This window comes from Pteropus vampyrus, unplaced genomic scaffold, assembly GCF_000151845.1.
Source record: "Pteropus vampyrus isolate Shadow unplaced genomic scaffold, Pvam_2.0 Scaffold306, whole genome shotgun sequence".
Lineage (NCBI taxonomy): Eukaryota > Metazoa > Chordata > Mammalia > Chiroptera > Pteropodidae > Pteropus > Pteropus vampyrus.
Window position 1 is genome coordinate 2,520,615 of NW_011889087.1, and position 71,479 is coordinate 2,592,093.

General features: G+C 44.0%; 2 protein-coding genes and 2 pseudogenes across 6 annotated transcripts; 2 read left to right on the top strand and 2 right to left on the bottom strand.

Annotated features, from left to right (window-relative positions):
• The first annotated feature begins 2,437 nt into the window (after positions 1 to 2,437).
• Positions 2,438 to 10,971, top strand: ETV4 (ETS variant 4). 5 transcript variants are annotated; one of them, XM_023521516.1, is made up of 10 exons: positions 2,438 to 3,539; positions 4,562 to 4,615; positions 5,779 to 5,902; positions 6,376 to 6,537; positions 6,762 to 7,021; positions 8,756 to 8,830; positions 8,980 to 9,048; positions 9,197 to 9,369; positions 9,611 to 9,712; positions 10,093 to 10,971. In XM_023521516.1, the coding sequence occupies exons 1-10, from the start codon at positions 3,452 to 3,454 to the stop codon at positions 10,315 to 10,317; spliced, it is 1,332 nt and encodes a 443-aa protein (XP_023377284.1). In that variant the 5' UTR covers positions 2,438 to 3,451; the 3' UTR covers positions 10,318 to 10,971. The 5 variants fall into 5 exon arrangements, with proteins under 5 accessions (XP_023377284.1, XP_023377285.1, XP_023377283.1 ...); XM_023521517.1 differs by having other exon boundaries at positions 2,441 to 3,539; positions 5,776 to 5,902; positions 6,394 to 6,537; XM_023521515.1 differs by having other exon boundaries at positions 2,442 to 3,539; positions 5,776 to 5,902.
• Positions 10,972 to 14,163: 3,192 nt separating this feature from the next.
• DHX8 (DEAH-box helicase 8) lies at positions 14,164 to 37,613 on the bottom strand. Its single transcript, XM_011377218.2, has 23 exons — positions 37,299 to 37,613; positions 35,880 to 35,965; positions 35,503 to 35,575; positions 34,901 to 34,986; positions 33,836 to 33,945; positions 33,091 to 33,450; positions 32,533 to 32,677; positions 32,236 to 32,439; positions 31,448 to 31,535; positions 29,942 to 30,039; positions 28,855 to 29,002; positions 27,683 to 27,864; positions 26,324 to 26,518; positions 25,844 to 26,029; positions 25,509 to 25,719; positions 24,970 to 25,151; positions 22,455 to 22,595; positions 19,691 to 19,846; positions 17,195 to 17,332; positions 16,615 to 16,743; positions 16,239 to 16,435; positions 15,604 to 15,783; positions 14,164 to 14,863 (listed from the first exon to the last, which is right to left on the bottom strand). Exons 1-23 carry the CDS (start codon positions 37,444 to 37,446, stop codon positions 14,644 to 14,646), a joined length of 3,663 nt encoding a protein of 1,220 aa, XP_011375520.1. The 5' UTR covers positions 37,447 to 37,613; the 3' UTR covers positions 14,164 to 14,643.
• LOC111730322 lies at positions 24,444 to 24,562 on the top strand (annotated as a pseudogene).
• A 29,474-nt stretch (positions 37,614 to 67,087) lies between the features above and the next one.
• On the bottom strand, positions 67,088 to 67,206 carry LOC111730313 (annotated as a pseudogene).
• Between the last annotated feature and the right edge of the window lie 4,273 nt (positions 67,207 to 71,479).

The window sequence follows — 71,479 nt, forward strand, 5'->3', positions numbered from 1 at the left end:
GATGCAGCTGCCGGGGCCCTGTCCCCCTGCACCATCCCAGCACCACCCCAGCCTCCTCTCCTGCCTCTTCCCACAAGGTCAGTGACCCCTGCAGCCCAGAGGGAGCTTTGGGGTGGCAGGGAGGGGCTAGCTCCTTTGGAAACTTGCCGGTGGTGGGTTGCATGTCAGTCAGAATGGGCGCCAGAGACCAACCGCCCTCCCTCAGCTTGATTTCTTCCTAAAGCCTCAATTTGGAAAGAAGCAGCAGGTCCTTGTAGTGTGGGTGGGACTGTGAAGAATTCAGGGGATGCCCAAGTTGGATCCGGCTGATGTGGTTGTGAGTTCAGAGCCCGGTGTCCGGGCAGCATTGGGGGTGAGTGTGAGGAGGGCTCTGTAGAGGTAGCTCAGACATCTTAGGAGTTGGTGGTTTTCTAGGCAGAGTGGGGTGGGGGGGTGAAGTGAGGCTAAGAGGGCATGTCTGGTTTTGGGGTGCCTGGGATCTGTTGAGCTGCTGGAGAAAGGATCGGGCTGCTGTAGGGAAATCTAGGCTCGGGCAGGCTAAACCCAAGCTGTGCCTGCTTGTGGTGGAAGATGTGCGGCTTCTGGTCCAGGTTTCCTTTCCCAGCTTGCTGGGAACCTTCAGGGACAATGACTAGTCTATTTGGTAATAAGGGACATAGACTCTGGATCATGCCTGTCCTTTGTGTGAGGTTAGAGTCTTGGAGTCTCAGAAGCTCTGCAGATAGGTTGCTGGGGTCCTTGAGCCCCTGACATTGTGTGTAAAATTGTTGGGGTGCACCACATACAAAAGAATATGAATTTTGTAGGAAGAGAATGATCCATAGCTTTTATGAGATTCTCGAAAGGGTGGGTCTAATGCTCCCCTTTCCATAAGAATCATTGCTCCTCTGAGGTTTCCAGTCCCCTTGCCTTTTGGTTTCCCCCACCATCTTTGTAAGTCCAAAAGGAGACCCCATGTGTGAAGCGTGTGCATGGAGGATGTGTTTCACTCGTGTGCTGCCGTGAAGTGAAAGGAATTAGGGTGTGTGTGAATCTGTGTGTATGCATGCTGGTGCCTCAGCATGTCTGTGGGGAGAGATGGGGTTAATCCCCTCCCCCAGTCCTTCTTAGCTACAGTGCCTCCTTCTACATCTTTCTGTCTCCTCCCCTTCCAGGAGGGTCTTGGGGACAAATGTCCCCTCCAGTACAAAGGCTGCCAGAGTGGGGGCAGGGTAGGAGTGAGAGCAGAGGCCAGTGGTGACACAATGGAGCAGAAGCTCGGCCTCCCCATCTCTCCACTGGGACTCCTTAGGAGGCCCTTTCACCCTGCGATTGGACCCTAGGTAGGGGAGCAGGTGTTGGGGCCTTTATGGTATAGGTTGGTGGCTAACCTGGTGTAGGCCTAGCTGCTTGGCTGGTTTAACCTCCCAATTCTCCTGGAGCCCAGTTTGGGAGGCCCCCCCAGCCCCTCCTCCTGTTAGAGGAACAGTTCCCTAAAATTCTCTCTTTGGGCATTATGCTGGCTTGGCAGTTTTCCCATCCCTCCTTAATCACCCGCCATGTCCCCAGGCAGATAAACTCGACCTTAGTGCCCAGATGGAGTTGGGGGAAGACCCTGGTACACTGGCTTTGCAGCCAAAACTCAGCCAAGTCAACAAATAGAGTGGTACACACTCAAAACCAAACATGGTCATTAGAAATTCTCCTGCTCTCCAGGAACACGAGACGCAGCATGCTCTTCCCACTTCTTTGTTAACATTCTCTGAGCAACTGAGGCCCTGTCCTGCCCCTTTGGGAGAAACCAGTGTTCTGGGGGAGGGCCAAGCAGGGGACCGGTGCTCACGCCAATAACTCATTTTTGCCTCAGCCCGGTTTCTTCTGGCTCAAGAAGAAGGTGGCACCACCTCTTCCGGGTGTGGTCTGTGTGCTAGGGGTGGTCTCTTCGGAGACTGCTGGGGGTGGGGGGGTTCTGCTCAAACCTTCAGGCCTGAGGTGGGAGGAAAGGCAAGATGACCCCTAGGGCTCTCTAACTCATGTGAACTGGCCTGTGACGCCAGCAGGAGATGCCCCCAGCCCATTATCTCAGTGGAAAGCGGCAGTTAATGAAGCCTCAGAGGGGGCCCACAGTGCGTCAGCCTCCCACATGGTCTGCACCCCCGCCCTCGGGACCCTCCTTGCCTAGGTAGCAGGGAGAGAAATGTTCGCCCTGCTCCCATCACCCCATCCCACCACCTGGTCCAGAGGACACTGCACGGGTGAGCTCTGACCTTTGACCCTTGGGCAGTGAGCAGGTTTTTCCATCCCTCCCTTTATCTAGTGTTTCCCAAAACTACCTGTTCTTAAGGGCCACCAGGGGCACTTGCTAAAAATACAGATGCCTGGGCCCCACCCAGGCCTATAGAATGAGTTTGGGGGCGGGGGTCTGGGAATCCGTGTTTCTAACAAAGCCCCTTGGCTCAGGTTCTTGGCTCAGGCCAGTCGGGAATGATTGCCTTTGTGCCCTAGTTATGCTTCCCATGTGTTTTCGTTTGTGTTTCCCAAGGAATTTCATGTCCTACTGACTTATTTGATCACTTTCGAATTGTTTTATGCTGATGTTTCATAAGTTCTTTAGCTGCTGGTGGCTTCTGATTCTTAAACCCCCTCTGCCCAATCCCTCTGTTAAGAAGTCAAACTATCTATAAACATGTATTTTAGAACACTTGGTACCTCTAATATTTAAAGCAGGTTGATGACGATTCTTCCTACCACAGCCAAAGTATGCCCTTGTGAGATGGGCTTTCCCCACAGGACCTGCCTCTGTTACCTGGTGGTGGAGTGGGAGAGCCCTCGGGGTGAAGGAAGGGCTGGCTGGTTAGGATCCTTCAGTTTCTGGCTCCCACTAGCCTGAGGACAGGGGTCTTTGTCTGTTTATTCAAAGAGTCAACAAATAATACACTGAGTGTTTATTCTGAGCCAGACCCTGGCGGTGGGGAGAGGGATGCTGTGGAATCAGAAGAACAAGACAGATAAAGCCCCTGCCCTCAGCAAGCTTAACTTTCTGGTAGGGAAGATGAACAATAAACATGTCAACATAAATTAATAAGTTCAGGTAGCCATAAGTGCTGGAGAAAAAAATAAAACAGGGGATGCGAGAGAAGGTTGGGAGGGATCACTTTGGTTAGTTGGTCAGAAACGGCCTCTGAGGAGGTGATGAAGTGAGCTAAGACTTCAACAGCCAGAAAAAAAAACAGGCAGGCAAAGGTCTGGAGAGAGGGATCAAGCTGATGAGCTTGAGGACTCAAAAGGAGACCGGAGCTCTAGAGAGTAAAGGGCAAGGAGAGGCAGGTCAGAGAGGTAAGCCCATCATGAGAGGCCAAGGGGAAGAGTTTGGGGTTTGTGCTTTAAGCCAGGGAGAGAAGTGATTCGACTTCTGTTGTGAAAAGATCACTCTGACAGCTACGTGGAGAACAACTGACTACAGGAGGTGAGAATGGAAGTAGGGAGTTCTGACCCGAGGCTGTGCCTGAAATCCAAGGAGAAAACTGTGGAGCCTTTGCTCAGGAGCGAAGCAGTGGAGGGTGGGATGTGTACTTGTACAGGCTAGGACAAGTGAGTGTGTTCTCCAGCCATCTCCTTGGGTCTCTCACCTCTACCAGCCATTCCCAGCTCTGGTCATTTTATCCATCAGCTTCCCCATTGCCCACTCTGAGAACAGTCAGTCTCCTTGGTGTCTACCCTTCCTCTTCCTGCTGTGACCTTTTCATTCTGAGGAGCAAAAGTAGACAAAGTCTCTGGGCTCAGGGAAGGTACTCAGCTATATATACCCACCTGAAGGAGTTGGTGAGACCAGGACAACTAGAAATCAAAGCCCGGATATCCAGGTTGGAGGCCACAGATGAGCGGCTGTTCTATTTTAGTTTTGCTGCCTAATCCCCACACTCAGCTCCGCCCACGCTGGTACCTTGGGAGTAGAGGTCCTCAGACCTCTATGCTTAAGAAGTCCCCCTCTTTCCTAGCTGCACATCAAAGGGATGAGGCATCTGACCTGCCAGCGTCCCCAGCCTCCTCCTCTCCCGCTGTCATCCTCTTTGCACCTCTATTGAACCACCCTCTTTCCTCCATTCCATCTCCTTTCCCAGGCTCTAGATTCCACCTGGGAGGCTGTATAAAATGCAGATTCCTGGGCTCAGCCCAGATCCAGCATCTCCCCCTGTGATTCTAAATCCACAGGATCTCACTCCTCCTAAGGCCTGCCCATCCCAGAGGTGACTCTGCTGTGAGCTTTGAGAGAGCTTTGTAAACACTAAAGGGCAAGGCTGTGTTCACTTCAGAAAAATGGAGGGAATAAAGACAAAGCTTCTAGGAAAAGACTCTGGAATCTGCTCAGACAGGTTCTGGGAGCTTGCAGCCTTCCCCCCAGGGTCTTAATGGAGCCCAGAGATGGAGGGCACTAGGACCTGGGGTGGAGTTGTCTTCAGTCCTAGGAAGGTTGTTTTCTCTTTCTGGCGGGTGCTAGTCTGCAGGGCTGCAATAATGGTGTCTCCCAGGGGCTGCCATCCCGGGCCCCCACCCCAGACTCACCTCTGACCTCTCTCTACAGCTCAGGTACCAGATAGTGATGAGCAGTTTGTTCCTGATTTCCATTCAGAAAACTGTGAGTAGAGGGTCCTGGGTAGAGGGAATGGGGAGTGAGGGAGGGCAGGAAATGAGTCACAGAGATAGAGAATCACAAAAGATTAACTTGTTCTCTCCTAAAGAAAAGGGTAAAGAACAGGGTTCTCACTCTTGGGTTTGAACTCAAAGACCAAAACAGTAACTGGGAGATGCAGACCTTGGTTCAAATCAGGGCTTGCTCCATCCTAGCTGTGTGACTTTGAAACAGACACTCCATCCCTCTGATCCTCCATTTCCTTATTTCTGAAATGAGGGGCTTGATCAGTTCAGCAGGTTCAGTAGGGTCCAGTTCTACCATTCTAAGTTACTTTTATGCAACTTGGGGGCTATTTTGCCCCCCAGGAGACTTGTGACAATGTCTGTAGACATTTTTGGTTGCCACAATTGAAGGTAGATGCTACTAACATCTAGTTGGTAGTGGCCAGGATGCTGCTAAACACCCTACAGTGCCCACAACAAAAAATCTGGCCCAAATGTCAATAGCCAAGGTTGAGAAACCCTGCTTTAATGTCAAATACTTTGCTCTCAGCTGTCTTCACCAATTAAATGAAAGAGGGCACAAATAATTGAAAACAGCAGATAACAGAACAGCGGATTGCAGGCCTTTGACTCTGCTACAGTAAGACAGAATCTCACACTCACCAACCTGGAACCAACTCTTTGCTGCTCAGACTTGTGGCTGGAGTTTTCAGACCCAGCAGGGGCCACAGGAAAGGCCGAGGTTCTTCACAGATAATTAGGAGCATGTGTATAATGTTAGCTGACATGCAAGCAGGCTAATATCCAACCTTAACCAGAAAAAAGATTTTTTTACAGCCTCAAATAAGAAAACATTTCTCTCCCCTGGAATTTTCCAGCACACTCAGGAAAACCACACTCAAAAGGTGTTTTGAGGGGTTTAGGGTTGCATTAAATGTTGAACTTTAGACCATTTCCTTGGTTAATATTGGACATTAGCCTGATGGATAAAACTAGACACAACGTAAAGAACTAAACTGTTCTGGACAGTGTCTGACTACAGATCTCTGAAAACTGAGACTCAGAGAGGGGAAGAGTCCTCAGAGAGCAGAAGGGGTCAGAAGCTCTTACTGCCTCTTCTGTGATACCCTGGTCCTGCTCTGCCTCCCCTCACCCCCACAGTAGCTTTCCACAGCCCCACCACCAGGATCAAGAAGGAACCCCAGAGTCCCCGCACAGACCCGGCCCTGTCCTGCAGCAGGAAGCCACCACTCCCCTACCACCATGGCGAGCAGTGCCTTTATTCCAGGTGAGCCCCAGCCCAGCCCTGGCGAAGGGTAGGCTGCAGGAGGGAGGGAGGCAGCAGAGGTTGGAGTTGCGATGCAAGTTAGACAACAGAAAGGATTTCTGAGCTCCTATAAGGGATATAGTACGGCTCAGGATTTCCTGCATAATCAGGATGAAAAATGCAGCCAGGGGTTCAACGGATGTGTATTAAGGCTGGGGCAGAGTCCATTTCCACCGAAGAAGCCACTGTCCTACCCGACCCAGTGACTCGAGACTGGGTAGAGGTGTTCTCAAGGTTACACCCAGTTTCAGCATTTATGAAAGGAGAAAGAGTTCATTTGGAGCTGAGTTCGGCTCATGCCATACCTTTCCCAGCATCCTCTCTTCTTCTTTCTCCATAATCCCTGTGCCCTCACTTCCCTGGGGATGGATGAAGGGTTCAAAGATGCTCGCCTGGCTTCTCTGCCCCCTCACCCGTCTCCCCCTCAACTCCAGTGCCTATGACCCCCCTAGACAAATCACCATCAAGTCCCCCACCCCTGGTGCCCCCGGACAGTCGCCCCTGCAGCCCTTTCCCCGGGCAGAACAGCGGAGTTTCCTGAGATCCTCCGGCACCTCTCAGCCCCGCCCTGGCCATGGGTACCTCGGGGAGCACAGGTAAGGAGACCCCAGAACCTGTAGGCCCAGGTCTCAGCAGTTTTTCCTCAATCCTGGAGTATTCTCCACCTGCCTTATGAGGCCTGGGGTGGGGGGAGGGAGGGAGGAAGAAATATTGACATACCCCACACTGAAGCCCACTCTGCAAGCTCTGGGAGTGGCAGGCCCTAGGGGCGCTTAATCTAATATTCTCTCCTCTTCCTTCTCCATCCAACCACATCCAGCTCCATCTTCCAGCAGCCCTTGGATGTTTGCCACTCCTTCACATCCTCTCAGGGAGGGGGCCGGGAACCCCCCCCAACCCCCTACCAACACCAGCTGTCGGAGCCCTGCCCACCCTACCCCCAGCAGAGCTTCAAGCAGGAATATCTTGACCCCCTGTATGAACAGCTGGCCATGGGCCAGGGTGGGGTCAATGGGCACAGGTACCCAGGGGCGGGGGTGGTGATCAAACAGGAACAGACTGACTTCGCCTATGACTCAGGTAAGAGATGCTCCTGGGGTGGGGGTGGGGACTTTGGGTGGGCTTACTGGTGGAGTGGCATGTGATCAATCCCAGAATGTCCTCCCACAAATTTTGACCATCCTATCCGTTTACCAATTCATACGTCCAACCCGTTCACTTTTTTCATAGATACAAAAGAATTGTCCTTTTTCAATCCAAAAACTTACATTCAGATAAAAGGTAAATGGGATGTAGGTCCTTGCCCTTAGGTAGCATGTCACTTAATAGGAAAGTTAAGGCATTTCTATCTATTTAGCAGGTGTTAGGATTTTAATTATCTACTGAGAGCAAAATACTGTGCCAGGAGCACGAGTATGTGGAGTTGGAGGATAGAAAGATGAATAGGATGTGTCCTTGTTCCCTGTCCCCACAGAAGCTTAAAAATGCAAAGGGATTTGAATGAAGAGAAACACGAACTTGAAACTAGCCAGGCTCATAGTTCCCAACTGGAACTTCAGAGTTAATATGTGGTTTCCACAACCTGTTCAAGCCTCCAGGTCGGTGGATGATCCACCATCATGGCCAGAGCTGGGTACTAGAAGTAGAGACTGCTGTAAATTCTCGTTCTACCTGGTGTTAACTGGAATAAGATGCACTCAGACATATTCATAAATAGCTGTAGTTCAAAGCCACAAGCACAGAGGGGGGTGGCCAGAAAACCTTGGCTTGTTCCATTGCTACCATCCCCAAACATGAGAAAAATAAATTCAGCGATTAGAGTAGGCTCAGAGCAGGCCAGAGCTTTTGAATTTCCCTTTCCCTGATGCCCAGTCTTTTAGGGGCAGAGGGATGAACCACAAACCCCGAGGCTGCCCGAGTGAGAACCAGAAGGGTGTGCCTCTCCTCAAACCCAGGGCAGAAGCTTGAGCCATGCCTGGCAGTGAGAAGCAGGAAAGAAGAGGGAGACGCTCTTGCCACTGACCTTCAAAGGCTGTAGACCGGAGGGGATCATGTTACATGCCCTTGAACTCCTGCCCCTCCCCCTTCAGCTTCCTCTGAATGGAGTCAGGAATTCCATTCACAAAATGGAGGCATGAATGAGCCCACCCTCCCGCCTCCTCTGAGGTGTCGGGTTTCACCATCTCATTCATAGGTGGGAGTGGAGGGGGTAGGGAGGGTAGGGACTGGATCTTGAACCGGTGGCTTTACACAACCACCTCCAGGTGGAGTGGGGCGGTTTCATTCCTATGGAATGGAGTGGAATGTGCTCTGCTCTCTGACTTAAAAGAACAGCCCAGTGCCCACTGCCTCTTCTCCAGATATAGATACACGCAGTCTCTCCCCACACCCTCCTACCCTCCCTCCCTCACGTGGAACTGGGCAAGGAACCTGACCTGCCGACCGGAGGTTAGCCCATTCCAAGGGAGTCTTAGACATGGACACTGTACCCTTTCCCCGGAGGTTCATCTCTGCCCGTCCCTCCTCCCCCTAAACTCACAGGAAACAGCTGCTCCCTGGAATCCTGGGCCTGGTGGAACAGTTTTGCCCAGACCCAGCTGCTGCCATCCCTGCCCTCTGGCCCAGCCCTTCAACTGAAGGGTTCCAGCCTCACGCCTCTGGGTGAACTTCCCTTGGGACTGGTGGTAGGCAGGCAGCTGGGAACTGAACCAGAATGCAGGCCGGCAGGAAGGTCTTAAACGTGTATGGGAGACCTGCCGCCCCCACTCCCACCCCAGCCACCTATAACATCACCCTTCTTTTTCCAAACCCCAGATGTCCCTGGCTGTGCGTCAATGTACCTTCACACAGAGGGTTTCCCCGGGCCCTCTCCACGTGATGGGACCATTGGTAAGGCAGCCTCCTCCCTGTCAAACCCTCCAAAGTGGAAGAGGGAGTCCTGCTGTGGGGGAGGGTCTCCTGGCCAGGAGTCCCTCTGGACTCTCTGGGTCTCACCAGTGAACCTCCAGAGATGAGTGACCCCCAACTTCCTCCTCAAGGCTATGGCTATGAGAAACCTGTGCAGCCATTCCCAGATGATGTCTGCGTCGTCCCTGAGAAATTTGAAGGTCAGAGAAGTTACTTTTCATAATAGGGTCAGGGTCTTATCCATGCCCTCTGTGTCCTCTCAGGAATCACATGACATTTCATGAGAAAGGGCCTGGAGAGACCCCTGGGAGAGGCACAAACCCTTCTCCTGTTTCCTGTGTTCCCCAGGAGACATCAAACAGGAAGGGGTTGGAGCATTCCGAGAGGGACCGCCCTACCAGCGCCGGGGTGCCTTGCAGCTGTGGCAGTTTCTGGTGGCCCTGCTGGATGACCCAACAAATGCCCACTTCATTGCCTGGACTGGCCGGGGAATGGAGTTCAAACTAATTGAGCCTGAGGAGGTGGGCCTCTCCTCCCGGTAGCTCTGGGGGCTGGAGATGAGAGAAGGTGGGAACCGGTGGGATGTGCCCTCACCATCGCTGCTGCGTTACCTAACCTGCATTCTTGTCAAATCTGGGTCTTAGTTGCAGGACCAGCTTAGCATTTTACACTAAGACTCTCAAGTGCTATTTCTAACTTGCCCCCCATTTTTCCTCTGCTGAGCTAGCATTGCCAACCCCAAACTGTCACCTTTCCCCCCAGGTCGCCAGGCTCTGGGGCATCCAGAAGAACCGGCCGGCCATGAATTATGACAAACTGAGCCGCTCACTCCGATACTATTATGAGAAAGGCATCATGCAGAAGGTCTGGGTTTAAAGGTCCAGGGACAAGAGGGTCGGGGGCAGTGGCTGTGGGAAGGTAATGGGGGCAGGGGGCAGGAGAGCCTTCGCAGAGAGTCTATAGGAGCAGATGATGAACCAGTCAGAAAGGACAAGAAATTGTGGATAATCCCAACATTCCTCTCTCTCAAAAAAGTGCTAAACAGTAACTGACAAGCCCAAAGCACGGAGAGATTGAGATTAGAGGTGAAAGAGAACTGTGAAGAGTGTCGGCTGCTTAGAGGAACCAAGATGGGAGAGAAATGTACCCACACATCTACCTGGACCCAGAGAAGGGCTGTGTTCCCCACCTCTACTCTGACCTGGAGGGAGAACTAGGCCGACCCAGCCCTTCTCTCCCCACAGGTGGCTGGCGAGCGTTACGTGTACAAGTTTGTGTGCGAACCTGAGGCCCTCTTCTCTCTGGCCTTCCCGGACAATCAGCGTCCAGCTCTCAAGGCCGAGTTTGACCGGCCAGTCAGTGAGGAGGACACAGTCCCTTTGTCCCACTTGGATGAGAGCCCTGCCTACCTCCCAGAGCTGACTGGCCCTGCCCAGCCCTTTGGCCCCAAGGGTGGCTATTCCTACTAGCCCACCCCTAGCAGCTGCTCCTTCGCCGCCAGGGTGATGCCCTGTGTACATATAGATGAATTTGGTGTTGGGGAAACCCTCACTCTGAAACCCACAGATGTCTGGAACATCCCCACTGGCCCATCGGTTGCCCTGGTCCAGACTCTGAGCTGCTCACCAGACATGATGGGAAGGAAAAGTGGAGATACCGCAAGTGAAACTCTTGGGGGCTTCACCTCCGGCCTCTTCCCAGGTCCTGCTCAGAGGCCCGTGCCCTACTCCCTCTCCCCCATCACAGAGAACAAGTTTGTTCTGTTCTGGGGCCAGAGGAGCATCCCCACTTCATCCTGGTGGAGAGGGATGCATTGAGCTTCCCAGATCTCCCACTGTGGGGAGACAGAAGCCTAGTTCCTGTACTCCACCTCCAAGTTGTGACCCTGAGGGTCCTGCTTGTCAGTTCTCGGTGCTCTGTGTTTCCCAGGGCCAGGGGAGGTCGGAGGAAGGAATCTGGGGTGGGGGAGGGGTTACTAGTAGAGGAGGGAGGGCTGGGCTCCGGCTCCCAGGGCCCTCTGCTCTGCCTTTGCCTAGGCCTAGGCCTGGGATACCACCTCCACCTCCACCTCCACCTCCACCTCGTCTGCCGGACCCTAATAAAGGCCCCTGCTTCTCCTGTTAGTTTTCCTGTGTCCTCTTTGCTACCGTGAGAGAAGGACTTGGGATTGGAAAGAGCTCAGCCTTGGAGCAGATGACCAGAGTTTGGGGCCTGACCCTGACACTTAATTTCCCATATGGGTTTGGAAAAGATGGTTCACCTCTGACTTTTTCCTCTGAAAAATGAGCCCAGTGATACTGCTGTTTCCTCCTTCCAGGATTATTGTCTAAGGATCCCGAAAAAATGGACACAGGGTACTTTGTAATCTGCCCCGTGACCCCTTGGCCACCTGCGGCATAGTTCCTGCAGCTATCTCCCTGTGTGGGGTGGGGGAGGGGCAGGTAGGGCTACTGAGCTTTGAGGCCTCCTGGGGGCAGGGTTTGTGTGATCACAGTTGCTGCCATGAGCCATGCACGCTACCTACATGTACCCAATTGTGTGTTCTCCCTTCCTGCCATGGCTCCAGGTTGCCATTTCTGCTGAAGTTGGAAACGAGAGTTTGTGTGGAAAGGTCTGGAAAATGGGAAAAGAAAGGCACCCAGGCAAGAGGGTACAGGGATAGGCTGGAACAAGCCCTGGGTCTTGGCCAGTCTAGGAAAAGGACACTAGATCTTTGGGGGAAAGGGGAGTAGGGAACAGTGTAGATTCTCCTAAATCTGGGGGAGACTAGAACCCTGGAGCCAAGTTTTCTGGGGTGGGTGGGAAAGGCAAGGCTGAAAGAGTGGTGACACCTAGAGTGGGTATGGCTGAGCAGTTCTGACAGGGGTAGCTGCGGAGGGAAGAGGACAGAAAGGCAGCCACTGTGCAAACAGCTTCCCAGGAGCCAGGCACTCTCCAGTTTAGTCAGAACCACGGCCATGCCGAGGCTGGGCTGCCCGACCCTCCTTAACGCCTGCCCCACTCCCACCCACAGCCCCTGCCCAGTGCTAATGCTAAGACCCCGAGGCCCTCTCAGAAGGGATGCCCTGTCGACCACTACCCACAAATAAAAAGCAACATTTTTTCCCTAGAAACAGAGAACATCAATGTACTGACTTAAGATTTAGAGCAAGGAAAAGAACATTTTAAAATACAAGGTTTTAAAAATATATATGATTTAATCCCACATAAAAGACAGGCTAGCACAGTGGGAAGAAGGTATAAAAGTTGAGTGCAAATAGGTCCTGAGTATGCACACGAGACAGGGATTTAGATGAGAAGCAGCATCGTGGAAAAGGTCTCCACAGGCTGAGAGACACGGGACCTCTGCCCTCTAAAATGTTCATTAACAAGCAGCCACTCATGGTTCTTCGTTCAAAGACTTAAACTTGGGAGGGCACTGCTCAGAGGATACAGCAAACACCAAAGGAAACTCTCTGGACTAAAGGACAGCGAGCCAAAACCAAATCATGCTCCAGAATGGATGAAGGTGAACCCAGGACCAAGGAGCCTGACCCAGCAGCAGAGTTTACACATGCCCCATGGAGACAGTCGCCCCACATACACAAACAAGCACAGACTCAGCACATGTGCAGGGGCAGGAAACTCCTGAGCGAGGTTCCCGCAGGGGTGCGGTGAACAGTAGACTTTAATGGCCGAGAAGATTCCAGCTCCCCGCGTGAGACCCACATCCTCTCCTGGGCTGTCACTCAATCTCGGGTAATATTGGTTCAGGGAAGAAAAACAAGGGCCCCATTGTGAAGGAGCAGCAGGCAAGTCCTCCTTCTGAATCTGGCTGGAAGACCCCTTCTGAGCAGGCTGGCAAGGCAGCTGGTATGCATTTCCTGATGGGCAGTCCGAAGGTCAGACCCCCAGCCATGTTGTGATAGCAGAGAAGTGACCCCAGCTCCTGGGGGGATGTTCAAGGAACACCCACCAGGCTAGTGTGCTTTATACACTCCTAACCCAGAAAGATGACCTGCCCTGCTGTCTCTCACCTTGGCCTGTTTAAACATCCCCTTCTCAACCTCAGCTTAAATCTCAGAACTCCATCCTCACAGATTATAACCGGCTGTCAGTGCTGGTCACTCAGCTGGGACAGGGGGGCTGCAAAGCCCAGAGGTGATTGTTGAACAGTGAGACCTCAGCTGAAATTAAGACTGGGGAGCTGGGTGCTTAGTTCCTGCTGCCTTTTCAGTTTCCAATATCCCCTTCTCTGTCTCTCCCCTTTAAGGCCTTAAAGGTTGGCACGCAAATGATTCCTGCCCTTAATTACAGGCCTGGGCTTCCTGAGGAGCATACTCCAACAGAACTGAATACGCACACTCAGCTCAAAAGGGGCAGGGCCCTTGGTCAGCAGACTCCCGGGCCTGTATTTCTCTCCTCTGGGTCCCCTGAACTGTGTCTTGAGGGTAGTGTGTCTGCCACCCAGTTAACATCCTCTATTCCTTCATATGCTAGAATGTTGTGTAGTCTCTTCTAGTATCTGGCACACAATTCTATGGTAGTTCTAATATTTACATCGTTTCAGAACTTACTAGAATGGGGATGTGGGAGGCAGTTCAGGCTAGAACATACAATGTGCCCGATCCCCCAGAGGCTTCTCTACAAGCTCCAGCTCCAGAACAGCTTTCCAGAAGGTCCACAACCTGGCCTGGCAAGATCTGTCTGATATTCTCCCATCGAGAGTATCCTCAGAAACTTAGGAGGTAGCCATTCCCTAACAGAATGCTAAGAGAAAACGACTCAGGCCGAGGGGCGGCCGGAGCACAGATGCTGGGCAGCACGAACTGGCTCTGAGAGGTGTTATGTTGATTTTCTGTTTGGGGAGGGAGAAGTGAGGAGGCTTTGACCACAAAAACCCTTTGTTACAGCCCATCAAGGACCTCAGGGGACAAAAAAGCAAAGCAAAATAAAATAAAATCCATGTCCTTACTTGCATGTTTCAAAAGGAAATCGGACACGTTGCACATGGTGAGTGTGGTGGGCGGGAGAGGGAGCCAGGGAGAACCTTCTGCATTCAATATGTGGCATCTGCAACCACTCAGGCCCCCAGCCCAGAGAGCCTGTGCAATGGATGTGGTTAATCCCAGGGCTATCCACAGCAGACGGGGCTAGGCCGGTGCTGAGAGATAAGCCTGGAGGTCTGGGCTGTGCGTCACTCCTCAGGGAAGCCTCCACCATGTGCACTGAAGCCACAGATACCAAATCTCCCTACCCTGAACCCAAGCCAATATCCCCTGAGCCCAGGCCAATATCCTTACCTTTCAGTTAAAAGAAACTTTCACAAAAAACCATTTTTGTTTCCTTAAGAAAATAAATATTTCCAGGAGATTAAGCAAAAGTACAGGGAATGGACAGGAGCAGGAAGGGGGAGCCAACACTTTCGGGGAGCGTCGTGGCTCCCTCCTCCAGAGTACTAGCCAGGGAGGGCATCAGGCCCCCACCGCATACGTCTGTCTGATACTTCCAACTGCCTCTTCTCATCCCAGGGCTGTACGTGTTGCCCCTTTCTTGAAGATGATGCAGTGTGCCCTCAGCTGGCTGTGAGCCCATGCTGGCCCCTGGTGGGGGCTGGAGGCTCTGGTCAAATCAGGCATAAATCCCTGTTTCTATATTACCAGCAGGGAAGAAATGCGAGTCAAGTTTAGACAATGTCCAGTTAAAACACTCAGTCACTGAACAGCTGTATCCTCAGGACCAGCTTTTCACCAGTAAGAGTGAAGTCAAGCCCGGGGCCACTGGTGCAGGAGAAGCAAACAGGTAAGTCTTGCCTTTTAGCGCCGCCGGAAGGCCCGGGATATTCTCCAGGCGTTGGGCTCCTCGTAGCGGTTGTACAAGGGCTCAAGACGCTGCTGCTTCTTCTGTTTGCTGAGCTTGGTTGGGTCAGAGACCTTGAAGAAGGCCGGAGCAAATTCCACAAGCCACCGGGGGTCGATGGTGGTGACCTCACGCATATACTCCTTCGTGGTCAGCACCAGCTCGTGGTATACCACCCTGAAGAGGGACAGAGATAGGCTCAAGCTTCTGACAGAGGCCCTACTCCACAGTCACTCTGGTCCCTGGCGGGCCATGGCTGAACTTGCATGTTACCCTCTTACCTGCCATCTTTATGACGACCATGCTCAGACGCTGAGGAGCCTGCATCCCTCTAACCACAAGAAAGCTGTAAGGATAACGTGCTCTAGACCTGGCTCTAGCTCTAACTAGTCAAGTGACACAGAAACAATCACGTGACTTCTTTGGCCCTGTTTCCTGCTCTGTGAAATGGGAGGGTGATTTTTTTTAGGCTGTCGCCACAGAACTCTAGGGCTCTGAAGAGGAGCCTCAGGGGTTGCCACAACGGAATAAGGAAGGCCAAGAAGGCAAGGCGCTACATCTCTAACCCTTCTACCATGGTGGCATGGTGGTTTTAAATCAGTTTTATATTAGGGTGGGTAAGATTAGAATTTTTTTAAAATGTTACATGAAAATTTTTTTTAACCACCTCATTAGATAATTCTTAAGATCCTTCCCAGCTTTCATCCCTATGGCTTTATTTCTCTCCAAAGGGGCTGATATTGTGCCTAATTCAGGCTTCTGCTGCCCTAGAAATATAAGCGATGTTAAAATAGGAAGTATGGGGGTGGAAGGGTGTTTGTGTGTGGTGGGGGTAAAGACACAAGTACAAAGAGCCAGTAGATTTATAGGTTCTCTCTACCCAGAACAGCCCCCAGCCCCAGGGCCTGCCCACCTACCATTCCGGCTGTCTGTTGAACAGAGCACTGGAAGGATGGATGTAGACCACCTGCTGGTCAATCAGTGTCCGGTAACCCTCCTGCGGGTCTTTCTTGGCAGCGTTTCGAAAGAATCCACTGCAGATGGCCTTTTGCACTCGGACGGTGGACTTACCACAGGAGACCACATCCAGCTTGTGTCTATCAGGAAAATAAATGAAGAGAGGACAAAGATGTGAGGCAATTCTGCTTTCAGAGGTTCTGTCTTCCAGAATGATGGTGCCCAACACCCCCATCTTGGGTCCCCAGAGTAGGCACTGAGACTCTTCTCCCAGCCCTAAGTGAGTACAGAGGCAGCTCTGCACAGTGGGCGAGATGGACACAGTAAGAGCCAGAGACTTAATTCAACTCGATTAATAATGATCCAGATGCTTGTAAACAAAGAGCATTTTTCAACAATAAATCATCTTCCTCTTAGAAACTTTCTAAAGTGACTCTCAGCTGTACCCTTGCCTGGGGAGGAATATAACAAAGATGGAAAAGCTGGAGGAAAAAGGTTATGTGAGTCTATAGCTTCACAGATACACACAGAGATGAACAGAAATGGCATTCAAGGAGGTTCAACTCAAACATGGGGAAAAGTCACCAGATGTTACCTGTCCATTATGCCTAACATCTGCTTGCGAATGTCCTGGGCCCGGCGCAGAGAACGAGCCTGGATAAAGTTCTCATAGCACCAGGGGTTGGAGAATTTGTTGTTCTTCCAGGAGTTGTACACGGCCAGCAAAGTGAGGTGGTCCCCTTCGGTCTGGTGGAATTTAGCCTTCTTCTGATCAGCGAGGGCTTGTTTATCCTGTCAACCAGTGAGACAAAGGATCATTTCCCACCCCACAGCTACTAACTGAATACCCAGCAGTTCCACGAAGCCCTATGTGGCCCCGTCAAGTGTCAACATTAAGTACTGCAGTGGCAACAGCCGATTTCACCCAACTTTGGCACACTCCTCTCTGAGCATAGGTCTGAACTCCTTACCTTGGGCCTGTAGAAGACATTCTGTACAGAGAGCATGGACACAATGGTCAGCATTTCCTCACTGCAGCCCAGATGCACAGACATGATCAGCATTTTGCATAGCATTGGCTCCAAGGGGAATTCCGCCATCTAGAGGGAGAAGAAGAAACTGCAATTGCTTCCCTGTTGGACTCAGAGTGGTAACAGACCACAGGAGGTTTACCCAAGCATGATGATGTGAGATTCCTATCTCCATCAGAAGAACATTGCTGTTTCTTTTATTTCCCAAATAAACCCCAATAAAATGTATGTGATCAAGAACAACTACTGTTGGGGTAGGTGGGAATTTTGCAGACATCTTTTGAAATTAAGGCTAGTGTAATAATATATCCTAACGTAAAACTGACTGTGGATAAAATTCTTTTTTCTGTAAAGAAAAAACAGTTTAAGGCAGTGGAAAATCCAAGTTAAAAACAGGCATCTAGACGTCTACTCAAAGCTTATCCAGGGCCTCAGAGCTTCATTTTGCACAAAACGAAGAGTATGGAAGACTAGCCAGGGAATTGTCCCAAAAGCACCAGAAGTTTAGTCTGTCCCCTACCCTGCGGCCCAGGCGAGTAAGCAGGCCCTCATCATCCAGGGCCCCCAACGTGTATAGCTGTTCCATGGCTGTGATCAAGGTTTCCATTGGTGGGGCATCCATGAAGTCAAAGGACAGCAGGTCATTGATGCCCATGGCCTAGAACAAAAAGGAAGAAAGTGTGATAGGAGGGTCGGCCTCGCCAGTGTTAAATTAACATGGAGGACGACTACTTGTCACTATCTTTCCTGTTTCTTCAATTGCAATTAGGAAGCCACCATGAAGACTAGCAGGAATCTCCACAGCTGGGCCACACAAAATTCAGACTAGTAGAGAGCATATACTTCCTAAGGAAACTTTAAAAAACACTGCCTCAAAATAATAGCACATACAACTCAACGATAAATAGATGACAATTAAAAAATGGGCAAAAGACTTGAATAGATATTTCTCCAAAGAAGATATAAAAATGACCAAGAAGTATATGGAAAGATGTTCAACACTAACTAGTAATTAGGGAAATACAAATCAAAGCCACAATGAGACACCACTTCATACCCACAAGGATGGTTATAAAACATAATAATAATAAACAAACAGGAAATAACAAATGCTGGCAAGGATCTGGAGAAATAGGAACCCTTATACATTGCTAGTGGGAATGTAAAATGATACAGCTACTGTGGAAAACAATTTGGTGATTCCTGAATAAGTTGAACATAGAATCACCATATTATCCAGCAATTCCATTTCTAGATATATACCCAAAAGAACTGAAACCAGGGTCTCAAACAGACGCTTGTACACTAATGTTCACAGCAGCATTATTCACAGTAGTCAAAAGGTAGAAACCACTCAAACGTCCATCAACATGAATGGATAAACAAAACATGGTACATACAAACAATGGAATATTATTCACCCTTAAAAAGGAATGAAATTCTAACATGTGCTACATGATGAACCTTGAAAACATTATGCTAAGTAAAATAAGCCAAATGCAAAAGGACAAATATTGTTTGACTCTATTTATACAAGGTACCTAGAATATGTATATTCACAGAGACAGAGAGAATAGTGATTACCAGGGGCTGAGGGAGGGGATACAGAGTTTCTGTTAGAGATGATGAAAAAGTTCCAGAAATAGATAGTGGTGATGGCTGTGCAACACTGTGAATGTATCTAATCCCACAGATAAGAAAAATTTTAAAAGGTAACAATGGTAATGTGTTATGTATCTTACATACATAGACAATATACCAGCTTGTCCTGTTTCTTGCATACATAATTTCTACTGTGCATCTGGGAAGTGCCTCGTACTGTGTTTAGTTGTAGGAATATGAAGATGATTAAGATATGGCCCCTGCTCTCAGAGTACACAGTGGTGAGACAGATGGACACAAAACTAAACACAGTGCAATCTGCATGCCTGGCACACAATAGGCAGTCAATACATTTGTTAGCTAATTTGATGATAAAAGAAACAAATGAATGATGCGCTATCCAAGTGTGTACAAAGGGTGGTGTGGTAGAACCTAAGCTTTCTGTGTCTTTCTTATAAAGTGATCATGACTATAAACACAGCAGGTGTTCAATAAATGTTTATTGTATGAATAATAACTACAAGGAATTATGTTAGCAATCAGTAAGCACTGTGCCAAGTGCCTTTACCTGCATTATCTCATTTATCTTCACAACAGATACTATTCAACACCCCCCTTTTGAGGTGAGAATATAGAGCAAAGGGCCAAGCAGGTAATTTACCAAGGATATAACTGGAGTAGAAGTTTGAGCCACAGATGCATCTGTTCTCACTCCAGAGACTGGAGCAAGTTTTTTCTGAAGCTGTTTTAGCCTCCCTTGCGGAGAATGAATAATAAATTACAACAGAGCACTCTGCACCAGTAAAGTGCCAGGGCTCCAGGGTAGCATCAGTGTGGGGGGTGAGAGGGGGCGGGGGGTTGTGCCATCATCTGGAAAATTACTCATGTGGCTCTCCCTGCCAAAGGAGAATGAAGGTCCTCATGGGACTGAAGAGAGGAAGCGCAATGATTCAGAACGAAAAACAAGCCCCCAGAGGGCCAGTCTGAAACCTCTACTGACAGCTCCCTTGCAAAGTTTTTGGACTGGCAGTTTTGCATCTATTCTAAAGGAACAGAACTGGATATAAAAACGAAAGGGATAAAGGAAGTATGTTTGTCCACAGTTTGGCACCGATTAGATTTTTCTAACATCCTTTTTGGATGTTAGAAAATGCTCCTAACTAAAATCTTTTATAATCAAACATTCTGCTGGTTATTATGGTAAGAAAAAAACATGTATTCACAGCAAACATGCCAACTTAGCCCTGGACCCACAGTGGAAAGGCTGTTAACAAAGCCATTTGCATTTCACTCAAAGGGACTGGTTCCATGAGGTTACTAAAGTATTTAACAAGGTTCATAAAACTGAGATTCATTTACTAAGGCCATAGGATTAGACTATTCCACCAACCCATTCTAACAAAACAATTTCTACCTTGAGCGAGAGCACGGTGCTTGCTAAGTTGGTTCTCTGGATTTCCGGCACGTTGGTGGTCAGCATTTCATCTCGGTAGGCACGTTCTGTGTACAGCCTGTAACACTTCCCTGGGCCTGTTCTCCCAGCTCTGCCAGCTCGTTGCTTTGCCTGAGCCTAGAGGGGTGGGCATATAAAAGTAACATATCTGTTAACAGCCCTATTCAGGAAAGCTGTTAAAAGAGGGGCAATTGGCAAAATCTGAAAAGGAGTTTATTTTACTTCCTTTAGGACCACTTCCAAGACTACCAATGTTATTATCATCCCCTCTCCAGTACTCAACATTTCAGGAAAGCTTGTTCAAGTGAGGCAAATACGGGTAGGTGAATGGAAGAAATATTGTAAATATCACAAAAACAGACCTTCAAAATAGTGTGGGACAACACAGAAGACAAAGCATAAAACAAGATGACAAAATACTGTCTCTAGTTATGACCAAAAATGTAAGTGAACAAAATAAATGTAATGTTAATATACCAACAATGACTGCAGCCATTTTAAAAATCAGGTTTGAGATGCTCAATGCCAAAAGGAAATGTTCACTCACACAGGTGAAGAAGCAAGTTAGAATATAATATCGATTTTATTAAAAAAAAAAAATCTTTATGCATGTATAATATAAACTACCAGAAGGAAAAAAAATAGAGAAAAATACCCTAAAATGTTAACTATGGCTAACTCTGACAGTAGGCTTGCTGATGGGTTCTATTTTCTTTAACAAATATCCAATATTGAACACTTATAACCTTAATAACCAGGAAAATTAAATACTTAAACAAAAAGTATATAAAACATACTTACTAGACTACTAGAATTGCAACCAAAAAAGAAACAAATATGAAAAATATGGGCAAGAAAAACATCAAAATGATGACAGTAGTGGTAGTAGGATTATGGGTGATTTAAATTTTTTTCTATTTCCAAAAAATAATGTAATAATACTCCTGTACTTAGGGGAGAGGGGCACTAATTTTTTAAATTAAAAAAAAAAAAAAAAGGACGTGGTTCCATAGTGTAGCAGTTAGCACGTCTGCTTTACACGCAGAAGGTCCTGGGTTCGCGCCCCAGTGGAGCCACAGTCCATGGTCTACGGCCATACCACCCTGAACAAGCCCAATGTCTGATCTCAGAAGCTAAGCAGGGTCAGGCCTGGTTAGTACTTGGATGGGAGACCACCTAGGAAGACCACCTAGATGCTGTAGGCATAAATAAAAATAATAATAATAAAATGCATCTAGTTTAGCCATAGGCTGCTAGGAAAAAGTGAAGAGCAATCTGAAGAGGGCCATTTTTTGATAAAACCATCTGTGTTACAAATAGTATCAGGATTTAAAATTCCTCTGCTAGTTTCAAACCAAAGGAACATAGTATGAAAGGTCATTAACTACACAAAGGCAGGCAACGATCATACATTGTAGGACTCCACAGCATTCTACAGATACCTCTCTCTAAATCAGAAAGGGCAAGTCTAATTTCTCAATCACTGTGAGCTGTATGCACCACCTTGAGAAGTGGTACAGAGTATACACACTGGAGCCAGGCCGCCCAGGTTCAAATGCTGGCTCCACCAGCCGTGTGACCTTAGGCAAGTCATTTAACCCCTCTGTCTCAGTCTCATCTGTGAAATGAGGGTAATGATAATATCTACCACAAAGGATCGATGCAAAAATGTGATGAGTTCAGGTAAGTGAAAGTACCTAGGACAGTGCCTGGCAGCACTTGGTGAGTGCCCTGTAAGCGTTAGCTATTATTAATTAAGTTTCAAAATGAAAATAGCCTGATGGTTTTTATAGATTATGAAACTAATCCATACCTCTTATAAAATATTAAGACAATATATAAAAGTATAAAGAAAAAAATGCACTTCACTCAACAGCACAGTAACCAGCAGCACCACTGAGAAACAACCTCAACTAACATTTCAACTACATGCTTTCGAGTCTCAGGCGGGTTCACATACACTGTGCACAAGTGCACACCATCTATTTTTAAACAAAAATTGGATATTATTCCTGCTATTTTGTAGCTCACTTTTTTCAAGTAATATAGTGCAGTCATATGCTTATTATCATTAAATATAGATACACACGACCATGTTAATGCACATAACATTCTGTGGCATACATATACCATATTTTATTAAACTGCTTCCCTTTTGGAGCTCATTTAAAATTTTTCCAGGTTTCCTCTAATATAGACAGTGCTTTAGTGAACATCCTTTGCCATCACCTTTAGATATGTATTTAATCATTTCTAACTTTCAGATCTACTGGAACTATTAGGTTAAAGAGATGATCCTTTAAATTTTGGATACATTGTGTCCAACTGCTCTCAAAAAGGATGATCACGTTATTCATTTTTAAATAAAATTTAGGCAGAAAATTATTCCATAAATAGCAAAGAAAACACATTATCATCTCATGAATTATTACTATCTCAGATATCTGTGGCTAAGTATAGTACTTAAAAAATATGTTCTTACCATCTATATCAGATAATCTATGGTGCTAGGATTCAAACTTTTTAAGTTCAAATTTTATGGGGTTTGTAATGTTGAAACACTATTCTAAAGATTAAAAACACAAAATCTTCTTATCTCGCCCAGTATCTTAAAAGTTCATCTTTGAAAACAATAAAGTTCAAAATACAAAACCATAAAACACTTTGTTGAAGAAAGGCCCTAACTAGGATTTTCAGAAAAGCTACTGATAGAAGCCACCATTACCTGAGAAATAGGAGTCACCACCAGCTGGTCAATCCCTGTCTTGGAATTGTAAACTTTCTGCTTCACAAATCCAGGGTCCACCACATAATAGATGCCGTCGATGGTCAGTGATGTCTCTGCAATGTTGGTGGCAATCACGACCTGCAGATGAGAGGGACAGAGCTGGATTGAGCGGCTCAGGTTCAGCCCCAAGGTGTGAAAAAGGACTTCTGAACTCAGATATCTTCCCAAAGAAGTGTGCCGTTATCTCCCTCTCTAGACAGAAAGCACTTAATCTCAGTTCAGCCTCAAGTGGGTGGAAGGAGAGGCGCTTTCGTCTTAAGGGTGAGCTTGGGAAAGGGGTGGTACCTGACAGGAGAGGTAGAAGAGGAAAAAGCAAAGGCCAATCAAATCCTATTTCATTTAGTGCAAATGGCTACATATCCATTTTCTAGATCCAATGTTGATTACTACAATTTTAATTTTCTGGCACCCTGGGAAAGCAGAGACTTCCTGGTATCACGTGTGCGAGTGCAAAATGAGATTTTTCTTCCTCCATAGGGACATCTGGACTACAAAATGGGCTGTTTGTGTATATAGAACAAGGGGGAGTTTTTGTTTTTTTTTTCTAATCATAAAATGAACCACGAGGCAGCAGAGGAATTTTACGGTTTGTGTGTATGCAGGAGGATACGTGATCTAGGAGATTATTGGTCTCAGCTTGGCACTGCCACTGTTCTTCCACCCACAGGTTCAGCTAATAAAATACAATTGCTTGGGAAAATAACTGCAAGGAGGCACCAGAACATCTCGCATCATGCCAGCACCTGACCGGCCCTGAGAGGCTTCTACCTGCCCCAGAGCTGCAGAAGCCCTCTCAGGAAGAAGCCCAATCACTAGGAACACAACAGAGAAGGAATCACCTTCCTTCCCCATGACCTGCTCCTCCTCCGTGTTTCCCTCCTCGGCACCGTCTTCCACCCAGCTGCCCAAGCCAGAAACCTGGGAGTCATTCCTGACTTCTCCCCTGCCCTTCTCCCCTACACTACCGGGCACCCACTATGTCTTGTCCATTCTAACTCTTTAATGTTATTCAAATCTACCTGTCTTCCATTCCTAGGGAAATGAAAACATATGTCTACATAACAACTTGAAAGCAAATGTTCAAGGCAGCATTATTCCTAACAGCTAAAATGTGGAAACAACCCAAATGTCCACCAACTGATGAACAGATAAACAAAACACGGTACATCCACATTTTAGACACAGAATAATAATCTACGATAGAATATTATTCAGCAATAAAAAAAATGAAGTACTTATACATGCTACAACATGGATGAACCTTGAAAACATGCTAAGTGAAAAAAGCTAGTTACCAAGAACCACATATTATATGATCCCATTTACATGAAATATCCAGAATAGGCAAATCCATAGAAAGTAGATTAGTGGTTCCCAGGGATGAGCAGAGGGGTGAATGGGGGGTGATTGCTAAAGGGCCCGGGATTTCTTTGGAGATGGTGAAATTGTTCTAAAATTAATTGTAGTAATTAATGGTTAATGATTAATTATTAATAATAGTAATTCATGGTTGCACAATCTGTGAATAGACTAAAATCCACTGAATTGTACACTTTAAAGAAATGAATTGTATGGTATGTAAATTATATGTCAATAAATCTGTTATTAAAAAGAAATCCATCCATCACCTTTCCTACTGTCTCAGACACACAGTCAGTTCCAGCTACTGGAACAACGCAGCTCTCTAAAATGGCCACACTGGCTCGCCCCTAGGCTACCACAGGCTATTGTGTCTACTCGAATGGGTGTCCTCCTGCCCTTCTCACTTAGATGAACACTCCGTGTTCTTCAGCTTAGATCCTTACTTTCTCTAAGAACACTGGTTGGGTGCTCCCCCTTGGGTATCCAGAGCATCAGCAGCACTTTCACACTATATGCTAAAGGCCTATCTACTGGTACATGCCCCACAGTAAAGAAAGGCCTGTCATCTACAGCCATGCCACCCTGAACAAGCCCGATCCCATCTGATCTCGGAAGCTAAGCAGGGTCGGGCCTGGTTAGTACTTGGATGGGAGACCACCTAGAAAGACAAGGTGCTATAGATGTAAAATATTTTAAAAATTAAAATAAAGAAATAAATAAATAAATAAATAAATAAGGGATTGTAAGTTGACAAGGTCCTTGCAATCTGTGAGGTCAACCAAGAGTTGCCTCGCCTAAAAAAAGAAAAGAAAAAAAGAAAGAAAAAAAAGAAAGGCCTGTCCTTAGACTTTAGCCCTGGTCTACTCCAAAGCCTGAAGGATGCTCAAAAAATATTTGTCAAATGAAGGAAAGAAAAGGAAGAAGAGCAGGAATCATATACAAAACCTTTATTCCTTAACAAACTGGCTGGACTAGTCTCTAAAACATAATAAACAAGACTTGCACACATCTAAGCAATTCCCTTTTGGGCCAGCTGCACACACCATACGGTTTCAGAGGACAAGGGAGCTTCGTTTCTGCCTAGGGTTACCTTTCTGCTGCCGGGTGGAGCTGGGTCAAAGATTCGGGTCTGCATCTCACTGGGCAGAGCAGAGTATACAGGGAGGATGATCAGCTCTGGAACATCAGGTCCCAGAGATTTCATTCTTTCATACAGGATCTCACAAGCAGTATCAATCTCTTCCTGACCAGTCAGGAAGACCAGGATGTCACCTAAGAAGAGAACAAGAGCACTAATTTACTTTCTCTGTATGTTCTATCCAAAGGCAATAGTGACATTAACAGAACTCCAAATGACAGGAAATACACTCAAATTCTGACTTCTAATAAATCAAAAGGTTTTCATCTGTCCATGTTTATTGTTTATTTTTATTTATTTACTTAAAATTTGTGTCTGTGTTTAAACAGGTGCATTTAAACACTGCACGCCATTATTTATATCTTCACCACCACCATTTCAAACATGGAAGCCTGACACTTACTTAAAATTCATTTTTTAAAAAGATAAGTGAAAAAGATACCCACATTAGGACTTATGGTCTAAGAGGAAAAAATGCTCTTTCCCCCTACCTGGTGGTTCTGTTAAATGGATTTGCATGACAGTGATCAAGCTGGCATCCAGATAATCTGTCTCAGGTTCCTTTGTATACAGTATTTCCACCGGATATGTTCGACCGGGAATGGTGAAGATGGGAGCTTCATAGAAGTACTGAGAAAACTTCACTGCATCCAATGTGGCTGAGGTGACAATCAGCTTCATGTCCTGCCGTTTCTGAACTGTCTAAAGGGAAATGCGATGTGGCTTACTAAAAAGGACTACCCAAAAGGAAAGAGAGGTACTCAAATCCAATTCCCAGAATTCCATTCCCAACAGCTAGAAAGGACACCAGAGAAAACCCAGTTACCTTTTTCAACAGTCCAAAGAGCACGTCAGTGTGAATTGTCCTCTCGTGTGCTTCATCCAGCATGATGATCGCATACTGAGTGAGGTCGGGGTCGATCAGGCACTCTCGGAGCAACATCCCATCTGTCATGTACTTGATAACTGTTTCGGGGCTGGTGCAGTCTTCAAATCGAATGGTGTAGCCCACCTAAAGCAGAACAGAAGCTGAAAATCTTGGACACAAACCTCTCTGTAGTGCAATCACCAGGCAAGATTTCAGCCCAGTCAGACTGTTACTCTTAATACATAAGAATCTTAGTAGATAAGAATTTGACCAAGATGTACACTGATTTCCTCACTGTAAAATCAACCTTGGACTTGATCCTGAACAGATCAACGATGACAATAAAACCCTCTCTCCCTCAGGAGAAACCTGAAAAAGGTAGCTCTGGGCCTTTACTTTTCTTCAGGCATTTCCAGAACAGCTTCACTACTCACTTACCTCTTGACCTAAGCAACAGCCAAACTCCTCTGACACCCTTTTGGCCACTGACATGGCTGCCACTCTTCTGGGCTGGGTACATCCAATCTTGCCCCTGGAAGTGTAGCCCGCCTCCGCCAGGTACTGGGTGATCTGCGTTGTTTTCCCAGATCCTGTCTCCCCGATAACAATCAGGATCTGATTGTCATGGACAGCCTGAAAGCAACAGAATACAAATACTGTCATTGAAATTTGCCACACATTACTCTGGAGTAAAATAACTGTTTACGTTCTAACACTAAAGGAAAAAAGGAACAAAATAATATAAGATTATAACCAGAGTTTAAATTTTTTAATCATGAAGAAAAAAATACTAATGATTTTTAATATGGGTAATGCTCTTATTTTAATTGCATCTATAACTAAATTTAAAAACTTTAAATTTTATGGGTATTCTTTTTTTTTAACCGAGTCAAATTTATTTTTAATTTACTGGTTTTCTTAAATTCATAAAAACATAAAAAAGATGCCAAAAGAATAAACTATCACCTAGATATCCCTGATGTACATATATAATTTTTTAACGTATTACATGTACATAGTTAAAGAATTCAACTGTCATAAAAAGGTATACAGTGTTCCTACTGTCGCTCCCAAATCTCCAGTGCCTTACCCCAACAGTCATCTTATTACTACACTGTTTATAAGAGCAAAGGATTGCCATCAGCCTATATGTCTACTAACACTGGATTAGTTAAATAAACCAGAGAATATCTACATAATGAAGCACTAAAAAAAAAAAAAAAAAAAAGACACAACCCCTGAGCTATACAATTAAGGGGAAAAAGCAAGATGCAGAACAGTGTATATCACATGGTGCCATCGAGAAACACACCACACAACAAGATATATAATGTGTGTGTACATATACATATTTGTACTTGCTTGTGTACATATAAGTTATTATAGAAAGAATTAACTGGAAACCAGGTAAATCGGTTGCCTCGGGAAATCTGATGGTCTTAAAAATCAGATCTCCAGAAAATGGAAATAAGTACTTGAGGCAAAGCCTTGCCTGTATGAGATCAACGGCCGAGCATCCTCATTTTTCTTATTGACCAGAGCTGTTGATCTGTACAACACAATATTCCGCCCACCTGAAACTGCTCCGGGATCCTCCCATTCAAAAAGATTTATTTCCTTATATGAAATACAAAATTGTGTAGACTAGTAAATATTTAAAAAAAAAAATACTTCAAATGCTGTTTTTTCCTATTCCTTCCGAAAAAGCTACTTCAAATGTGCACATACCTATCCAGCTAATTTCAATTAAAACATGTCATCCTCCGACTCCCAATACTTCATAAAGGGGCTTCTCACCTGGACCAGCTGCTCCTTCAGTTTGTAGATGGGCAGGCTCTCTCTCTGCTCAATGATTGACATCTGGGTCTTCTTTCCATAAGAAGCTTTGTTGCCCCCAAAGGCATGCTTCTTCCACTCAGGAATGTCATTGGGCATCATCCCAATACCCCTCATATTGGCAGCAATCTGCCTGCCTTCCGCTGTAAAGGAAACAAGAGACTTAGTATTGTCCTCAAGCTACCCCTCTGCTCCCTCCCCCATTTTCGACAAATCACATCCTCCAGTACATCCCTTCTGTTTTGTGTTAAAGCCACCATCCTCTCCCCTCTGCACTATTACAAAAGCCTCCTAATTCATCTCATGTGGCTACTCCTGCCCCATCCAAGCCACTGTAGGGAGACCTCAAATTACTTCGGAAATGCAACTCTGATCATGCAAGTCCCCTCCTTAGAACTTTGCAACATTTCTCAGTGAACTTTAGAACTGAGCCTTCATGCCTATACCATCTACAAAGTCCTGACCTGACACTCATCTCTCACCACTCCACCCATCATTGTCTGTATTGGAGCCACACAAGTCTTCTTTCCTACCTTACGACCCCAGCACAGGCTATTCCTCAGCCTAGAATAAACTCCCCAACCCCTGCCCCATCCCCTTTGACAGGCTAAGTCCTATTTATCCTTCGGTTCTCAATCTTCCCAGGGAAATGACCCACCATAGCCAACTACAATACTTCTTCATGATTTAGTTAGTTACTTGGTAATTATTTGATTAACATCAGTAAGCCTCATAAAGGCAGAATCATGTCTAATTCACAACTATATCTTTAGCTGCCTAACATAAATTAATAAATACTTGTTATGACTGCATCCAGCGGTTAGTTAATATTTACTGTACAAAGAATTATATGAAAAGGGAAGTTTCAAAGCTGTATTACTTATAGAATAAAAATTATTAAGTTATTCAGAAGAAAAAATCTAATCATCTGATCTGGGTTACTAAAACATTTTTGGTTTTAAATACTTGTTTTAAAAATAAAATGAAAAGCATGGTTTAACTGAAGGGAAAAAACAAATCACTAAAGCCAAAGGCCAAATTTTCAGTATGTGCTGGCAGTGCCCCCTCCCTGTGTACTTAAAGACTCAAAGATTTTTTTTGAAAAGTCCAAATCCCCCGTCCCAGGGTCCTACCATCAGGCAGAGGATCAACCCAGTGTTTGTTGAGTCCCATGGGTATAGAATCCATCTCGGCTTCCCGCTGGGCCTGCTTGAGTTCCCGTCTCTCTTTGGCCAAGGCACTCTGCATCATCGCTGCTTGGGAGAGGGAGCCGTCTGGGTTCTAGTGTAACATGAAAAAGCAACATCAGAATGGGATCTCAGCATGCATTAAATGTCCAAGAAATAAAATACAGATGTTAAGGCACTTGAATCTAAAGAATGAGACCCACCTAGAAGAAAGTTCTTATCAACATACCAGACTACATGAAAAAAATGGATAAACTATAGCAAATTCAGAGAAAATAAATGAGGACAGTGATAAATCACTGAAAGAATTTGGGATGTTGGCTTAAAGATGAGAACCCCAAGAAAAATAGGACACATAAGAAAAGGACAAAATTTCCTTTGTATTGTTCCAAGAACTAAAATGAAGACCAGAATGGACACCTTGGTAAGACAGATTTCAGCTCCACCTAAAGAAGAACCAGTGATCAGATCTAATTGAAGAAGGAATGCGTCTCCTTAAGGGCTGGCAAATTCCCTGTCGCCAACAATGTCGAGCAGATGTGAGAAGACCACATGGGTGGATTACAAGCTCTGAATGGGTGGCTGGACTGAGAGACCTTTAAGATAACACTTTACCAAACTTGAAATTTTATCATGACTGTTAAATGAATTCTTCTCCTCATAGCTCTGCCCTCCACAACAAGCAACACTGTAGTTTTCTGTTAGGGGCCAGCAGCAATTGAACCCTTCAAAATTGCCTTTGAATCTTCAAAGGACTGATTCAAGCCCTAATGCCTGGGCAAAAGCAGGGATAGTAGATCAAGCACACGTATTTATCTCTGCTTCCTCCCAAAACATAGTAAAATGAGACCAGAAAATTAAAATGCAAAAGGAACAAAGCCAAGTCAATCTCCCTTTAAAACAAAAACAGTCAATACTACCTCCTGCGGCCTGAGTTCTGCTTACACAGATCTAATAACCTGCTCTGAAAAACTGAACTATTACGTTAAGAACTCACTTGACACGTCCAGGTTAGAGTCCCAGCATTTCTCACCTTAACAATTTTAATAGGGCTCATGTCCATGCTTTGCTTGGTGTGCCCTCTCAGGAATGGAGGCTCTTCCTCAACCAGTTCAATCTCAAGGTCCTCATCTAAAAGTCCCCCAAAAAGAAGAATTAGCCAAAAACAAAAGAGAGAAATGACCAATCATTTCAGCAAAATAATTAATTCCCATGGGCACCAGCAGTCTTTATCAAAGTTGACTCCCAAGGTCAAAAGGACAGCGATGCAAGTGAAACCAGAACCCAGGTGACGGTTCCCCCTGCTCTCCAGCCATTTCTAGTGCATTTCTGCTCCAGCCCAAGAACTGATCAGAGCTATTTTCAAAAGAAATTAAGCCTGTGGAAGAATGCTCTTCTGATATTCTAGATGGTACTAAGACATTTGCCATCCAACGTCATTATAGAGCAACTCTTAATCCATAAATTGGCAAAAAAAAAAAAATTATGTTAGACAATGGGATAACCAAATGTTGGTAAGAACGTGGAGCAACAGGAACTCACATTTACAGTAGAAATGTAAATTGGTACAAAAACTTTAGCAAACAATTTGGACTGCCTGGTAAAGCTGAACATGCACATTTCCTACTACCCAGTAATTCTTCTCTTACATATTTAGGAAAAAGAAGTCTTGCACATGTGCATTAAGAGACAAATATAGGAGTTTTATAATAGTATTCATAAAGGTAAACAAAAAAATAGACACAGCCCATATGCCCATCAAAAGTAAAAAATGGATAAATTGCAGTAAATTTATATACAGCAACACTCTGCAGCAGTGAAAACAAATGAAATAAATCTACAAAGATAAATATCAAAAGAATGATGAATCAAAAAAATTAAGTTCAAAAACAAACTGAATAGTATAATGCTTAGGGATACATATATAGATGGTAAAACACTAAAGAAAAGTGAGGAAATGATTAACACGAAATTTAGAATGGTGGTTACCCAGAAGAGGAAGGAGAAAGATCTAATCAGAGAGGGGGGTGTAGGGTCTTCAAAGCTGCTAGTAAAGCTCTACTTAAGCCGGGTGGCAGGTGCGTAGATGTTTATTTAGCATATTCATTTATTACTGCTATATAAATTACATATGTTCCATTATAGTATTTATTTCAAAATTTTTAAAAATTGTTAATGGACTGAGTTGTAAGTTGTTTCCGGGGCAACTTGGAGGTAATCTAGGGAGATCCAGGGTTTTCAAAACAATTATTAAGAATGTAAGATTAAATTTACTCCACAAAATACAATTATAACTTTTTCTACTCTAAAAGCTTATTATAAAGCAACAAGTATAACAATGTATAAATGTTTGCCAAAACAATGAATTTTTTTGCTTCTATCATGGAAGGACCCTTGTTCTTATGTGGTGAGACCCAAGAACAGATGATTCATAACCACTGGATTAAACTACAAATAAACAGCCCAGTCCGATGGCTCGGCTTGCCAAATGTCCTCCCGATCCCTTATCCTGCTTGATCCCACTCCACTGGCTAGTTACCTTCTTCGTCATCCACTTTAGGGAGAATGCCAGTCTCTTCATCAAAGTCTGGAAACTCTTCTTTGGAAAGGACGTTGGCAGCAATCATCTAGCCAAAGGACAGAAGGTGGCACTTTTAACTTGCTAGAATCAAAACTCTCCTTTCATGGAAGAGAGTTAAAACAAAGGTTTCATGTAGGAAACCAAGGTTTTCTCCTCCTCCAGCCCAGAATTGCAGAGTCTCAAACATCATATCCCATCTCTGGGAGGCAAGACAACATGATGCCCAAAAGCATGACTCAAGGCTCTCTTCCCCAGGAAGAGCTATCTGCTCCTTCCCTTGATTCCACAGCACTCTGCACTTGCTTTATTATGTAATATGTAAACCTTCACAACTATCTGTTTTGATCTGTCTCCTCCACTGGACTTGGGAGTTCCTCAAGGGCAGGAACCACGATACTCTGCCTTTGTAGCCCTAGCATCTACACAGTGCCCAGTACACTACGATTCTGATGTTTATTGATGAATGATGGAAACAAGAACAAATATTTACATAGCATTACCAAATGCAGCCACTAATCCAAGAGCTTCACATCTATGAATTCATTTAGTTCCCACAAGGCCACCACCAGCCTTGGTTTACAGAGGAGTGCACTGAGGCACAAACAGGTAGAGTAACATGGCCCAGGATCATACAACTAGTAAATAGCCAGAAGTCACCCCAGGCCACCATGCTCTAGGGCCCACCCTCTTAACCACTATGTTACAAGCTGAATGACTATGTGCCCATAAAAGCAAATGTCCCCAACCTGTTTGATCTCCCACTTCTCTGGGTCAGAGATGCGGGTAAGGCGCTTGCGCTCCAGTGAGTCATCTTCTACTTCAGGGGCGCTGACGAGGGACAGGTGAGTGGGTCTGTCTGGATTCCTCATCGAGGTCTCCTCGTTGGTCTCCCCAACAAGATTTCGTCGTCGATTTGGGTTTAGATCTTCTCCGGTCTCTTGATCTACATCCTAAGGCACAAACACAATGAAGCTAGCTCACTTGCTGTCCTCTTATGTTTCCTTGGCCATCAGATGTGGAAATAGGCTGGATATCTCACCTACCTTCATGCTCAGACTGGTCTTGGTCCCAGTGAAGGACAGCACTTTGACCTTGACCCTCTGGCCTTTGCTCACCACATCAGCCACATTGGCCACACGGCCTTCCCTCCGGAGCTCAGAGATGTGCACCAGGCCTTCCCACCGCTTCCTGAGGAAAAGTCGGGTACATCAGGAACAAGCCTAAAATACCTTTTCCCCAACAGATTTCTACTCTTGTTGGAACTAAACAAACAAAAACGGTCTTAAACTCAAGAAGAAAGTACCAAGAAGGTTGTCAAACAATACAGTATTACCGCCCTCCCAAAGACAAGACATGGGGGAGGAGGAGTAGACATGAGGGTTCTCATCTGTCTCAACTAGCAAAAGGGAAGAGCTCTTAAAGGCAGAGGAAGGAATAAATGGCTCTATGGCATTTCAAACAAAGAGTTAAATTCTAACAACCTGATATGGCTGATTTAATTAAAGTGTCATTAATCATAACAACTTTTTAGAACGTGAAAATCCCAGTGATAAAAGAAACCCTGCCCATCGCTGGTGGGAAAGAAGAGCACCAGCCATTACCTTAGTCCCTCCAGCTGCACAAAGCAACCAAACTGCATGATGCTGGTAACTTTGCCATTGTAAATGTCCCCAATGGCGGGCTCTTCCGGGGGAGGGCGGTCCACATGCTTATCCCGCCATCTGTCCAGATTCCTCTCTCCATACTTGTCTCGGTCCTTCCGGTCTTTTGGGGGACTCTGACTTCTACTCCTAGACCGATATCTAGACTTCCCTTTATTCCTCTCCCGGGTCCTGGAGCGGGACCGGTGTCTCCGTTTGTGGTCTCTATCGCGGTCTCGCTCTCGGTCACGGTCACGGTCACGGTCACGGTCTCGCTCTCGATCCCGGCTCCGGCTCCGCTTCTTCTTCTTTGACTTGTCCCTAACAAATTAATAAGCACCTGTTTGAAAAAGAAACCACCCCAATTCCATCTTCGCATCCCCAAGCATCCAGCACAGTGCCATGCACATGGTAGGTGCCTTCTAAGCATTAAACTGAATTAGTTTCAATAACTATAACATCGCAGCAAGCCAATAAAAGAGGAGGCCATAAACATGTTCAGCCTCTTTGAGCCCAGGTTTCTATCCTCTGAACATCTTAGCATTCATTGCAGACTCTTGACAGGGAGCAATAAAAACAGATGTAACAATATGGGACATGGCCAGTCCAGATTCTATAAACCCGCCCAAAATTTTGCTTGGCTGGTCCACAAAATTCAACCCTCATAGCATCCTAACTTCCAAAGGGTATAACAGCAAGGACAAACCGGTGCTCAGCATCTCTTTGTTTCTCCTGGCCTGCTGCACTGGGCATTAAGGCCTCCAGTTCTTTTAGGACATCCACAGCAACTTTCACATCATCCTCGTCCAGCATGGTCTACAAGAGCAGAGGCCAGAAAAGTTAGGAGGAGGAGGGAAAAGAAATCACTCAAGAATCTGTACTTCAGGTACTACTAATCCGACAGCCCCTACACCACTGACCACTTAGGTGAAGGAAGAAAAAGAGTATGGATTTCCAACACAATTTGAGATTGAGGCAGAGGAATAAGCAAAGGCTCTTGGAAGTCATTTTTGTATTAGGCAAATCCCCTTTATCCTTAATGCAAAGCTATGGAAGAAAATTAGATATCATCCCTTCTGTGAAATCATGCAACTAACGATTATAAATAGAAAACAGATGCTAAAATTTTTAAAAAGCAACTACCCCTCTGCACTCCCTTCTCCTCTTTCATCTGCTTTATTTTTTTCCATAGTTCTTTAGTTATCAGCTATGTTATACATTTACTTATTTGTCTATTGCCTGTCTCCTTCCCACTAGAGGAGTTTATATGTTTATTTCCTACCCCATCCCAATAATAGGATGTAACACCCAAGAGGACAGAAACTGGTCTGTTTTGTACACTGCTGTATCCCTGGTACTTAGAACAGTGCTTGGCACATAGTAGGTATTCAATAAATACTTGCTAAGATGAAATTTAAAAATCAAAACATTTCAAAAATTAGACATTCTAACACCTTAATGGAACAAAAAATATCTAATTTCATATATCAGGCATCTGTTCCAGAACCTGAAGTTATTTCATACCTATTTCATATCCCCAGCCACTGCTTTCCACAATTTCCAGTCTCATTTCCCTCAGATCTCATTTTTTAAACCTTTTAACACTATTTTATACATAGTATGTGCTCAGAAGGTGATCAGACACTTTCACTTTGAAAAATATGTTACGATAAAGGTAAACTTAAAATTAATAACGAATGAGACAGAGAAAAGAGGCAGGGGTCGGGGGAACATGCAGTTATAGAAGACATTCTCGCGATAGTATCAGTACCCGAACAGAAGGGTTGTCTGGTTGGCAAAGGACTGGGAAGAGTTCCTTCAGTTTTTCTTTTTCAGTTTTGGGTTTAACAATCGGATCTTGTTTCATTAAAGAGCACGAAGGAATTAAAAAAAAAAAAAAGATTCATTTAATAATCTTAACAGTTAACAATTAAAAAAAGATACGTTTAATATTCTTAACAGTTAACAATTAAAAAGATACGTTTGATATTCTTAACACTTAACAATCGAAAAAAAAGATACGTTTAATATTCTTAACTTCAACATTAGATTTGCATCAAACTAGAAACATAACACTGCAGTTTTCTACGTTACTCCCATACGTTAATATACACGTAATTTAATTTTCTGAAAAAAAACTGATTATAAAACCCTCAACAAACTATCTGGGCATGGGGCGGGGGGTGCATCAGTATTCATTTGGTTGGTTTTATCTTATAATTCTTATAATCTTAATTTTCTTTTAAGTCATTTGAATTTTTTTACTAGAACATTTATTTATTCATCAGCTGCTACAAGGGAAACAAATACAATTACAGACTGCTCACAATCTAACCATTCTGGAGGCTAAGCTCAGCCAGAAGCTCTGCTCACCTTTGCTAGTAGAAGGCTTTGCTGGAGGCCGCATGGTTTGTATGAGACGCAGCAAGTTACTTACAAGCGAATCCTTTGAAAAGAAATAGAACAAAAATTGTCGGCTCCTGGATCAGTGCTTAAAAACACTAAGAAAAGGGATGACCCCTAGAGACGGGTGGATAGGCCCACCTGCCCCATTTTCCTAGAAAGGTATCACAGGAAATCCAGTTACAATACCACTGTTTAGTGGCATCAAAACATTACAATTAATCATTTATTTGAGTGGTATGTACGAATTATCTCCTTTCTCTATTTAAAACCCTACATTAAATTCTACCAAAATTTAAATTCAATACTGATATTAAAATAAAAAAGTGGTCTCCAGATACACATACCGTGAATTCTGCACCATTTTTGACCAGAGAAGACTTAAAAGTATCAAAGGTGGTATTTTTCTCAGCTAGACTGATCACAAATTCAGCTGCAAATGAGAAAAGGGATTAAAACAAGAAGACTTAAGCAAAAAATCAATTTCATATATGCTAAAAACAAAACTATTTAGACTACCCAACAGTCATAAAAACCAAAGTCCACCATCTAGTAAGGATAAAGAGAATTTAGACTACCAAGATTATCCATGTACGTTCTAGTTAATTTTTATAAATGAAAAAAAGATATTACTACAAAACTGGCCACCAGGCCCTTGAGCGTATTTAAGAGAAGACCCCCTTGTCTCATATCATTGTACTTGCTTCTCATGAAACTACTAGCTGTGCAGACTGCCATATAAACTCTAGAGGTAATGATGTCCAAAAGCATGAGCCCATGCACACAGATACACACACACAAATGACACACACATAGGATACTTTCTAGTTTCTGGAAAGGCAAACACAATCCTTATATGAGGATCAGGCAGCTGCTAGATGGTACAATCTCCCAGTTGATGAAAGACTCAGTTGCCTCCTCCTCCAATTTTTCCTCTGCAAAACTGCCTGGTTCTTGAAATTTCTAATATTAGAGCTATTTTATTAACAGATTTTGAGAAGTGCATTTTATGACAGGCCGACATAAAACATCTCAAACTGTGAGTCCCACAAGAAAATTTGAATGATTTCATTTGGATTTTAATCCTAACAAATAACATGGATGATCTGAATAACTAACTTATAAACTAATACTACCATACCATTTCCATGATGGAATTTGTTTTTACCTTTTTGATGACAATAAGTGAAAGCCAAATGCCATCAGGCTACATGGACATAGCTTATGCATAACAAGTTACTAATAATGCCAGTGGTTAAGACTTTATGACCAGCTACTACATGACAAGCACTATGTTAAGTGGGTTATCCCGTGACCCTCACAGCAACCCTCATAAGTAGGTACCGTCTGGGCCCAGGGCAGGCCGCCCCAAAATATCCCACATGGCATGCTGATTCAAGTTACTTCACAAGCAGCCGGCGCAAGAATAACGTCTGCCATTATTATCATCACGATCATCATCATGTGATTGATGCTGTTGCTGCTGACGCTGTTTAATTTACCTGGGGCTGGGGCGGGGGGAGGGGGGAGTGTGAGGAGGGGAAACAAGCAGTGATGGCTGCTCTGGGTTTCACTGACAGCTCTGGGAAATGGTTTCTAACAGCTCTGCCTGGAGGATTCTCATGCGGAGGCCACGGCTGCAAGTTCCCTAGACTCAAGTCTCTGTGACAGAGACTCGACACGGTCACTCGGCTCTTCAAACTCATTTCTCCTTCCGCTTCCCTCGACCCCCAACCCAGAGACCGCAGAAACTTCCTGAAGCTCACCCAGATCCTTGTCGTTGATTCCCAGGTGATTGTCCAGCTCAGTGCAAACCTTCGACACTAAAGACAGATACTCGAGTTTGGCGAGTTCTTCTGCGGGGCCTAGCTCCGTCCCGTTTACGGCTCCCGCCATAGCCACAGCCACCGCCATGGCTACGGCTGCCCCCCACCCGCCTCCTCACTGCAGGCCTTCGGCGCTACTCCGGCCTGGCTCCGATTTCTACTTCCGGGTCGGCGCCCATCCCTTTTGTTTACGGTAAATTGAAAACTCCGGGAACTAATCAGGACGTAAACGGATAAACCATAGAGATCGAACAGGAAGTGTTTATAGAAGGGACGGCCAGGTGGATTACTCTGCGCGCCGGCTGGCGTCCTCTACAGGCCAGCGAGGTTCTTGGCCGGCCCCAGGCCTGGAAGCGTTGACTCTGGGCGCGCTCCCTCTCTGCGTCGGCAGAGGGCGACCGTGGCCTGTGCAACAGGCGCTAGGGGAGGGCGCGACCGGTCCGCGCCTGCGCTTTAGAAGCCTTGAAAAGGGAACCCGAGTTCAAGTTGAGAAAAGGCAAAACTTGCTTTAAAAGAGTCCTATATTCCCAGGGTTTTGCCTTTTCGTGACTCGTCTCGTGACTATCTGCAGCGTCTCTATAACAAACCAGCAGGCAAGGGATTCTAGTTCTGTTTTTAATTCATTTTATGGATGCGGAAACTGACACTTCCACTACGTAGCTGAGTGATCTTGGGCAAATTAATCTCTGGGCCCTTAGTTTTTTTCGTCTGTAAACCGGGATAATGTTCTAACTAGATGATGACTAAACGAGATAGCTATGTAAGGAGCCTAAAGTAAGTAAACATACCACAAATGGCAGTTACTACCATCCCAAGGCTGAGACGATGGTCATTGTAGTTTGTCAAGCACAGATCTCCCTCAGCCTGAGACCTCAGCATACCACCTGGCTCCTCTCTTGTGAGAAAATGTCAACCCCTGATTTCCCCGATAATAATGATGCTAATAACCTCAATTCTCTCAGAAAATGTCCCTGAAAATATCTGCTATGCTGTGAACCCGATGCCATAAGCTCAGGTCTCCCAACTTCTGCTTCGGGTCCCCTTTTCCTTTGTGGCAACTCCTATGGTGAGGCAAGGATTTTCCCACACCACACTGCTCTGTGTGACGAATAAGAAAACGGAGGCACCCCAATGTGAGTGGCCCTGTAATCAATCAAAAGGGAGGAATCAAACCCTTTTGCTTTTAGTTTCAGGCTACATTACACTGCTGCACCTTTGGACTTAGTTCCTTCAACACCTTACCATGGACTAAAGAATGGCAAGAGAAAACTGGAGCAGCAGTTCTCACTGCCTCCAAGAGCTCCATGTTTCCAGATTCCTAAGGAGTTGACACTGTACCCTCTGAGCTCTTCCCACTCTTCCTCTTTCTCTTCCTTCTTTTCCCCATGAATGGAAAGGAAAATCCTGCACTTGATTCCATGTGCTCAACTTGCCAGTTTGGAGTTAGGATATCAGGTCTTATTCCATTTGACTTCCTTTCTTTGTGCTTCTTTGCCTTTAAAAAATTATATAATTTTCCTCCAATATTTAACTGGAAGAGGCAGGAAAACCTGGAGTTTGTTTTGTTTTAAAATCTCTGTGGGAAAAAAAGGCTGTAGAACCATAACATGTAGTAGGAGTAGAAGTAAATACTATAAGAACTTTTCTAATTTTTACATGGACCCTACTCTCTCTCCCCATAAGAGATGCTCAACTAAATGTAGTTCAAAGCAAAAGCATTCTAATTGTCCTTTGGATATAATATTTTTAAATATTAATACCAGATATAATGAATTGCCCATTATTATTATATTGCTTTCCTTGGGCAGCCTCCATGTGGCCCTTTTAACACAGCCATGATAATTCCCAATAAATAATTTTGCTTCACAAAAAAAATTTTTTTTAATAGCCTATGCTTAGTCATTACCCATACCACCACCCATGATGGATAAGAAATGATTTCCCACCACCCTTCTTGTAGTAACAAGGGCTTTGCTTTTATGCTTATTCCCATATCGATATACGTGTTAAACCCTAACCACAATTCCCACATTATTTCTGCTCTGTCTCAGAGACCGGTCCCAGCTGTGGGCAGTTGGGTAAGAACTTGGGGGGTTGGGTCAAAGTAGGAAGCAGAGAAGAAAGTACTGAAACTCTTAGCAACCCTAGATTGGATGGGGAGAGCAGAAATAGTCTAAGTGTTTGTAGCTGAAAGGTGGCATCCTCAGGGAATTTGGTGAGAAAAATCACAGGACTTCCTGTCACCAGACGAAATAGTGTTGCTGCAGGAAAGACAGCTCTGGTTTTACTGATGGAGTAAAACTGAGATCTGAGGGGAAACACCTCTGCTCTGGAAAACAAAATCAGAATAATTTCCTTCTAAGCGTGTAACTTCCACTCAACCGTGATTGTTATTAATGCAGAAAGACTTCAGGAAAAAAAAATGATCCCTTTTGTAATGCTCCACTGGGTCCCTGACCCAGCTGGAGAGCCTGGGAACCAATCTAAAGACATCGACGAGAATGGCTTGAGCCCTTTCATCTGAAGCCCTCACCAATAGGGATAGAACCCCAGAGAAGGGAAGTAGTGAAACACCCCTTATTTTTCATTCTGACTTTTCCCCCAAGTTCTTCTCCAAATTTGAATCAATTCATCAAACATGGATTGAACACCTACTTTGTGGCCAGGTATTGTGGTAGGTTCCAGAAAGCATCATTGAGAGTCTGAAAGGTGGTGGAAAACCATCAAGGAAGAACTAGAATACTCTAGATTCCACGCTCATGGTAGGTGGCATAGTTGTGTTTATAGCTCAAGCTTTTCTGCTGCCTAAACATGAGGGCAGGTGATTGGAAGACACAAAACATATCTTATCTGCTCCCTGTCATCTGAGGGTAGCTGGGAGAAGCAGGGAGGCCAACCAGAGCCAAGGTCATCTCACGGGGCAGTTCCTCCTGTTGCAATTCATTGTCTGCCTTATCTTCTAATGCCTAAGCACAGCCCCAATTTTACACAAAATGTCTCTGACCTAAAATTCCCTCTCTTCGTAGGCCATCAACTTGCCATCAGTAATAATGAATGCTTTGAGCTCTAAATTCTCCAAAGCTCTCCAGTATCAGGTAAAAAATGTTCTGCCTCGACTAGTTTTTTCCTTTTTTGTGTCACAGTCAAATTTCTCTTTTCTTTCTCATTTAAGGGCTGTCTTAAAAAATGTCAGGAAAAAGAAAAAATCAGACACCTTATGATGTGAACTTGTTAGGAAAATTTATTCCCCCATATCCACCTCCTCCAGTGGGAATGGCAAGGAATTTTCACATATTTATTTATGAGTTAATCATCCTTTAAGTGACTCTGCTTCAGCATCTAGTTGGTATTTCTTAGACTTAGCTTAGGTTGGTTTTATCTCTTTAAAAAAAATTGTTTTAATCAATATTGCAAGTTTAGGTGACAAAGTGACAAGCTACATTGGGCTTCTTTTTTCTCTGGTGATATTTAGCCCCTACTTCTGGGGAGTGGGGTATTTTTATAGCCCCTAGTTTCTGCCTGAGGTCATTCTTCAGGAATTTTTAAGGCTTTCCTCAGGAAAGATGCAAAAAACAAGCCAAACCAAGAAGTGTGTTGATGAGAAGAGACCAGAAATTAAGAGGAGCTGCCGCTCCGTGTGCCAGCTGAACATGTAAACAGCTGTCCAGTTAGCCCAGGGCCGAAAGTCTGTGTCAATCTGCACGCTCTTGCCACTAACTCAGAAGACACTGCTCCTCCAAGAACTCCAACTCTTCTGCCAAGTGAAAGAGGACAAGCTCCAAGCACGCTGTCCATCCCAAATTTGAGAGTGCCAGCGAGCGAGCCCTGTGGGTCTCCTTCCTGGCTTTCCAGGCCCCAGGCCTCAGGTAGAAGAGCTTTGGGGTAGCCATAGCTACTGCCCTGGTACCAGAATAGCTGCCTCTCCATCTTGGGATTACAGTAATTATGGTGATTTATGCTTCCAGAGTGAAAATTAGCAATCTGGTGAGGTAACTAAAAAAGAATACATCTCTTCCTAGAGTTCACTCCACCCAGCTGAGCCGCCAAATAAAACCAGCATATGGGGCAATTAGGGAGCCAAGCGCCTGCTTTCAGAGCCAGGCATTAAAGAGACAGAGTTCAGAGGCCAGGGTTCCCTTGCTTGGTTCAGTAATGATCAAAAGAGTCCCCTAACAAGCATTCGCTTTGCCTCTCAACAGTGTCCCAGTCTGCATCCGCCCATAAACACCAGCCTGTGGTTTTGCCTTTCAAACAAAGTCATTTATTCCACAACGTCTCCATTTTACCCTCTTTTATTGCACGTTGGCCGACGGAGGGGAAAGGGGGAAGTGAGAATAATCCTCTATCACATGGGTATGTGCAGGGCAAAGATATTTTTTTCTTCTTCGTTATAAATTTGCTTTTATGTGATGCAGAAAGACTCTGATCTTCCCTAACTCCCATGCCCACTCTCAAATATCGTTGTGAATAGAATTCACATGGAAATTTCTGGAAGACTTAGCGATCCAATATTGATTGATCACTGCTGAGCACAGGCAGAAATCCCCATTCTGTTTTATCCCCATGGACTTGGACCTAATGGAACTTCACATGGAACAAGGGTTGATTGGGGTCACACTGTCAGCTACTTGGAAATTTGGATTTATACACAGTATTTAATCACTTGTTATTTCTCATAAAATCTTAGACTTGGAAGAGATTTCAGAGATAATGTAATCAAACCATCTGAGATGTTCTGAGTTAATCAGTCTGGGTGTGACCTGAGCATCAGGGTTTTTAAAAGCTCCCCCAGGTGACTCTGTTGTGTAGCAAAGTTCCGGAACACTGCCCTAATTCCCTAATACAAGATTTCTCAACTTCGGCATATTGACATTTTGGAGTGGAATCATTCTTTGTTATTGGGGGGTTTTCATACACACTGTAGGGTCTTTAGCAGCATTCTGGCTTCTACCTAGTAGATGTCAATAGCATCCCTTCCCCTCAGTTGTCACAAATGTCAAAAATGTCTCCAGGAATTGCCAAATGTCTACTGGAGAGTAAAATCATCCTGCCAAATGTCCCCTGGGGAGCAAAATAATCCTGGTTGAGGGCCACTGCCCTAATGTTCAGTTCTCACCCTCTGTGACCTGTTAGCAGCATTATGAAACTCCCCCTTCAGAGGACACTCCTTAATTTGGCTTTCACAACACTACACTCTCTGACTCAGCAAACAAAAACATATTGATATTCAAAACATATTCATAGAGTGGACCTAGAAGTTGCTCATATGTCTTTTACTCACTTACCAGTGGCTACCAAGCTTCAAGGGAGATAAGAAATGTAACCTTTATTTTGGGCAGCCATGTGTCTAGCTGAAGACTGGGGTTCTGGCCCTATAATACTTTCAGGTCATGTCTTTTTCCCATTTTCCCCACTTCCCACCACCTGGAGGAACAGATGTAATGTTGCGTCACCTTGGACCACGTGAACAAGGTCATGACGCTGAGGTTGATAGAGCAAAAAGACAGAAGGAGCCTAAGTCTCTGACCTCCTAGAGACACCATATCAGCCCTAGACTGCTTATTCCTGAACCATTTATATGAGAGAGAAAGAAATACACTTCTGTCTGGTTTAAGCTATCATTATTTGAGTGTCACTGTTATATCAGCTGAACCTACATCCTAATCAATACAAAGTTAGTCGAGTTCAGCTATCACTTCTGGCAACTCTCAGATCTATGTCTCCAGCTCTTGAAACTCTCCCAAGCTCTAATCCTACATTTCAGTTACCTATCAGAAGCTCCAGCTGGATATCCAGCTAGGACCTTAAACTTAGTATACTTAAAACCAAAATCATCATCTTTTTTCCCACGCTAATCCTTTCTGCTATTTTCACTCAATGCTGTTTAAAAGGCATCTTATTCTCCAAGTCACCCAGGCTCCAAATTCGTGGCACCTGCCTCCTTATGACAGCTATAGTCAGTTAATAGCTCCCTAACATCCTTAGCTCCCCACACTCTTCTACACGTCCCATACACTTCAACCAAACCAAACCACTTGCTAGTCTGCCCTCCTAAATATGCTCTAAGCTTCTAGAACTCTTGCAGATTCTATACTGCCCAACATGCCCTTCTCCCTAAAGGCATGTCTGAGTCATCCACAAAAGTCCTTCCTGAAGCCTTGCATGTGGTAGGTAAAAAAGTGTTATTCAAATTGAAGAGATCAAGCAGCTTGACCAAAGCCACATGGCTAGTTAGAAATGTTCTGCTATATAATGCAGACTGCACATTCAGATGATATTTCTTGCTTTTTAAAATTGAGCTGACAATGTCATGAGGACGTGGACTTCTTCAAAAAAGGTAGTGATTTGAGAAATTCTAAACTACAATTTAAATCAGTGTTCTGCTATTTTGAGCCTTTGGAATACCATGAACTATAATTATAGTTCATGTGTATCTTCAGCCAAACATGCTCTAGCCTGCCTGATTCTTCATGGGCCAGGAAGCATTTAGATTACTGAGATATTTTTTTAAATTGAGAATTACTGTGGGATCCTCTGGGCCAATTTTTAACAAATCAGTGGATATCATGGTCAATATTTGAGCCATGTGGCCCACTCTTATAATTGAAAGTCTGTAGCCAGCTTTGTTTATGTGCCCATGATTTTTTTAAAGAGTTTTAAGCCATAGGATAAAGAAAGAGAATCAGTATTTATTGAGTACCTACTTAGACACTTGGCTAGATACTTTAGTCATTATCATTACAACCCCAGGAGGTAGATAGGAATTGCAAACTACAAAGAAGTAGGAAGACAGGCAACAGGGCCATTTGCTCAGGCCTCAAATGAGGGCCTCCAATTTTTGCTGCTTTTCAGAAGCAAATTTGAGCAGGATTGGTTTAAGTCTTAAACAATATCCTCCAACTCTTTCTAAGAACCATATTGTCCAATTACCTTGGCCTAGGCTAGTCATTCACAGCTACCTATAAATTCCAGCTGGGTCTGTGATCAAGAAGCTGTCCTCTTGGCCACTTAGGAGACGGGTGCTCAGATTAGTATCACTTCTGCTCACAAGGAGACCTTTCTTCCTCCAGAGCACAAGGAAACAGGCTCTTTGAGTATCATCCAGCTATTTCTATAAATATGAAAGAAAGATTGATTAATTGTACATACTCTTGTATGTTACAAATGCATATATAATGAAATGTATTATTAATGTCTTTATTATAGTTTTTAAATTTTTTATTTAAAAAACTATTCTTCATAATTCTCTACATTTTACCTTTCCTTTTATTAGTTTTAAGACTGGTTTACATAAAACAGAAAGATTTCACATTCAATTATTTTCTTTTATGCCTGCACTAGTGTTTTTTTGTTTTTATGTCAGCTCGGTTTGCATTTTTAAATATTCACACAGTTTCATCGACCATTTTTAAAGGTATTATTTAATTAGACACTGAATTCCAGGATTTAGGTCTTGCCTAGGAAATAATTTAGGCTTAAAAATAACTGCTTTACACACTTTTAGTATGTGAAATAGATACTGCATGTCATCAAATTTCTTTGTAAATAAGTTAGTTTTTCTGGTTTGTCTCATTATTTCTCAGCCCTTTGTACTAGCTAAATCTAAGAGCAAGATGAAAGTGTCAAAATGTAAGAGCTCTATACCTTATTGTGGTGTTGGATGGTATTACTAGTCCCATTTTACGTATGAGAAAACTGAGGCTCAGAGAGGCAAAGTAACTGTATAAGTAGGTTAGTAGCCAGACTCACAGTGAATCTCCCAATCTCTGAGAATGGTTTTATCTTTACAACATGCCACCCCACACCGCCCCTTGCTACTGTCAATTGGTCCAGGACCAGACATTTGACCCAAGCCAGGCCAATCAGACTTCTTCTCCAGTGATTTTTGAAATTGGAATTGAGGGGAGAGACCAGGCCTTCTCTAATGGTAAAGTTATGATCTGTGAGACACAAGAGCTCCCAGAAGCCATGGTCCTTTCTGAGGTGAAAGTTGAACTAAAAGAATAAAGCCAACACATAAAGGGGGAAAGAAACAGAGAGGAAAGAGGGTCCTAGGGGCATTTAAGTTACTGACTGCTGCCACCCCGATTCTAGATGCCCTAGAATCCTTCCACTAGATTTCCCTTTTTGCCTAAACTGAGTCAAGCCATCTTTACACAACTAGCCACAGGCAGAGCAAAGAGGTCCGGATTGGAGGGTCTAACTCCTAAGCCCAGCTCTTTTTGCCGTAGGTGATCGAGTTCACCCAGTGGCTCAAATCTCACCTCTGACAATGCAGGAATGAACAGCACAAAGGCACCGAATGCTACCTTTCAGCTTCACGTGATTCACACGCATATTCAGCCTCAAACTCCCATGACATGTAGGAAACTGTCGTTCCCACTGGTGTACTTTTCAAGATGACACGTGCCCCTAAGGGCATGGGTTTGGAAGGAAATGCTACACTCCCAGCTATGTGTCTACACTGGATTTAGGTGACATGGTAAATAATCAGCCTCATGAAGCCACACCCAGGAAAACTGGTATAGACTTGGAAGGATGGGAAGGGAAAACAAAGGAAGTGGAAAATCTGAATTAAAGGCAAAGGTAGCAGGCCTCCATACAGTTATATCATTTGCTGATTCTGAAGTACTTTCCCACGCATCTTCTTGTTTTGAATCTCATGGAAACTTTGAAGAGATAGAAAGCAGATATTATCTACATTTTATAGAGAAGAAAACTGAAAAGACACCTACCATAGTGACAAGAGCATGGTGGGTGCTCAATATGCTCATTCATTCATTCATTCATTCCACGTGCTATTGGTGCTCAGTGACCATCTGATGAATGAACGAACATATGTAGCTCAGGGCCATGAAGTGACTTGTCCAATGTGACACAGCTAATAAGGGGCAGAGGAGGCACTTAAATTTAGGTTGTCTTGCTCTGTACTATACTACACAAGCTGCATCTGAAACTTTGAGCAATTCTAACCCCTTCATGAATTCATGCATGGCACACTCAGAGGCTAATTCCCCACTGCGTGAGAGAGGCACTTCTCAGGCCTGCCAGCCCTGCAGAAAGTTCTTCAAATAAATGCTTGCTGACCCTAGAAACAATCAGATTTTCTAGCACTGCAAGGTCTTGCTACTCAAGCAAGGTGTTTCAGAAATCTATGACTCAAGTACAAAAATGCTCAAGGAAAACAGAATGATTACCATAGGAACTAGTGAATGATTTATGGATAAGGCACACAGGCCCAAACCCCTTTTCTGCTACTCTCAGTGGCATGTGTAGCTAATTTAAGGAGGCAAGCGGACATTCCAGTGCCTCAGTCCTGTGGTGGTAAAAACCTTGCTCTTCTATTAGTAGGCCATGCCAGCAGTGAAAAAACGTGACTTTTCCAGCTGAGAACATGAAGATGATTGACACCTATCATTGCTTTATTGCCTTATCACCAGAAGAATATCAGTTCAGAAATCACATGCAGAAAATAGATCAAAATTTAAATTGGGGCGGAGGCATTGCTTTCACTGGGGGAATCTCCCCCAGCTGAAGCTGCAGAAGCTCTTCCTACAGCCCCTGAGAGGCATCTGTCACTGACTCCTCCAGCATCCAACAGATGGCTTCTGTTCCCTGGGCGGATAGAATCAGCTGGATGCGAATCACTACCTCAGATCTGTCTTAGACAGATTCCTGGCTGGATTCCAACCAGACCCAATCCTGAGAAAATGAGTGGCATAATCCCCACGGGGAAATGCTTTTCTCCTAGGGCAAACTCTTCAAGGTTAGCCAGGATCAACATGGGATGCCCCTGGGCTTCAGGAAAAGTGAAAACTCAAGACTTATCCCAAGTCTCAGGGTGGCTCAGGTATTTGGCCATTCAAGCCAGCAATCCAGTGAGCAGCTGAGGGTGCAGGGCAAACACTGAAGAAGATTCAGGCTGGGTGACTTTTAGCCCTTGGGGATCTGCTGAAGAGGTGTTTATAATCTGAAGGAGAGATAAATCACTTTACGGTAATTTATTCATTCCACAGACATTCGTAAAACCTCAATCAAAAACAGGTACTGACTGGAAAAGATGACAAGGTGCTGGAAAGATTTTCAAACAGGCCCTTCTTTCTTGAACAGCTAATGCTTGGCTGATCACCTCAACTTCAAGTAAAGACACTGGACTGTAAATTTCACTGGTCCCCCTAGGTTGATGAGTGGTCTGCAGAGAATTTATTAATACTCACTAAAGTCATCAAGTAACTGGCTTTGAAATCAGTAGGCCAAGTTGACTATTTATAATGAGGATGAATGCTAGGAGTACTCCAGTTGAAAATTATGCAGGTACCAGGAGCACATGGCACTTTCATCAGTTGAATGGTCCTACCTGACTTCCTGGGTAGAAAAGCTCTTCAGCTTACTGTCACTCACAAGATCCTGAGTAAGCTTCTCAAGAGGTCAGCAGCTGTCTTAAAATTTTATCTTTCAGTATTTGGCAATAGTCATCCAATTTTTAAACCTTATTTATCGGAATTTATCCTATAGATATGTGCACATAAGAATGCAAAACTACATGTCCAGATGCATGGAGATGTTCATTGCCACACTCCTTGTAACAGGGAAAAATTATGAACCACCCTAATGAATCAGAGTACATCCATAGAGTGAAGGAACATAAGGCAGTCGTGAAATGACAGCGTGATTTGAACAGTAAGATCCCATTGTTGTTGTTACTTTTTTAAAGAATAGTTGATACAGATGGATATAAACATACTTGGAAACATATGCTTTTATACATATTTAATCTGGAAAGAAACACAAGAAACAGGAGAGGGCACTAAGGAAAGACGATTAATTTTCTTTTTACATGCTTTTATACATTAAAAATTTTTTATAATGGAGCATCTATTATCTTTAAATCTTTTCAACTATTTATTAAAAATTCTTTTCCTCAATCTTTCTTCAGAATGTCAGCCCAGCATCTGTCCCACCTGACAATTGTCTGGACCATTAATTACCAGTGAGCTTGCCCTTGAATTCGATAGGCCTCAGTGAATTGTGACTCCAAGACCCCTTTCCTGCCCACAATTTTAAAGAGGGAAGGTTCAATTATTTGACCGCCATCATTATAGGCAGATGATTCATGTGGTCATATAATCACTTCCTCCTAGAAACAGTGATGAGCCCAGACCTGGGTCAGTTAAGGGAGACAAATCTACATTTTTAATATACTATCGACCTTCCTAAAACACACTGGCGAAGGAAATTGGAGAGGTGCCAAGGTGGGGAGTTATTCTTTAATGGATATAGTTTCGGTTTTGCAGGAAAACACTACAATGTAAATATACTTAATGCCACTGAACTGTACACTTAAAAATGGTTAAGATGGTAGATTTTATGTTATGTGCATTTTACCACAATTTTTTAAATGCATGCAGCTACTCTTTCATTCAACTTCATTACTCACACTTCGCACATCCATGAAATCAGAGGTTATTTAAAAAAATGGTAACAAGAAAATCAAACAAAAACAAAAGCCCTGTTTAATGCATTCTATCTGAAAGCAGAGGCAAAGACAGCCACTGGGATTTTGGCAAATTAGGCCCACTCCCTCCACAGAAGAAAACAGAAAGTCCATATATTAGCTCTAAAGAGATCTTTTCTCCCTATAACATGATAATATTGTAAAAGAAAAGATTTTGGTAGGACACCAGGAAGCAAGCCATGTGTAAAGGACCAGAACAAATGAAAATTAATTATGAGCATTTGAGGGTGACAGAAATAATGCACAAAGGTACATAAAACAAAATAATGGCCCTTCCAGAAGGGCCTAAGCACAGATATCCTAGCAGCTTCCCCCGCAGCACTCCAACATCTAACAGGTAATGGTTTCCATGTTATCACACCAGTCACTCATTAACATCCAATTGTCTGGCCAAGTCACACAGCAGAAGCCTGACTCTTGCCAACTCAGAAAAAAACAGGGATGTGTGGCAAGTACTGCACGTTAAAGAAGTTTACTGATTGCAGGAAAGTAACCTTTTTGGTGAGTGAAAGGGACAGGCTGGCACGAAGGGACAGGCTGGCACTCGGTCCCTTATCCCAATTTCCAATTAGAATCTGAGCAGACTACTGGTCTGGAAAAATGCTTCTGTCCTCAAAGATTCTGGAAAAATTATAAGTAGGAAACATTTTTTAAAAACTTTTTGAGCCAAGTACAGGCAGAGCTCACATTCCTTTTCCCACCCAAAGGCCAGCTGAATTCTTTGCTACTGCAAAGATTCTCCTCACTTCGTTGAGCCTTAATTTTGCCATCTGTAAGGTGGGATAATAGTAGTGCCTCCCTCCCATGCTTAGGATTAAGTGAGTTAACACAAGAAAAGTGATCAGCACAGAACCCGGCCACGCACTCAACCAGTTAGAGGCAACACCGCCATCACCATCATCACCTTCATTATTGCGGGTATTTCCAACCGTAGCCTTGTCTCAGTCACTCACAGCCAGCTCTCTGCCAACCCACTCTCTCAGTCATTATTTATTGTCGATTTGGAAATATTTTCTTTGGCTCCTGTTTTTGGCCTCGCCACAGATTTTCTCCATATATTATCCATGTTACTTTAATAGCGAGAGCTTAAGAAGGTCATTTTCGCGATCTCCTTCTTGTTAGTGATCAGCAAACTGGCTAGCAGTCATTGTGGCTTTACTTACAACAGAGCTGACCTTGAAAAGCTGTATTTAAGAGGCAGAAGTAAAGTGACCAATCATCTGAGGTTGCCTGGGACTGAGGGTGTTCCTAGAGTGTGGGAATTTCAGTGCCAAATCAGAAAAGTCCTGGGCAAACCAGGACAAGTTAGTCACCATGGGTAGAGGAGCATAATGTAGGCTCTGGAGTCTGGATTCAAATTCTGATTCTGCCACTTCAGAGTTGTGTAAACTTGGACAAGTCACCTAACCTCTCCAAGCCTCAGTTTTCTCATCTGTAGAACAGAGATAATAAAAGTACCTACATAGAATTGTTATGAGGATGAATGAATGAGTTAATTAATGTAAACAGCTCAGGATAGTGCCTGGCACATTGTCCATGCACGACATATGTCACCTATTAGTAATTCAAAGTTGTGTAACATCAAGACATTATCCAAATGTACAATAAAATCTCTATCGATCAGACACAATCTAACCTGGATCTTTAACTGAATTTGTTGTTTCAATACTTCCCTTTTAATCGGAAGTACGAAAGCAGGACAAGTCAATATTTTGTTTCCCCCAAATGTCAATTCCGGGCTTACTCTTTGGCATTGTGTTGGTTTTAGCCCAAATCACCTAAATACATTTGCTGTACATTTTATCATCACTGGCCAGGAGCCATCATGGCTAATGCTGACCATAAGCACTCCCAAGCCAGACCCTTTATCCTGAATCGAGGAACAGCCAATCACCTTTACGATACTCTATTATTCTAAAATCCTAGACCAAGACCATGTAGCCCTTCTTCAATCAGAAAACTCCATTATTCAGAACCTCCTCTACTCCCAAAAGCTCTAGTTTATCTAGACATTCTTGTACTAGGAAAGCCAGTCCTGGGCGGTTCATTTACATCACAAAGGTAAGACAATTGCTATGAGTTGAATCTTGTCTCTCCAAAAGATACTGCAGCTGGGACTCTGCCCGCAATTACAATGTGTGGGTTATTTCCCCCTCATACCACTGGACACATCTGTCTGTGAAAAGCAAGGTCCCCTGTTCGTTCATTTAACAAATGCTTATCAAGCATCTTTAAGTGTCAGGCACTCTTGCAGGCACTGGTAATAGATAGACATTGGAAAACAAGACAGAAATGTCTCCGCCCTCATGGAGGTTCTAATCCAGCCAGAGAGACAGACAACAAACAAGCAAACAGATAAGTAAACAAGGGATGTTTGACAGCAATAAGGGCTACGGGAAACATAAAGGAGGGGGATTATTCCATTCAGTGTGCATTCAAACAAGATGTATGAGCGTCTGTGACGAACCAGGCATGGTGTGGACATATGTCAATGAGCAAAACCTGACAGAGATCCCTGCCCACTGGACTTTTTGTTCTAGCTCCTCGAGGTGACACACAGACAGTGTGGAGTAGAGGGAGGGATACTATTTTAGAAGCAGTGGTCAGGGGAAGAGACTTTTGAGCTGAAAGGAAAGTCTCTCTAAGAACCTGTCAGGAGAACAATAAATGCAAAGGCCCTGAGGCAAGAAGGTAGCTTCCAGGAACAGAAAGGTGGCCAGTGGAGCTGAAGCAAAGCAAGAGAAAAACCGATATTTTTGAAAAATCCACAAGTTCCCAAACTTCCAAACTGTAATTGAGCAGGGGGAGTCCTGGGACATTGGGCACGGGAGTTGGAATGGAGAATGGGAAGGTTTTCACTTTCATCTTCCACTCACCCATTTTTCCTGTACCTGCAACAGAATCCTGAAAGGGACCCGTCCAGCTTTCCAATCCAAAACTCCCAGGGAAGGGAGAGTGCAGGTGAGGAAACACTAACGTGTCACAACCCAGCAAGCCAGGAGCCAGTCACTCCTGTCCCGATCTTTGCAGGCTTCCCTTGCCAAATGCATCACCTCTCCCTTACTGGAAGGAGTGCAGACACCCAGGCAACCTACTGTAATAGTTATATTGGATTTTGCCGGCATCCGAGTGCCATTTATCTTTCACTTCTCTGCTTTGCTAGAGCTCAGAATTTGTTTCCGCCGCCAGATGCAGAACCATGTAAGATAAACTGCGTTTTGATCTGCTTTGATTACATCTGTTTGTTCTCTCCGTCCAGGGAAATCCCTAACCCCCAAGCAGCCTAGACAACCCCCACTGCATTCTGTGTATTTCCCACCTCTGGGTGTGAGGCTGTCAGTCCCAACAGCTGGCAACAAGGGCAGCTTCTCTGCAAAGGTGTAACACAATGCTTTTGGGGGTGATTTACACTGGAAGTAGATATTGGAAGTTATTCTTAATTTGCAGCTTACTGGCATTTCACACAATGCTGAAATTCACTAGTCCTCACAGTAAGGGACCAGGTCAGTAAGTCTTTTCCTCTTTCTCTCTCTCTCTCTCTCTCTCTCTCTCTCTCTCTCTCACACACACACACACACACACACACACGCACGCACACACACTCACACAGTGATTTTCCACCTTTCTTTTAACTTCAGAGGAAAAAGAAGAGTTCAGAGCCAAAAACCCAGAGCCGGCAGGCGGGTACAGAGTAGCCTAGGACCTTCACTTCAGCTGTCCTGACACTCATTCTGGGGTAAGAAAGAACCACCCACCCTCGCCCCAGGGCTCAGCACTTCCTCTGCGTTCCAGCCACTTCTGGGAAGCCTCTCCTACCAGGGAGTGCTGAGAAATAGCTTTTTGTCTTAAATTGCAAGAGCTCGCATTCCAGGGATCAAGAGGTGCAAAGGTGAGAAAGTGGAAGAAGCCCAGTTTTAAATTGGATTGGACAGTGGCCTCTTTGGAAATGGCAGGTTTCTAGAAGCTGGTGGAGTAAATATTGTCAGTCCCAATGGACAATCTTGAGAGGGTCTTCTACATACAGACACAGGAATCCCAAGGGAGCAGAGAGCCCAGTTCCAAGTCTTGGGAGTCACCAAAGGGTGGCAGCTTAGAGACACTTCACCCATCCATGTAATTAGTCAGCTCTACTCCCTGGCTTTGAGGAGGCCTATTGATTGATATTGACTGTTTCTCAGTCTTTTGTAAATGGCAAGCCCCAACTCCCACCTTCCATGTGGTTGCCTTTGAAGTCCTCCTGGGTAGAAACTTTGAAGCCACACTGGTAAAAAAATAATAATTCAGTAACTACTCAAGACCTTCTGCTGTCCACACTCTCATCCTCAAAATATTTTATATTTATAGAACACTTCACAATTTCTACACCTTTTTCCCCATAAATTATTGCTTTGAATTTCATGACAAACCCTCGAGGTAGTAAGTAGGGGTCATTAGCCCCTTTTTACTTCAGAGGAAATTGATGTTCAGAGAGGTTCAACAACTTGTACAAGGTCACCCAGCTAATACAGGAAATGGTGAAATAAGGACCCAGATCCATGCAACCACTAGATTTTGGTGGTTGGCAAACAAAGACCACACATGCTTAGGATGGCCAGAGAAGGTGTGGAACAGGCTTTCCCACCAGAGGTGGCAGAGCGTGCTCTCAGTGGCAGCCTCATTATAATGATTAAATCGTCTTGTGTTGGTGACAGATTGGAAGATTAGAAGGCAGGTGGACTATGAACCCAAGAGCACCTCTGGGACAGCCCAACCAATGTAAGCCATCCATCACCAGGAGCCGGCAGGACCTGATGGGCTTCTCCAGCGCCTTTGGGGACAAGACAGTCAGGGGGCCCTGATGAGCCAGATGTTATCTACTGCCATTTGCATCTAAAGTTCCTCATTTCTTGGCATAAATTGATGGAGGAGGCATAAAGGGGTGGTATTATGATGGCACTTTCGATTCTTTTTTGACTCCCATTTAGAGCAGCCTCAAGGGGGAAGTTCCCCAAAGGTTAACTGACTTTAGGTGATGAGCAGGAATATAATTAGACATCTTGGCCAAGAAGCATCGGAGGCCTGTGGAGGGCAATTTGGCAGAATCTATCAACTTTTAAACACATAAATTTATTCTACAAATGTATTCTCTCATGGGCCAAATGAAGCATTCACAAAGACGTTCACTGTAGTATTTACCCACATACAGGCATATATACTTCAGAGATAGTTCGGGTTCAGTTCCAGACCACTGCAATAAAGCAAATATCATAATAAAATTTTTTGGTTTCCCAGTCCATATAAAAGTTATGTTTATACTATACCGTAGTCTATTAAGTGTACAATAGCATAATGTCAAAAAATGTAAACACCTTAATCAGATAATACTTTATTGCTAAAAAATGTAAACCATCATCTGAGCCTTAAGCAAATAATTTTTTGCTGGTGGAGGGACTTACTTTCAATTTGTAAAAAATGCAATATCTATGAAGTATAATAAAATGAGGTATGCCTATATTGAACAAATATCTGCTAAGCACTGCAGACAGAGCAAAAAATGTGCCCACGTAGCTGCCTTCATGAGCTTCTAGAGAGGAAACATTTATTCATTTACTCGATAAATCTTTACTGAGTCCCTACTATGTGCCAGGCACTGTTCTAGGATAGGGTTGCTGAATAAGATATAGGCACCCGGTTAAATTTTCATTTCAGATAAACACAATTTTTTTAAGTATAGCTATGTCCCAAATGTCCTGCCCTCTTGGGACATAAGTATGAGTCATACTTATATTTACAAATTATTCATCGTATTTTTGAAATTCAAATTTAACCGGGATGTCTATATTTTAATTTGCTAACTCTGACAATGCAATTCTAAGAACATTGTTTATAGGAGCAAAAGTTCAGAAACGACTTAAGTGTCCATCAACAGGGAACTTGTTAAGTAAACTATAGTAAATCCAAATAATGAGAAATTGTTACTGAAAAAAGAATAAGGTAGATCCACATGATGATTTGGAATTTTCCAAGATGCACAATTAAGTGAAAAGAGGAAGAGTCAAAATAGTGTACAATTTATCCTACTATCTGGTAAAGAAAAAGAAATATGGAGATATGTACACATATGTTCATCGAAGCATAGACTCTCTGGAAGGTTCCCTGAGATGGGTGACAGAGCTTGCTTCTACAGGAGGGGAACAAGAAGACTATGAGATAACAAGGGTGCCACACATACACTTTCTGTAGCTTTTGAATTTTAAAGTATATCCATACATCAATTATTTTTAAACAAATTCTTTATCCGTGTTGTGTTTTAAGATATCTTGACTAGTAGGGCTGTAAGATTCTTGCACAGAGTAGCCATAGCCTTCTCGAGTCTTTAATAGTTAGGATTTCAGGACAGTCCCTGAGGCAGGAGAAAGGATAGAATGACCTTGGAGGGTCACTCGAATTCAACATCAGAATCATGGTACACACACAAGCTTGAATACATAATTTTCAGGGCCCAGTACAAAATGTTAACCTCTTGTTTATAAATTAAGAATTTCACATGGAAGGAACCTAAGTGCCCGTCAATAGACAACTGGATAAAGAAGTTATGGTACATATACACAATGGAATATTACTCAGCCATAAAAAAATGAAATCTTACCATTTGCAACGACATGGATGGACCTAGAGGGTATCATGCTAAGTGAAATAAGTCAGACAGAAAAAGACAAATACCATATGATTTCATGTATATGTAGAATATGAAGAACAAAATAAATGAATAAACAAATGAAAATAGACTCATAAATATAGAGAACAAACTGGTAATTGCCAAATGGGAGGGGGTTTAGGGGTGCTAGAAGGAACTGAGAAGTCCACATTGGTATTTACAAAACAGTCACGGGGATGTGGAGTATAGCATAGGGAATATAGTGAATAATATTGTAACAACTGTGTATAGTTCCAGGTGGGGATTAGATTAATCAAGGGGATCACTTTGTCAATTATATAAATGTCTAACCACTATGCTGTACACCTGAAACTAATAGCAAATAATATTGAATGTCAACTCTAATTGAAAAATAAAAATTTTAAAAAAGAAAAAGAATTTCAAAACGGCCACAGCAGAGCATTAAATCAAGCATGGGGTCCTTCTGAACACGGGGCCCTGCTTGGCTGCACAGGTCACTCGCCATGGAGCCAGCCCTACACACACACACACACACACACACACACACACACACACACACACACGGCAGCTAGTAGGGCAGAAAGGGGCAATTTTGTTGCAAGACATCTCAGCCCTGCAAAGCAGAGAAAACCCACAGCCGCTAGTAACTTTTCATGAATAAGGACACCTGGGGACATAATTCCTCACAGAGCCATTTTCCAGTCACCACTGCTCTCGTCATGAACTCAGAAGAGAAACCAAAGCAGTAAAATAAACATAAATCAGCATCAACCATGTTAATAAAACAGATCCAAAGGGTCAGTGTGGCAAGCAGGACATTAGAATTCAGACAGTTTTAGTATCTTCCTGGACAAATTACACAAATTGCTGTCAGAGGTATCCCAAAGTTCACACAGAATGTGCCTCCTGACTCATTTAACTCTCATTTCCCTGGCAGTAAATTATTAACTGAACAAGCTCGAGCTGGTCCAGCTGTTGTCCCAACATAGGCCTAATGTCTATACAGAAAACTGCTCAATAATCTACACTGGAAGTGACCCAGCGCTAAATCCATCTCTCCCTGAGCAACAGCACTCAGCTGCAGGGGAGGAATCCTCTATATAGCGTCCTGCTTCCTTTTGGAGTGAGGTGCAGAGTCCCCATTGAGGGGCCTGCAGCCTCAGAGCAGCAGTCCATGACCTAGTGGTCAGCAGCCTCAGAAGACTGAGGACACCACAGCACCCACGGAGGCCTCCAGTGCGTGAGAAGGAAAAGGGGAAGAGAAAGGGAAGGGAAAGAAAGAGACTGCATGAGAGGAGAGCATAGGTTGAAGGAGGGTGGGGATGGAACTAGGAAGAGAGAAGAAATATAAGCTTTGAGACAAAGCATACGGTTCCCAAGAGCAGTTTCCACCTCATTACTGCTTCCATCTCAGACTGCTTCTAGAAGTCCTTCCAGTTCTTGAGGCTCAGCTCAAAGGACACGTCCTCCCGGGAGCTTGCACTGAGTGCCACAGAACAATATTGCGAAAAAAGGAAAAAATAATAGCTAACAATGGTGGAGCGCTTACTGCATTTAGTGTCCCCAACCCTTTGAGGTGGGCATTATTACTGCTCCAATTTTGCAAATAAAGAAACCGAGGTGCAGGGAGGTTTAGTAACTTGTCCACAGTCACACAGGTGGTAAATGGTACAACTGGAACATGCAGTCTGACTCTGGAGCCCTCACTTTTAACCATTCCGTGCTACCATTTCCTTTTTCTGCCTCGCTGACTGCCCTCAAGTGGCTCAGACTTTTCTGCTTGTGATCTGGACAGTGGTGTCCAAGCTTCACCTCTCCACCCACCCCTGGGACACCAGGAACTCTGTCTTACTCATCCCCCTACTCCTCCAGCAATCCAATATAATGTCTAGCACATAGTAGGTGCCCAATAAATATCAATTCCGTTCCTTTCTCTCATCAGACACATGTACCGAAAGAATTACATCTCAGCTGAAGACTAGGAGAAAACATTTACAAATCACATGCCCAACACAGGACTTGCATCCAAAACATATAATGAACTCTCATAACTGCACGATAAGAAAACAGGCAACTCAATTAAAAAATGAGCAAAAGATGTAAACAAATACTTTACCGAAGAGGATATAAGGATGGTAAATAAAGCAATATCATTAATCATTAGGGAAATGCAACTTTAAAATATGATGAGATATTATCACACACCTATTAGAATGACTAAAATAAAAACTGACAATATCAAATGCCGGGAGTGATGTGGAACTCTCACACACGGCTGGTGAGAATGCAAAATGGAACAGCCCAATCTGGAAAATAGCTTGGCAGCTCCTTACAAAGTTAAACATACATACATTTACCCAATGACCTAGTGGTCCCATTCCTGGGCATTTACCCTGGAGAAATGAATATTTATGTCCACATAAGAACTTGTACATGTATATGTATAGTATCTCTATTCATAATTGCCAAAAATTGGAATAGCCTAATTGTCTTTGAAAAGTTGAATGAATAAATAAACTGTAGTAACTCCATACAATGGAATACTACTCAGCAATAAAAAGGAATGAACTTTTGGTACACACAACTTGGATAAATCTCAAACGCATTTACGCTGAGTAAAGGAAGCCAGTCTCAAAAGGTTACATTCTGAATGATGCCATTTATATAACATTCTCAAATGATAAAACTATAGGGATGAAAAATAGATCGGTAGTTGCCAAGGGCTAGGGATGGGACGGAGTGGCAACAAAGGGACAGCAGAAGGGAGTTTTTTGTAGTAATTGAACAACCCTGTATCCTGATTATGGTGGTGGTTATATAAATCTATATGTATGTGTCACAATTTATAGAACTACTCACTAGAATGGCTATAATCAAAAAGACATAATAACAAGTGTTAGAAAGGATGTAAAGAAATTGGAACCCTCATACATTGCTGGTAGTAATATAAAATTGTGCAGCCACTTTGGATAACAGTCTGGCAATCCCTCAAAAAGTTAAACATAGAGTTACCATATGATGCAGTGATTCTACTCATAGATAACGCCCAAAAGATTGAAAACATACATACACGCACACACACACTAAAAAAAAAAAAAAAAAACTACAGTCATTCCCTATGTATACCATGCCTGACAGAAACACATCAGAACATTTTTTCCAGTTCCGTAAGGTCCACTGCTCTCTCCCTAAACATAGGGTTGATGAGACCATCAACACCTGAAGGCAGATCCACTCTGCAACGCTCTCCCTCCTCCATCCTCCTCAGACTCTCTCGCTGCCCCCTTGGTGGCTGGGGATGGAAAGTGGAGGAGGCAGAAGGAACCCACTTAATAAGCACATTCTCAGTAGAGTGTAGCAGGCTTTCTGAGCTACCCTTCTCAAGGACATTGGCATATTCAAAGAAGGCAGCCTGCTAAACAAAGGCATGAATGGCTAAGGATAGAACTTCCAGATGCTAGCAGGGGTGGTTTTGAGAGAGAGGGTCTCTTTCCTTTGACTTTTCGGTCTATGTCTGGACTGGTCCTGTTTGTATGGCCTGTCTGTTTTCTTAGAACATAGAACAAGAGCCAAGCTAGCAGCATTCCATTTGCTTAATAACTTGTGATTTGTATCAAAATTTCATTCAGTTATGATTAGGTATTGTCTGGGGGCATTTATGGGCTTTCTAGACCAAGCAGTCTCACACTTAACTCTTTTGTATTATCCACTGTTGTTCCACGCAGGTGTGCCTTTTCTCCCTGTTTTAGTTATTAAGACTTTGAGTTACAGTTTACAAAAACCAATTCAAGCAAGCTTAAGCAAGGGACTTTATAAGATTACAGGTAGGACCAGGAAAAGTTAAGCCTCAGGGAGAGCAAGAATGTGAGCATATACAGTCAGGATCAGGGAGTAAAAACTGGGGCCCCACCCTAGCAGATGGGGAAATTAGATCTCAGAGAATAATCACCATTGAACGTGAGTTGAACATTTACCGTGTGCCAGGCACTGGTCTAAATTCTACATACATTAACTAATGTAATCATAAAAGTAACCCTATGAGGTAGTCTTACTTTATTATTATTATTATCATCATCTTCATCATTATTATCATTATTATTATTATTATTATTTACATTACTATTACTATTCCCATTTCACAAGAGGAAACTGAAGTACACAGAAGATAAGCAACATGTCCAAGGTCTTCCAACTGGCATTTAGCTCAGGAACTTTGGTTTCAGAATCCACATGTGTAAACACCATGTAAATGATGCCCTCAAGAGTTGTGCAGTGGGCAACCTGTACACCCATACAAGGCTGTCTTGACTATGGGATATAAACTAAATCAGTGTTTCTCAACAGGGGCACTGTGTGCATTGTGGGCCAGATCATTTGTTGTGAAGGACCATCTCAACCCCATTTGCTAAATGCCAGTAATAGTAAACCTTCCAATCATTGTGACAATCAAAATGTCCCCTGTGGGGACCATACCAGCCTCAGTTGAGAGGGATTAAACAGACACATCTAAAAGGTGTCTAACTCTCCATTTTATGAAGCCCTTGAGACCTAATACCCATGTGCCTTCTTTTCCTCCTGTCCCAGCAGTGGCCCAGAGAACTGTACACAAACTCACTCCACGAATGCAGGACATGCACTTTCCCTAGAGCCTAAAGGTATCCAGAGTTCTCCCCTCAAGCTCCCTCTCCAGCATTTGGCTGGGCATTAAATGAAGAGAGGTGATCAGTCTTACTGACCTGGAATGATAAAGATGAGTCAGATGTGGTAGATTCACCTCTAACAAACTTTCAGGAACATACAACAGTTTTCACCATTTGCGAAATAGTAATTTCTAATATTTTTTTTAAAAAAATGTAAAAGTTTTTTTAATTTTGGAAAAGAGAAAAGTACCTATAATCCTAACCTTTGCATAACTACTCTGTTTTGCATGTTACCTCCATCCGCTGTCTACACTCGCTTTCACAGTGTACATAGTTATAGTCAAAGAGCACACCATCTGGGGTTGTGCTACTTTCACTTAATGCTTATAAATGTTTTCTATTTGCTATAGGGTCTTCGTAATGAATGATCTTTTTACCATCTGCATAGTGTTCCAATGCATAGATCTACTTTAATTTGAAACAATCTCCCAAGTGTTTAATGTTTAGCTAATTTTCAGGTTTATTTATTTGTTTGCTTGTTTGCTTGCTTTATCAGTAATGCTGCAGTACACATTCTTATACACATAATTCTGCTTCTGTTTTAATTATTCAGATAATTCCCAGAAATGGGATTATTGAGTCAATGGGCGTGGACATCTTTAGGGCTCTTGGCACAGAGTTCCATATCACTTTCTAAGAGGTACGTACCAACTTGCAATGTCTCCTGACAGTCCATGAGTGCACCGATTTCACTGTAAATTCACCAGCATTAAAGACTGTCATTTTAAAAAACAATCCACCCACTATGTGAAATAGTTGTATTTCAAGTTGGTTTAAATGTCCATTTCTGTGATTTCATACATTTTTCTGGTGTTGTTATTTGTATTCCACCTTATATTAATAAATCATATGTAGTATCCAGAGTGATCATTATTATCTTCGTTTTACACATCAAAACCTCACTCAGAATGGTTAGAGAAAGTTGCCCAAGTTCACAAAGATGATCAAACTTGGAAAATTTTCAACTTGCTTAGACCAGTAATCTTCCCACCCCACCCATAGCCTCCCCTGGCTCGGACAGGCTCAGTGCAGAAATTAGTTTGCAGGATGCTGTTCCCACCCAGGAGCAGATGAAGGGCTGGTTCAAAGGGCCTATGAGGTCTGTAGTTAATGCCTATCTGGCTCCAAGTACTGGGCCCAGGTCCTGGCCTTCAGCTTCCCTCCCTGCCTCTTCTGTTTCAGGTCCTGTAGAACGAATAGGGGGTTTCTCAGTGTTTCACATCAGATCATTTCCTGAAGGTAGTGATTCCCAGACCTGGCTCCTTCACAAATCCCTTGGGAGAACCCTTCCCACTTCCCACTCAAGGAGTCCTGGCCTACAGAATCAGAATCTCCAGGGGCTAAGGAGCTATAGTTTTTAACTCCCTCCAGGTAATGACAAAGCTTACCTATGTTTAGAACCCACGGCCTTAGGGTTCATAAGATCACCCAAGGGTGCTTGTTAAAGATTCCAGCCTACCTTGAGTCTGAGGTTAGGGCCATGGAATTGCATTCCAACAAGCATGACATCCACAGAGCACACTAAAAGGACATTTGGGGCCCAGGAAAGTGCCTCTGCAGCCATTGCTTTTTCAATTTAATCAAAAGTAGAGGAGCCTCGATTGGAAACGGCTCTTCCTTCTTCCCAGATGAACCGGCTAAACTTCCTGTAGATCCAGTTTTCTCGTCTAGCTCCTAAACAATAGCATAAAAGCATTGGAGAGTGAAGGAACAGGCGAACAGCTTTCCTGCCCAAGAGAAAACTCTCACTCTCTAGCAGAAGGGGGGGCTGTGGTGGACAGCATGGCAGGTGGTGTTTATCTGCAATCATGGGCTATTCACCAAACTCCCAAACCGCCTCTTAAATGCAAATTGTTCACCGCCGTCATCACTTAGCCATTCATCCTGGGAATTGATGGCAGCAACTTAAAACGCCTTTTTCTCTCCTTTCCCAAATCAAACTCCCAAAGAGGCAGCCAAACCTGGAAGCCACACGAAGGCACCACTTCCTATGAGACAGGCCAGGACATCACCCCAGGGTGGACCACCAGCCCCAGGACTTAAAACAAGGAGTCAAGTTTGTTTACACAGGCAAAATCACAAAGATGTTTTTTCATGAAGTTCCAAATTTTTCTCCCTTTATTGGAGGTGGGGAGAGAAGATATTTAACTTCAGATTTATAGCAATCTTCCTACCTTCCTCTCCACCACATACTTATCTGTGAGCAGGCATCTTAGGGTTGCAGCCCAGACCAAGTTTGAAAACCTGAGTACTGTGCAACATCTCATATTATAAAGGGCTCCCCTTCATGTTCACGTTCAACAAACTGTTCCCAAGTACTCACTAGCACCTAACACAGCCTTACCTCAAAAACTGCAAGGACAAACTTGGAACTTTAAAATAGTAATAATAATAACCTCAGTAATAACGTCTTATGCTTGCACAGCACATTACAGTTGCCAAATCTCTTTTACGTACTTATTTTACTCTAGTTCTCCTTAATCAGTTAATGTATAAAAAAAAATTAGACATTATTAAGCACCTACTCTGTACATAGCCCCACAGGCATGTAAAAAACATAAGCATAGCACAGTGGCCTTTAATCGAGTTGAACATCGGAATCACCTGGGGAGCTGTAGAAAAAATTCAGAAAATTCAGATGTCAGAACCTCCGGGGTACAGCTAGGAAACCTGGTTTTTAAAGCTCCCCCAGCCATCTAACCCATATGCAAGGCAATAAGTCCAAATGATTTTGATAGGTGGTTCAGGAATTTGGCTGCCCATTAGAATTACCTGGAGAGTCTAAAAGTCCCAGCGTCCAGTCTGGCACCCAGACAGGTTAAACCAGAATGTCCGTGGGGTACTCAGGCACTGGTATTTTCTAAAGCTCCACAGGTGATCCTAACATGCAGCCAAGCTTGAGAACCACTGAACCAAAGGAATGCAGAGGTGAGCAGAGGGTAGGCCAGAGTGGCCAAGAATGTTTCTGCAGGAGATGGGATCTGAGCCACGTCTTCAAGAATGAGCAGAAAAGAAGGAATTTGAGGGTGGAGAACAACATAAGCAAAAATTTGGCTTAGGCGAAAGATTCGTAATGAGAAATAAGTCTGGGCGCATAGGGTGGGGCTGCATCCTGAGGAGCCCAGAATGCCAAGTAAGGGATTTAACTTAATTAGAAAGAGAGAGTCATTGAAGATCTTTAGAAGTTCTTGGAGAGATAAATCTGAGAGTAGATAGCAAGTGCATAGAGGAAGGCTGGAGCCAGGGGAACCAGATAACAGAGTGTTAAAGACTTTCTAAAATGATTAACACTTAGTAATGGAGAGCATACAGAGAGATAGACATTCTCACATACTGCTGGTGGGGGCATAAATTGGTACAGCCTTTCTGGAAGGCAGGGAAACCCCAGCCCTTCAGATGCCTTTGTGAGAATGGACACAAGACACCCCTACCTCAAACAGACACAATCCCATGCCACAGTGCATGGCTTGACAAGCAGAGTTGACTTTCAGCCCCATCTTGCTCCCCTTGACACTGGCTCCCATGCTCAATGAACTACCTTTACGTTTGTCTGCAGCAGCCCTGTAGAGGAAAAGTTCACAAAGTTGTAGAACTGCACACGGTCATCCTCAGCTGTGGCCCACTAGACGTGGAGCATTCGAGGATTGTTCCTGCATGGATTCACTCACCACAGAGCTACATGTATCTTGGAAGTGCCTAAGAAAGCAGTGAGGGTTCTGGAAGAACTTGGACCAAGATAGAGCACATTAGTGGCAAGCATCATTGATCACCTATACAGTAGATACTTCCCTCTTCTGTCTTGATTCAGAACCCTGTGTTTGTCACACAGCAATGTGTGCAGCACCAAGGATGACTTGGGATTGCTCTAAGTCATTCCTGGTAGTAACTGCTGTTCCCTTTGCCAGAAACTGGTCCAAGAGAGCATATAACACAGTTCTAGCCACCAATAATAAGAGGATTTGCCTTCTTCAAAAGTATGTGAAGCAGAAACCCTTTTGCTGCCACCATGATCCCCCTACCCCATCCTTATTTCCTATTTGGAAGGCTATTGTGTAAGGATATGATGTTGGAGCTGTGGCAGCTACTTTGCAACCATTAAGAATCTCAGAGATTCTCAGAGATCCTCAGTCAGGAGAATCCCAGAAATTCTGACTCAATACCCTGACCCTGCTGAGCTGCTTAACTAATTCTGGAACTACCTACCTCCAGACTTCATGTTTTGCGAGATAATTAGATACCCTTACGTTTTAAGTTGTTATTCTTTAGGTATTCTATTACTTGCAGTTGAGCACATCTGAACATTCACAAATTAACTTGTTCAACAAGAACCTAATGAGCTCCTACTTGACACTAGGGAGTTAAAGATAAATAAGTTTTCAGCCCTCTGGGAGTTCAAATTCCAGAAAGGAAAACACGCAAGCCCATGGGACAAGTACTTTAGCAGAGGTATGAATAAAGTACTGTAGGATGACTGTAGGATGATTTGATCTGAGAATAAGAGGACATATTGATGGGGTTTTGTTCTACATGTTAGGTTTCAGAGATATCCAAGTGAAGATGTCTGTGATGCTGCAGACAAGAGGTCTGAGTTAAACATATAAACTAGGGAGGCACTAACAGAGAGCTGGTAGTTGAAGTCATGGGAGACGCTAATATCTCCTAGTATATATGTTAGGGTTGCTTTCGGCAGCTTAAAAATTAGAATAGCAGGGCTGGCTCAGGATTGATGCATTTGTTGGCTTAACTACATCAAAGCTCCAGGGCAGCATCACGGTGATTGAACCTATTGGTCTTCTCCCCAGGCTCACAAGATGGATGCTGCAGCTTTAGACACCATATCCTCACAACTTGGTTAAAGGCAAAAAGGGCTGCTTCTCCTTGCATATTCATTCTCTGAAATTCCTCCCCAGACACTCAAACTTCTACTCATGCCCCATTGTCTAGGACTATGTCATGTGTCCACCCTTAAACAAATCACAGGCAAAGATAAATTATTTAGTGTGATTTCTTGGACCAGTCATAATTCATCCCCTAAAGAGTGGCCTTCCCAGAACAAGAAGAAAAAGAGAATGATTGTTAAATTGGCATCCAACAGTATCTGCCACTCACCGAGGGAGCCAAGAGAATAGACAAAGGTCTAAGACAGAAAACTGGGAACTTGTCAACATATTCAGGAGCAGAGAGGAAGGCGAAGAAGGAAAAGAAAAGATCAGAAAAGGAGGCGCGGGGAGTCCCAGAAGACAAGAAAAGAGTTTCCAAAAGGAAGACGTGACCAACAGCTTCAAACATTATGGGGAGGTCAAATAGATGAGGACAATCCTGGAGGCCATTAATCTTGGTAAGTAGGTCACTCTTGACCTTGATGAGAGTGTTGCCAAGAACATAAAAACAGGGCGAGTTGGAGTTGAAGTGAAGCGTGCAGGCAAAGAGGGAAAACAAATATGTAGCAGAGAGAGAAGCCTTGGAAGAAAAAGCTGTACTGAGCAGCAGAGTCTGCCAGAATCCTAAGCTATAGGTAGACCTGACTGGAACTAAACAGGAAGACCAACTAGCTTCTTCCACTGCATATTCATCAGGGACCTTCTTGCCAGTTTAAGAGAGAGCGATGAGAGAAAAGAGCCCCTCCCACTCTGGCTCTATGATTAATTCCTGTCTCTTGGGGCCTGGCATAAAAGAAGGACTAATCATGCTTTCCCACCATCTGGGCAATTATGGTCTCCCATCAGCTGGTACAAAACGAGGGGTTTGTGACACTTAGTGGCAACCCTGCCCCCATCACATCTGGGCCTTAATCTCTTGAATTAGCCAAATCAAGGAAAATTTGGAGATGTATTGTGATTCAAATGATGGAATAAATAATCCATTGGCCAGGCTGCACTCCAAATCTCCCCACCTTGGTAATGCTTAATTGGAGAAGGCCGAAATGGCATGCCCGACTCTACAGACGTCTTATAAGGCGACACAGGAGTCTGAGCAGGAACATACCCAGCCTGGGTTCTTCCTGCGGGTCTTTCCTAGAGTTTCCCCACCTGCTTTCCACCCTGGACCCATGAGCAAAGGGATATCTGAGGTTGGGCTGGGAGAGTCCTTGCTGGGCAGACCCCATCCCTACCCGCATAAGTTATGGGAAGGAGTGACAGGAGGATTCTGTGTCCCTAGAGCCCCCATGCACCCATCTACCCTGGGGGTTGGCACCATACAACACTGGAATCCTCTGGGACTGTCTGTCTCATAGACTATTTGCTGGGCAAGGATAAGATTTGCCTTGTTCACATGACTCTATGCTCGTTGCCCAGAACAGGGACTGGCAAGAGTGGTACTAAAGGAGTGCTGGCCGTGTGAAGAAACAAACAAATGAATGAAAGAATGAGAGGAGACAGAAAATGTATTCTGACCACAAAACACTCCTCCAAGGGCATTTCTTCAAGAACCACCGAGTGTTCACGGGGAACTCTGTGTCACCAGGACCGTGCCTTTGATAAGAAGTTAACTGGTTGGGCCCCTCTCCTGGTCTCTTTTAGATTACAAAATACCTTCCTGTCTGGTATCTCATGCAATATTCACAAATATTATATTTGCAAACCTCTCTGTGTTGGCCACTGTCCTAAAAAGTCCAGACACCCAAAAAATAAAGCAAAGACCCCTCCTTTCTGTAGCTTCCAGTAGAATTTGAGAAGACCAACAGTAAAGAAGTAAGCTATTAATTTTTACAAAAACTGTATAGAGCAGTTACTGTTATCCCTATTTTTATTTATTTATTTATTTGTGTGTTTATTTAATTTTTTAAGCACCCTCACAGATCGCAGGGACCTTGTTGTAAACTTACAATTCCTTATTTTTTTTTTTGTTTTTTTTACACTTACAGCACCTGGTCTTCCTAGGTGGTCTCCCATCCAAGTACTAACCAGGCCCGATCCTGCTTAGCTTCCGAGATCAGATGGATTCAGGTTTGTTTAGGGTAGCATGACCATAGACTACCTCTATTTTTTAAATGAGGAAACTGAGACACAAAGAAGTCAAGGGACTTGCCCAATTCCACAGCTGACATGCAATAGACATGGATTCAAATGCAGGTTGTTTGCTTCCGGTGGCCACGCACTCCACCTCTATACTATTCTGCCTCTCTAGTAACAGCCTCCCAGGTTCTTGTGAGAATCAAATGAGAGAAAGCGCTTTATAAACTGTAAAGCACTGTACACACGTCAGAGGTGATGATGTGGCTTAGACTATGGTGAAAAAGCAACCTCCAGTCTCCCACTCACCACTAGGCCAGGGGCTCCATCTCTGCCACCTTTCAGCTCTGGGGTTCTCTGGGATGCTTCTGATGTGAGTTTTGGGGGGGCAATGCTGAGAAAGTACAAAATAATGAATCCCGCTCCCTTTCTGGTGGCTCCCCACAGAGACACAGCCTGGAACACTACCTTGCTATTCGGCCATGTTTTTATTTGGGGTCTTTGTCTTGTAAGAAGTACTGGTAGCAGGGTGACTAAGGCTGGTGAGTCATGCACCCTGCTGGCCTCCTCCATGCACCAGCATCCATCAGCTTAGGGAGAGACAGGAAAGGGGAGAGTCCTTGGCTGCCTGCAGCTGAAGGTGAGGGCTGGGGGCTGGGGAAGCTGGGACTTTCCTTCAGACAAAGCAGATGGTTGCTGGTTGATCACACACACACACATGCACAAAGCAGGTTCCTGCCTGGAAGAAGGGCTTGTCAGACCTTAGAATAGGGCACTCAATAGTTACTGGCTGACCGAATGAATGCATAAGTGGAAGGATAAATAACAGATCACATTTGCAAAGTACTTTAAAGTTTACAAAACGTTGTCATGTACATCAGTTCATGTAATCCTCCAGAAAGAATCATAGAGTGAGTGTGCCCAGTATCCCAATTATGTAAATGAGAAAACTGAATCTCAGAGAAGTAATGTCAATTTCTCAAGGTCTCACATTCGAGCCAGGGACATTTACTGAATGAATGAATGAATGAATGAATGGAGTTGGTGAGCCAGAATCTAAAACCATGTGGTCTTCTCCAAATTTAGTATTCTTCCTACCATATATGCTACTACTTTCCTCATGAAGCGTTAAAGAGAATCTCCTCTGAGGAATTGAAGTTGGAAGCAGCTATTATGAGAACAAGACTGTGCAGAAATCTCTCCTGGAGGGCCATTGTCACCTCCTTAGCTAATGCCTTCTGTGGACAGAGTGACCTGTCCTCCAAGCCCACCAAGCCCCTTGCTCTCACAGCCATCCCCAACTTACCAGGCTGTGTTGTAACATATCCATTTACAGGCCTCACCCCACCTCAGACAGTGAGCTCCAACAGCACTGAGCCTTTTTCATCTTTGCACCCAGCATCTGGCATCACCCATGAATAAATAAATAAATAAATAAATAAGGTATTTGATAGATTCTCTTTTCCTATGTTCTGCAAAATGAAAAAAAAAAAAAAATATATATATATATATATATATATATATATATATATATATATATATATATTTATATATATAGTAGTCTTACCCCTAAGAGTCTGCCCAGGGGTAGCAAGCAAATATACAGGGCCAGTATGAAAATCCATAACAATTTCCCTCTCTCTCTCTCTCTCTCCCTCTCTTTCTCTCTCTCTGTCCCTTCCTCCTCCCTTGGAAAGCTGACCAATATTTAGAAGGCTAAATATCATCAGGGCAATCTCAGCTCTCAGGGAGCAAAAAAGGGACAAGCAATCTCAGCTGCTCTGTCCCAGACAGCCCCAAAGAGCTAAATTTTCTTTCTCCCTCAAAAGGGCCTGCAAAGTAGTGCTTCCATCCATGCCTTGGTTCTCCCACACCTCCCTTTTCCGCCTCCCTGCACACAGCCCGACACTGTCACCCTCCCACCCAGCCCTCTTCTATCAGAGCTCTGAACACCCAAAAAGGAAAAACGATTTGTGCTGAGCGAAGACAGAGCCAGGGAGGAAGGGAAGGGCTGTTCGCTACCAGCTGACGTTCTGCAGACTGAGCCGCCTGTGTCTGTGCCAAGGGCGTGGCTGCCAGCAAAATCTGAGGAAGACAGAGGAGGGGGAGAGAGAAAAATGTACTAATTTCTACAGCACATCCTGAGTCCTATCTTAAACTGAACTGAATTGGCCTCCTCAAGAGGAAGGATGAGATCAAACGCCCATAGATAATAGAGAACGACAGGAGGACATACATTCATTCAACAAACATTTCCTGGGCACACTGAACTACAGGAGGACATACATTCATTCAACAAACATTTACTGGGAACACTGTGTGCCAAGCAACACACTCAGCACAAGGAATGCAGGCATGAAAAACAGCCTACCTGTCCGGGGAAATTTCACATTGGAGTGGGAGAAACAGGAAAATAAACAGGCAACTGTACTGCAATGCAATCAGAGGTAAGGAAGAGACAAGCACTGGACAATATGAGGTCAGAGGAGGAGCACCTCACCCAGACTCAGGAGCGAAGGAGTAGTCAAAGAGTCTGCTTAGAGGAGGTGACACCCAAAACGCTGAGTCATGAAGCATGAAGAGGAATTAAATCAGTGAAAATGGGAGGAGAGGCATTCCGAGGTCCCAGGAATAGTCTGTCCAAAGTGAGAGCATGGCCAGCAAGGGCCATGATTTGGTACAGCTGAGTGAGAGATGAAGCGTGACAGACTATGAAAGCCTTTGCTGCAGATGCTCAGGAGTTTGAATGTTATTTGAAAGACATTTGAGCTTTCGTCAAAAGGCTTTAAGTAGGGGAGGTGACTGATCAGATTTGCATTTTGGAAAAATGAGTCTGGCAACTATGCAAAGAATAGATTCCCAGGGTACAAGATGGGAAAGTCAGAGACCACTGAGGAAACTAGGGTGATAACCCAGGGACAAATGGTAAGGACCTGAACTTAGGGCAGCTCCTTTGGGGAAGAGGAGGAAAACACAAATCTGAGGTGTTTAGGGAGTAGAATTACTGGCCCTGGTGACCAGTATAGGGGATGGGGACAGGGGAGGGAGAGAAGGATGATGGCCGGGTTCTGACTTGGGTGTTAAGTGGGTCAGGAGACATGAATAGAGATAAGGAATCGGGGCAGTGGAAAAAAAGTTTAGACAGAAAACAAATGAGTTCAAGGTGAGGTCTCTTGAGTGTTAAGGCACCTGTAGACATCCAGGAGAGATATCTGGCAGTGAGGTAGAGGTAAGGTGTGGGACTCAAGAAGAGGTCTGGGCTAGGGATGAACACTTCGGAGTCGGTGTAACTGCTGTAGTAAAACCATGGGTGTGCATGAAATCGCCCGAGAAGAATGTACACCGGGAGTGTGTTGACTGTCTTCCTGCCCCCGGGCCCGACGGGCTGAGAACAATGTAAGTGAAAGTGCTTGTCTCTAAACATGGGTCAGAATGGACTCTCAATAAATCATAGCTGAATTAATAGCAGGTCAAGAAAGAATCATGAAAAATCATTTAGTATAATGTTTTACTTCCAAATGTGATCAACACCACTCCCTTCTTCCTTTTGAAGCTTTCTATCCTATTGTCTCTTGATCCTGATAAGTGGGAGGTTCTTCTGATGTGCACCTCACATCCTATCAGGATTCCAGCCTGTCCAGTCCTTGAGTCCTGATCGTCTTGCTGCCTATATTCACCAACTGCTCACCCTCTCTCCTTGCCTCCTACACTTATCCTTGGTTGATATTTTAAACTGTTTTATTTTCAGACAGTATTCGTCACTGCCATCAGCTGCCTATTTGAGGTATTTTCATCAAATATTGTATTTGTGTAGTTAAACCATAACTTTGCACAGGGGAAAGCAATGCCACAAATGATTTCTAACTGCAGTGGGAAGCTGCTTCGGTTGTTGCCTCTAAATATAGGTATGTTAGGTGTTCCGAAAACCAAATTCAAGCAAAATGGCCATATTAGGAGGAATCGATGTAAGAGGAGTTTGCCAAGAATCTATCCAGTTTTTCCATCCAAAAGGCCTCAATACAGCACCCAGCATTCTATCCACCCATCTTTCTATCCACCCACTCATGCCATCTATCCATCTTCCAATTCATCCATCCAACCATCCATCCATCCATCTTTTGAATGCCTGCTCTAAGCCAGACACTGCACTAGGAGCTGAGGGATAGGAAATGAATGAGACATGGAACCAAGAATTTTCCAGTCCAAATAGGAAGAAAGATACAAGATAAAAAAATGACTCTATCTTATAAACACTCTAAAAGAAGAACTGGGAGGGAGGACATAATTCTTTCTAG

Excerpts from the sequence above, each read along its gene's own strand:
- ETV4 (XM_023521515.1), top strand. The coding sequence starts at position 3,452 with ATGGAAGTAGGGAGTTCTGACCCGAGGCTGTGCCTGAAATCCAAGGAG. Across the intron at positions 3,540-4,561 it reads CAGGAGCGAAGCAGTGGAGG|CTCAGGTACCAGATAGTGAT; the intron begins GTGGGATGTGTA and ends CTCTCTCTACAG. Across the intron at positions 6,538-6,761 it reads GGGTACCTCGGGGAGCACAG|CTCCATCTTCCAGCAGCCCT; the intron begins GTAAGGAGACCC and ends AACCACATCCAG.
- DHX8 (XM_011377218.2), bottom strand. The coding sequence starts at position 37,446 with ATGGCGGTGGCTGTGGCTATGGCGGGAGCCGTAAACGGGACGGAGCTA. Across the intron at positions 34,987-35,502 it reads AAAGCCTTCTACTAGCAAAG|ATCCGATTGTTAAACCCAAA; the intron begins GTGAGCAGAGCT and ends TAATGAAACAAG. Across the intron at positions 14,864-15,603 it reads TTCAACAGACAGCCGGAATG|GGTGGTATACCACGAGCTGG; the intron begins GTAGGTGGGCAG and ends GTCCCTCTTCAG.